We start from the raw sequence: 72,089 nt of genomic DNA on the forward strand, positions 1-72,089 counted from the left end.
CCGCTTTGCCGCCCCCCGCCAGAAACACATCTACACACCGACGCCAAAAGCTCGTGTCTGTCTGTGTGTGTGTGTGTGTGTGTGTGTGTGTGTGTGTGTGTGTGTGTTCAACGCGTGGGGCTTTTCCTAAGGGGGGGGGGGGGAAATGATCTAATTCCAACGGGAGCGCAGTTCAAGTTGCCTGTCTCTTTCCCATTACCGCGGTCTCTCACACGAGACACTTATGACTACAAACACAGCGAGATGACCGAAAGCTTTTCACGCGGAGAAGGGTTGAACGGCTCCAGGAAAATTTGATGAATGGCAAAAGATTCCCGAAACAGATTGCTATAGAGAGGAAAAAAATCCCGGCTTTCTAAGTTGCGCGCGCTGTTGCTGCTTTGCTTCGGCCGCGCGGTGCGGTTGGCGGCAAAGGGAACAGGTTGATTAGTATTCCTCACGAGGAAGAGCCCGGGCAAGTCGGTTCAGCACAGTCATGAGCCAAACGCACGTGTGTGAAGGTTACACCAAAGGCTAGGCGCGCGCATGCGTGCGTGCGTGCGTGTGTTGTCACATTCTTTATCATATTGGTTGTAGTTGATGCTTTACAGTGCACCGAGGCGCTGCGCCTCCTCAACATGTAACATGTATTACTGTTGTTGTGATGGGTCAACACTGTCCTATCCCATCTCCGTCTTCTGGCGGGTCGTCGCCGTTGTCTTGATGGTCGGTTAGAGGCCAGTTTGTCATTCTTACTTGACTATTGAGGGACAATGGGCCAAGTGCATCGTAGATGAAGAGCTGAGCGTAAAATTTAATATAAAATATGCTTCATTTGTTTACAAATACATACTAATCTGAATCTAAAACCTGCAAACGCCTACATTTTGTTTGATAGAGGTTATATATTTGTATTTTGCAACCCTTTTTTCCATTTACATCCAATTATTATATAGTAGGCTATGCCTAATGATATGATAATATGATAATAATGATGATATCCATAATAATAATAATAATAATAATAATAATAATAATAATAATAATAGGCCTACTATTGGACAATTATACCACAAAAAAAAATCCATTAATACAATTGCACTGATGATCAGTAACGATCATAGGTAACCTTGTAGCACAACAAATTGTTGTGATACCTGCTACCCATGATTAGTAGGCCACTGCTTTTCAACCTGTGATGGTACGCGATGGTACTGCAGGTGGTACCTGGGATTTTATTCTTGAAATGAAAGATGTAAAAACAATACATAGATAATTGAAATTAACTATATAATACATATTGTTCTGTTAATACATTAGTATGGCTTTTTATTATTAATTTAAATAGTGTCATGCCATCATATGTTCTTCCATTGTAATGTTTTCCATTGTTTTTTTTGTTCATTTGTGTTAAATAAACACACTGGTATACAGTAATACATTTTTTTTAAGGGGGCACTGGCACCATTTGCTCAGCCACTTCATGTGTATTTATTGTTTTTCTTAAATAAGGTTTGCATATGAGGTGGTCCGCGTAAGGTCTTCATGAAAACTTAGTGGTACACCTTAAAGGTCAAAGGTCTGGAACCACCGCCCCAGGCTTCATAATGACTGAAGCAACAAGCGGAAGAGCGCACTACACTACTGCCCTCACTAGATGGCGCCAAATAGGCAGTCACTTTTCGACAGTGGCTGACCAAATGTGATGTTGTCTTTCGTATTCCTCCCAACATCATCACATATTAGAGTCCTATACAACAACCATGTCAACTAATCGGATTTAACGCGTGTTAAAAGGTACAACGGGTAAGCTATCTTACTTCCATAAAACAAAAATGTATCCGTCCTCCACTGCATGGTTTTCTCTTGACAGTTAGTTAGCGACGGCCAGCTAACTAGCCAGCTATAGCATCGGGCCTGTAGACGAGAATGGCTGAGGAAGCTCAAGGTGCTAGCGCCAAAGGTAGCTAGCCCTTCTAAGTTTCACGAAACGTGCAAAATAAAGTCTATTCGGTTGAACTTCGCGGTTGTTTCGACATGCGGGACTCTTTGTTGTTGCACGGGACGTGCCCTCGGTCCGTGGACCCTGTGTTCTTGTCTAAACGGTGTAGTATCGAGCAGATTACCTCTGGTCAGGCGGACCTTCGGTGGCTGTTACTTGCTAACACCTAAAACATCACCTCGAAGCAGGCCTTTGACGAGCTTGATCTTACTATAGGGACGGAGCCACACTCGTTTGATGACTCGTGCAATGTGGTGACCTGATTTTGAGCCTGATGGACACCAGATGGACACTTCCCTTTACACAGATGTTGTCATGCAGATGCGATGGCCAGTGCACTTTTAAGACATACGCAGGCTATACTATCATCACGCTAATACACATCTCAAGCGTCTGTTTGAATCTTATCCATAAAGATGTTCGTGAAAGGTTCGACTATTTCTATGTGTCTGTGTATTGACAATTACATCGAAGGCATTATTGATATAGGCCTATCAATCACACTATTTGCATATAAACAATCGCCACATTTTCCCCTCCCTCCAACTCTTCCGTCTACAGATCTGACAACCTGTCACCATAACGATGAACATCGATGACAAGCTAGAGGGCATGGGCATGCTGCTGAAGTGCAGCGGAGGAGGTGGTGATGGAGGAGGGAGGATGGGGCTAGGAAGCGCAGGAGGTCTGGTGGGGATGACCATGGGACAACGGTCACTGGTCAACCACCCTCTGTTGGTGGAGGACGACGACAGGGATGAGGACGAGGACCTGACTGAGAGCTCGCTGGTCACCCACGACCTCGTGCCCCCGGAGCAACTTATGGTGCACGAGGAGGCGACAAAGAATGATGCAGGTGGAGGGTTGGAAGTGCACTTCCCCCTGAAACTCTCCAATAAGATGCCCTGCTCACTCCATGTGCCTGTGAGTTCATAGTACCCTCAAACTACAAAATAGATCGGTAATCTTAAAAACACACAGTGTCATTTAAATAGTGACGACTGAGCTTCTTGAGTCACACAATGAATTGATATGGGTACTTTAGTGATCACTGAGGAGAAATTAAATAATTGATGTATCAATTTTCTAGCTTTCAGCTTAATATCCCTACTATAATATTTAAAACAAATCATAGCAAAGGACTACATCATTTTTACATTGTAAGACACAGGAAAGCATATGATAAATATGATGATTTGGCTACATGTTTATTACCACAAAGTAACCCTTCAATGAAACCACAAAAATGTTGGGAACTGGTCATGGTAGAAAAAATGGATCCGATTTTATATCAGAGTATTGGCTGAATAAATATCAATATATTTGTCATGCATCTTTTAGGGCTATCTTTGTTTCAGACCTGTTTGCTTCTTATTTTCCGTATATACAAAGAAAATTGTTCCCTCTGTCTTACGGCGCTCTGCTTCCCCAGTTGAGCATCAAACAGGAGATGAGGCTGTCAGAGCCACTCGACCAGAGGAAGAGGGAGAAGAAACAGGGGAAGGAGCTGACGGCGTGTGCTAAGAAGAAGAAGAGGAAGCAACACTCGCCAGCCAAGGTGCACTTGACAGGAAACACTGAAATGTAGACTTTTTGTGTATTTAGGTGTATTTATAAACTTGGGTTACTTTTATCCACTTTTGATTCGTCAAAATGCTCCTGCCTGCTTTTCAGACAAAGCAAACTGCATTAGGTTGCAACGTGTAAGATTGAGCCCCTCCCAGTTAGAAGGAGACTTTAAGAATTTAAATAAATCAACAACAGTGTTCTGTCGACTCTTAACTGGCTGTGCAACTCTGTGACAGGAACTAGCGTAGCTCGGCTGGCTGGGTGGTGTAAGTAGGAGGGAGTGTCAATAGTAAGATTCTCTGTTAACAAAGAGAGATGTACTTTTTGGCCAGCATTTAGTATTTTTTGATTATTTCACTTTTAGGATGTGATTTTTTTTTTTAATTATGCAATTATTGAAATCGCTATTTATAGCTAGATACTTTGTTAATTCCCCAGATTGAATAGGGAGATTGACTACAGATAGGCCCAGGTTATTTTAAGATTCAAGGTAGTTGAAATGTTACACATTGTGACTTTAGACATTACTTTGAGCTTGGATAACTCGGATAAGATTTGCACTCGCCATTCATCATGGTATTTTATAGACTAAATATATCATTAAAATTATCTGTTGATTTATCAATATAAAAATGAAGTAATATTTTGTTGCAGCCCTAGTGATGTAAGTTAGTTGACTTGATTTGTGTTTTATTTGCTTACTTTTAGATTCTGACTATCAATGATGACGGATCCTTGGGGCTCCAAAACCCAAAGAGTCACGTTTGTGTTCACTGCAATGCTGCATTTCGTACTAACTACCATCTACAGAGGCATGTTTTCATTCATACAGGTGAGAATCTCAATGTAATTATTAGGGGTCCCCTGTTGTTTCTGTACCGTTCATTTTTCCCACCAAATTCTGTAAAAGTCATACTGCAGCCTATACCGTAAGTCGTGATTTTCAAGTATGGTTACGAATAACCCCCTCTACCCATTAACCCAAATTTGTGGTACTGCACCCAAAGGTGGCGCTATTGTAAAAAATCATGAAAATCATGAAATCATGAATTTTCCTACAATTTTGTTTTGTAATTGTATAACTACCGTACGACTATCATGGAGGATGCTGGATACCATTGGTGGATACCATTAACAGTGCACATTTTCAGACCTGGGCCCCGTTTCCCGAAAGCATCGTTAGCCTTAGTGGATCGTGAAGTGTGTCGTACGAGCATCGTACAGTTTTCACAACGTTTGCCGAAAGCATTGTTGGTAACGAACGTTGTGAAAACGCTCGTAGCTAACGAGGACTCCAGGGGTACTCGTAGGAGGCTAAGAGCATCGTTAGCCTACTATAGCCTCAGTGGCGTCATCAGCGGACATTCCGTGTATTGGCTGCGTTTATTAAAACACATCCAATACCACGGAATGCCCAGCTGGCGCAATTTCGAAACCAAAAACAGTGGTTACTATCGATATATTACTCATAGACTACTGTTTAAACAGCAAAGATACTGGTTTAAACAGCAAAGATAGAGACATGTTAGAAGTCAACAACAACATAAATTATTGCAGCAATTTAAAATGACATGCGCAGCTGAAATGTACCGATCAAACGCCACATCACAAGGCATGTAATAAAATCAAATCATTCCATTGCTCTTGTGTGGGAGGTCGCTTTCGAGCTGCACTTGCTGTCTCCCTCTGATTTTAATTCAACCATCGTGGTTAAAATGTCCTCATATTGATCAATGGCAGAAGACATAGACTACTGTAGACATGAATCATGCTGAGACCAGCGGGTGCCGGAGAATTTCTGCAGGCGTTTTTTGTTGCGATCGTTTGCATTCAGCACTGTACGCACTTCGGTGAGGCTGTGATGAAGTTCACTATTTATTGGACCGTGTCTTGACAGTAGCGAACATCCCTGACCATAGTTAATCGCGTTTGTAGTCTACACTCATTGTGTAGACTATTGGGTGTCTTCATTCATAAAAAAATTTAAACATTCGGGAGTTTGCAATAATACAAATTATTCTAAAGAGGTCTAGACTCCGTGCGCAGCCCCGCCTTCTCCAGGGAACCAAGAAAGCCTGCGCCTTGACGAACGGGGGATTTGACCCCCTCGGTTTTACACAGGAAACTTGAGATAAGGAGGTGAAATCGCTGGGCGTGCCAAGCTGCGACTGAACCGGCTTGGCAGTGTAAAAAGACCTAGGCTATAGCCTACATCATCCTGCCCAACAATATGGGCAGGATCTAGACCAACCTCTCCTAATCCGGTCAGCAATAGCCGTGTGTCAATGCCAAGCCTCTGCATTTGAATGATAATGAATGAATGGAACGTTGCATTTTTAATGTCTACAAATGCTCTCTTTGCTGCACAAAGCATGTTTCAGAAATCAGCACTTTAAGATAAATGTAGTTGTCACTAATGCTATTTTTGATTTTTGTATTATGGAATTATTTCGGGGGGAAAATGCCGTGAAAAAATGTACGCACAGGGCATTCAGGATTAGGACTCGGCCTAGGCCTAATCAATTGTGTTTTAATATCTTTAGCATTCATATTATTGCAGTCTATTATTTTCGTAGGCTACTCTGCTGTTGGCCTTGATGGGGAGATATTTTAACGCTTTTTAACCCCATTTTCCTGCGACATTTCTGCGTCCCCGCCTCCTACGGAGCCCATTTCAGCACGGTGTCAGTAGACAGTTACAATCCTACGAACGTCGTGAGTGCAGTGAACGCGCGTTCATGTTAAGAGGAGTTTCGGGAAACGCTCCAAAGAAATTTATGATGGATCGCAAGATCCATCGTGAGAATGATCGTACGAGCGTGGATCCATCGTTATCGGGAAACGGGGCCTTGTACTCTTTTAAGAAAGCCCTTAATTCTGTTGTGAAATGTGTGCTTGGAGTTTTTTTGATGTTGTGTGCTTCAATATACATTTTTCACCATGTGAATAAGGCTTCATGCAGTTCAGGAATGTCAGTGGCTCAATAGGATAATGCCTTGTACTGGTGATTCTTAGGTTGAGAGATTGAATCACGATTAGAGCATTATGAACAAGCTGAACATGACATTCTGTCATTGCCACTCATTTAAGAAACACAACATTGAACAGGACCTGAAAATCATCAGGCAATCAACATTCCGGCTCATTAGTTTCCAAGAATCTGAGTGCCAAGACACAGTATGGCAAAAAGGGGGAACTTCTTCGTTAACCATTTTTCCTTCATTATTAACTCTTGTCATATTTATATTTCTTCCGTTAGTATTCTTGGCTACAAATGTTTAATTTTCCCAGAATTTAAATTTTTTTTCAGGTATATGCTATTAAGAAAGCCCTTAATTCACTTGAGAAATGTGTGCTTGGGAGTTTTCTTGATGTTGTGTGCTGATCAATAGACATTTTGACAATGTGAAAGAGTTTAGGTTTGTCAGTGGCTCAATGGGATAATGCCTTGGACTGGTGATCCTTAGGTTGAGAGTTCGAATCTCTATAATAGCCTTATGAACAAGCTGAACCGAGGCACAGTATGGCATTAAGGGGAACGTCTTCATCAACATCTTTACTTCATAATTATGTCATTTATATATCTTCCATTAGTGTGTTCTTGATTTTTCGTTTTGCTCGGATCCTGTTAATCACCGCTTGTGGTTATATTGTTATTTTATTTTATTAGCCAGTTTGAAAGCAGTTCAATATGAAATGCAACCAAAATACTACTCAATGATATACTAATAAACACGATGAACAAATTGATGCTACAAATTAAATTAGAATTCGTTAAAATTGATTCGAATATTTGTTTTTTTATTAATTCAAAACTTTATCAAAATTAACTATCTGTCAAACAATTAAATTAGGGTTGTTATAAAGATGCACAAAGGGTATGTAATTGACATAAATCTAAGCCTTGTGCTTACTTGCAGTTTATATGAATGTAATGGAATTATTGGATTGGAAGTTTTGCTGAACTTGAGTTTGCACATTTCTTGACTGACGAAGTAAAACCAGACTTTAGAACATAATGTCTGTCATTTCCACTCTCCTCCTATCTTCATCTGTTGCGTTGTGCTTCTCTGATCTGTTTGTAGTGATGCAATTTTTCAATCTGGAAATTCAAAAATCCTACGTTATGTACCACTCTCTGCAGGTGAAAAGCCATTTCAGTGCAGCCAGTGTGATATGCGTTTTATTCAAAAATATCTGCTCCAGCGACATGAGAAAATTCATACCGGTAAGTGAATCACTTAATGCTCCCCTTTTTAACTTTTCACTGCACGTTTAGACTGCACCTCCCTCTCCCTCCATCCCTTTTCAAAGACCGCAGTGGACTGTATTGGCCTGCATTGTGTGAGGGGCCAGCACGTACTTCATTAGGCACAAGCAATCATTTTTTCCCTCGCTATTTTTGCAAAGAGATTATTTAATCTCACTTTGTACAATGTAGACTGCTGCAGTGGTTGGATCGAGTAGCCAATTGTCAAGTGAGCAGGGTCCTTGATAAATTTATGAATTGTATTTAGTTATTCATTCTCACTGTAAAAGGTCCTTTTACAGTTAACACAATGTTTGGGTTTGATTATTTTCCCTTGTCAATTAAATAATAAGTACAACTCATAGATCTGAATGGGACTGTATCCATGTGCCACATTTTCATTTCGCGAAATAGCAACATTAATCTTATTCGCATCAAGGTCGAAGTTTGACAGCTTTAGCCTGCCAATACATCAGTTCAGCCAATCATAGTCGGGTATATTTGTCATAGTCACCATGGACAACTAAATGTCCTAGAACAGTGATTCTTAAACTTGTTGTACCGCGTACCACCACAGAAAATATTTGTCTCCCCAAGTACCACCATTATTACAGATGTTATAAAATATAACAACATACAGTAGCGTAGGCCTGCGGCCCTATTCAGCTACGCACATCTCATGCAGAAGGCACATTTATTCTTAAAAATAATATTATTTATTGTTAGCTGTTGTCAGCTGTACAAAGTGGTAGCACTAGAACAGAGACACAGACCACATACACACACAGCAAGTGAGAACATGTTCTCATGGTAATTGTATTTCCATCGTACTAGTATTTTGGTAGTACTGTTTTTAATCAAACAATTTTTTGTTCGATTTGTATGCGTACCATAGTTTGAAAACCACTGTCCTAGAACATGTCACATGTTTCGGACATAGCGGAGGTAACAGCCTGTTTATGTTTCTCAGCACATAAAAACACATAATTATCAATATCTGTTATATGTATTGATCATTCATATCGATAGCAGTCTACGCTACAAGCCGTACCACAGTTCTTGCACTGTGATACGTGAATTTAGGTTGTTACTTGCTTTTTTTCTCCAAAAAGCGAGAGACTGCTTTTAGATATGGATCAGGGAAAGAAACTCAAATACTAACGTCTCCAAAACGTGGAAGAATTGAAGAACACTCACACTGTTTTGTTGCTATATGCTAAAGGCCTATAAATGCGCAGGACACCGCAGCACTTGAGCAACACAGCCCTGTGGCCAACATGCTGCGCAAATCAAAGGCTCTTCGTCCACATAGATGTTGCGGATCACCGATTGGTGAAATCTTTCTATGCACATTTGGTTCTAATAGACATTGCAATCCTGCAATTGCTGTACTTTTGAAATGGGTGTTACATTGCAATAGTTTCCCCAATATAGCAGTGCCCACCAGTTATTGTTCGGAAAAAGGGGGTGACTTTTTCTTCAATCAATTTTACGCAGATGTTGCGTTGTAGTTGGTTGATGAATCAACCTCTAGTGTACATTGGGTGTAATGACACCAGGTTGCGTGCAGCCGTAGACATTTCAATTTTAATTCTTTGTAACATTGTTGCATTGCGTGTGCACGAAAGACATAGAAAAATGTTGTATGTTGAGATCAGAGGCTACTAGTGTCTAAAGTTAGTATCCCAAGAACATCTAAAGGTCGAAGGGAAGGTTTTGTATATATTTTTTAACATTTTTGCTTTTGTTCTGGTGTGTAGGGGAGAAGCCCTTTCGTTGTGACGAGTGTGGAATGAGGTTCATCCAGAAGTACCACATGGAGAGACACAAGAGGACCCACAGTGGGGAAAAGCCCTACCAGTGTGACTACTGTCACCAGGTCAGTTGACCAGATTAACATACAGGTTCAAGTACAAGTTCCATGTCTTGAAGTTAACTTCAATGTAATTGACTTATTAGACAAGTACAATATGATCCACTGACAACCGTTCTCATTTAATAAAGCAACGTGCACATGCAGACCAAAAAAGGAACTTTGCCATTACGCTGAAGGCTAGAGTTGGAGTGAATGACAAGTGTAATGGCAAAGTCGAGAGCATCAAGCCTTCTGACAGAGTAATTAATGCTTCCATTGGACCTTGGTCCTTAACAGTTATCTGTCCCTTGGGTGTAAATAATGAGGGTTTGGCGCATCATCCTTGTTAGAAGGCTGGTTTGCCACCTCGGTGGTTTGCGGCAGACTTTCCCCTCACATTAATTACCTGGGGGTTCCATCCTGCCCGCTGGCCTTTAACACTAAAAAGGGAACACTGTGCATTGTGTCTTCCACAGTACTTCTCCAGAACAGACCGGGTGTTGAAGCACAGGCGAATGTGCCACCAGAGAGAGAGGAAGGCCCACAAGGTGGCGGCGGCCGGGAAAACCGGGCCTCCTCGCGACACGGACGGCCTGAGCCTCTCATTTCCTGCCAAAGATCCCTCCACGCCCAAGAAGAAACGCCAGAAGTGCTTGGGTGACAAGCCGCCAGGATCGGTCACGTCTGCGGCCTCCCAAGTGGACCTCCAGGCGCTCTCTGTCCTCCCTGCCACAGACGAGGAGGAGAAGGAAGAGGAGGAGGAGGAGCAGAGACGGGGCAAAATCGAAAGTCTACCTCTTTACGCCGTCACCTCAAAGGTCAAACACGAGTACGTCATCGCCGACTACTCGATGGACCTCGCCGAAGAGCCGGCAAGCCACCGGAACCAGGAGAGCGAGGCGTCGCCTAAAGAGAGTCGGCCCCCCAGGCTGCTGCTGAAGAAAGTACCCAAAAGGAACCTGAAGCAGTCCAGTGACCTGCCCCTGACCAGCAGCCTCTCCCCTTTGTCTCCATTTGAGGAGAGCAGCAAGGTGACGCGGTACACCTTTGAGATCGTGGACAAGCAAGGCCTCCTGGACGTGGACGGCCACGGCGAGCTGGAACACGTGGAGGCAGCCAAGCCGGCGTCCAGCAGCACAAACTACGACGACGCCATGCAGTTCCTCAAGAAGAAGCGCTACCTGCAGGCGTCGATGGCGACCAACCACAGCCGGGATTACGCCGTCTCCTCCCAGCCCTCCGTCGTCACGCAGGCGGTCGTGTCGTCGGTCATCGACGAGAACGTCCCTGCCACCATCCTGGAGCCCCAGCCCATCGGCGCCGCCGCGGACATGAAGGCCGCCCACGACAAGAACGTGCTGCCAGACGAAGTCCTCCAGACTCTGCTTGACCACTACTCGAACAAGGCCAACGGGCAGTCGGATATATCGTACAGCGTCGCCGACACGGAGGTCACCTCCAGCATATCCATCAACTCCTCGGAGGTCTCGGCGGACGGGCCGGCCGAGTCCCTGGGAGCATCGAGTGCGCCCCCTCAGCCGCCCGCCGAGAAGGTCAGCCTCCTGCACGAGTACTCCAAGTTCCTCCAGCAAGCCCTGGAGCGGACCAGCCAGAACGACAGCTACCTGAGCAGCCAGAGCCTCAACCTGGGGACGGAGAACCCCACGCTGGCGGGGCAGCCCTTGTTCTCTAATGAGAAGCAGTTCCCTTCTCCCGGCAGGGGAATCAAGTCGGGCATGAGCTCCCCGCTGAGGTCCACTCTGGAGAAGCCTCACTTCAGCCTGCTGGTGGGGGACTCCCAGCACTCCTTTTCCTTTTCAGGCGATGAGACGACGTCCCCCGCTGCGGTGTCGCCGTCCGAGGAAGACTTCTTGGAACAGGTTTCTCCATCAAAGAAGTCGGATTCCCCGCAGGCGATGCTGCAGACTTTCCAAATCAGCACTTTTGACCAGAACTTTCGATCCCATTTCCAGTCGTCGCGGTCGGTGGGGGCCTCTTCACAGTTCACCATTGCCAACGGACAGGTCAGTTTGCGGGGACACGGTCCAGATTTTGCAGAGTTCCCTTTAGTGGCAGTTGCAGAGACCCGATCTCAGCTAAACTCCTCTCCTGACGTTTTGTCCAGTGAAACCTTTGGCTGACCGAACGAGGAAAGGAAAAAGACAAGACATTTTGTAATCATTTCATTGGCACTTCATGGCACTTTATATCCTATGCCCTCTGTCTGCCTCATTGCCTAATAAGGCTTTTGCTCGAAGCATTGTGTTAGAGAGAACATTGTTTTTCTGCCAAGTTTTTAGCTTTATGAAATAGAAATCAAGTGTAAAAGATTCCCCTTCATTCTAAAATCATGTTAATCATGCAACCAAAGCGTAGTGGACGTATTAATCTTAGTCCTAAATTACTTAATTTGTATTTTCCTTGTTTCTTCTTCATTTGACATAATGATGGATTTTTTAAAAAATGTACATGTCACCTCGTTAATCAACTAAAAATTGATTTAAATATTTTGCCACTTTATGTCCAACACAGGTTTCTATATAAAATAATAGAAAATAAAATAGGACATTAAAAGAAAACTAAATTGTGCCCCGCACATACATTTAAAAACCTTTAAAATATTCTAAGTGTAGTGATGAGTGTTATTGTGTAGAATTCATATTGAACCACACCCCATCCATCCAACAACACACATATGCACCCTTCTCTACTGAGGTAGGCCGGATAAAAATATTTGCATATCTTTGCAAATTTGACCACAAAACATTAAGAGAGGTGCTCTAGTGATGCATAGCACAAACTGTACTGTCAGTCAGGCTTCCAAGACCAGTTAAACATGAAGAAAATAGGTTTCTAAATGGAGCGTTGTCTTTAATGTTCATTGATTTCATTGTTTGTTCCCCAAACATACTCACAACCCTAATATTTACAGAATCATCTGTGTTTTTGGGGGAATATCACAAGAAATGGATTACGTTGATTATTTCTTAACACTTACTTATTTTGCTATCTTAAGAGCTTCTCTAATTGAGGACGACCAATACGCAAAATATAGGAGCAGTGATTTATTTAAAATTGAGAAGATTATTATCCTTTTATTATTGTTCCATGCCCTTATTAGAGAGACCATTTTGGCTTTTCTTCTCTATTGTAAAAAACCGATGGAGTTTATGGAATCAATTTCATAATATGATTGACTCAATTATGTATTCTTATCCAGCTATTGCAATAATATAATAATAATAATAATAGTTACATTTGTGCAGACACCCAATTGATGTTGAATATGGATTGCTGATTATTTATATTCTGTTACCAGAATGAGTAAAGTGGCAGTGCATTAAAGATTAACCAATTACAAATCCAATGTCAGGGGGAAACACCCTCTGTGATGATGCACAGGTTATAGCTGTTTGTGATTGGCTCATATTAGCTGCCTCTCATATGAAACAATTGGCAATACCCCATGTTTAGTGTGCACTCTCACGCTTTGATTTTTGTGTTGCTGAACTCTTTATCTTGTCTTTGTTTTCTCAAGCTTTTTCTATTCTGCATATTTTTTTATCATTCTTTTTACTTTTTATTCTTTTATTATTGCCACAGTAATGAACCAGTGATTGTGCTGGTCTGGAATATGTAATTCACCTGTACAACAGGACTTTCAGATGCAGATATGGTTGCAGCAGTCATTTCATTTCTCTCTTTAGGAGCTTCTTTTGTTCTGGGGTATCGTTTCCTGTATTGAGGTAATGGCAACTTGTGGGTGAATGACGCAATTTGGTTTAATTTATTTCCTCTTATTTTTTTTCGCATCTGTGCCTTTTCTTTTATGCCCATTGTGTTGCTTTAATTATATTTTTTATTTTTTTACAGATTGCTACAGGCGGTTTTTCACTTGCACATTAACATACATACATATAAGCTAGTTTATTTACGTTTCACCTAAAAGATGAAGCATACATGGACTTAAAGTCAATATTTAAGATTTTCAGACCAGGCCTGACCTCTGCTAAAAGGCACCAAATAGCACAAATACAGATATTTAGCAGTATAGCTGGTGTTAGAAACAAAACATTTTATTAAATATTCCCACCGTGTGTGTATATGAATATAAAATCATGTTTGAGAATGTTTGAGCCTGTAGTTTCAATAGTCTCTTGTCTTAAGGCAATCCGTTATTCTGATTAAACATTTATTTGGCCTTGAAGAAACTACAGTTTTATATGAATCTGTGACATTTCCTTACTGCAACAGAAATTACATTGGTGTGATATGCATCGGGAGGACTTTTGTTTATGTATAGTTTTTGTCTTTCTCAGAAATCACTGAAATTGTAAACTCAAACTGTTTCACATCAGATCTACACTCCTGCTTACTTATATTTCTACGGACAATCAGGTACAGATTAATTGACTAATGAGTCAAACAGCTCATTAATCTTCTATGAACATTCCTTCTAGAATGGATATGCTATATACCAATACCCTGCTGTAAATAGTTTAGGTTGTAGTATATGATCTCTTTTGTTTGGACAATTGCTGGTATGTGACAGTTAACAGTGTCAACACTTTGGCAAGAGACTTTGTCAGTGCAGTGCACCCATTGTCAACAATCCCCTTTCAGTTCAAAGTAAGGTTGTTTTTATACTTGTGTATATCTTGTTTCTTTTTTGTTGTAAACTGACAATATTGGCAGATGCTTGTTGCTCACTGAGAAATCGAAACACCTACAAACTTACTGTTATTGGTGATTTATGTTCTAATAATCATGTCATTGGTTTAATGATTGATAACGTTTTATGATTGATCACGTTTTACGAGTTAGGTAATGAGTTATCTATAGTGTCTTTGTTGCTAAACATGCACCACCAATATTGTTTATTGTGCCCCTATTTTGTATGAATCCATATTTGTTTGGAAGGACAACTGTAGGCCTACTTTCTACCAACATATAAGCACTTTTCAAAAGCACACTTGCAGATTAATGCTTTTGGAGATTGTACATGAGCTTCAACTGCTTTTCATTTTCACCAAATTAAATGGGTAACCACTTATGAGTTGTAACACAACTCACAATGTCTTATTTTTTTGATTAAATAACGGAACCATACTACGGCCATAAGTGTCCTTGTGTAAGTTAAACTGGAGAAGAAAAAAAACATGTTAAAATGTCTGAAGATGAACTTTTGATAAAATACCTATTTTTGAAACATGTTGCATAAGACACTGATGTTTATCATATGCACTTATACTGTTATCCCTTTCATTTCTGTTAGAATCACACAATCTTGAAGGTTAACGCTAACTAGGCTATTGTTTAACCTTTTGTTTTCCAGGGGGTTTGGTCAGACTACAGCAAAGACAAATTTGCTGTAATATTGCTGTAGTTAATTTGCATGGTCTCTTGGAAGTTGTTTGGTGGTGTGAAATTTCATGAATATTAATGTATGGCTTTATATGTAGCTGACTTTCAGTAAGGTAGCAAATAAGATTAGTTTTTCTTTTGCAGTATCTTGTTTGTAAAGATCAGATGAAATTGCTTTGATTGTCGTGTCAAGTCCTTATCAATAAAATAATCTGTATTTGTTTACGTAGCCTATGTTTTTTGAAGTGTGTGTGTGTGTACATTTAACTGGTACTACAGCATCTCATGATGGCAGTTGTGACGCATTTTGAGGAACTGATTGAATATTTTATAGCGTAATTTAACTAATGTTAATAAAGTGCCATAGATCATAAGTAGCTTTTACATAATCCGGAGGACAGGATCCCCCGGACTCCCCAAAAGTCATCCTTGCTGAGCCCCGAACGTCTTCAAACTCCATCAATGCCCGTGGTTTATAAAAACGGACGTTCTTTTTTTCCCCATAATAACTCCGAGGTTGCATGCGTCTTTGTAATCCGCAGTAAATAAATAGTGGTAGACTGCCAAGTCTGCCCACTGGAACACCTGCCAAAGCTAACAAACCACGATGACGCCAACACACATCCTGGAACAATAAGGGAACAGCACGCGGACTGTTGGCGTTTCGACAAGCAGCTGGTACTGACGGGACCAAAGGTATCTCACGAAACCGTCCCTCTCTGCTGATTGTTTTCTAGTGGTGGCCTTTTTAATGGCGGCCTGCATCCCAGAAGGTAAGGGGCCTCCTCGGCTGTGAGTGACTTTAAACTCATCCACAGCCCTTTAAAACGATGATAAAGCTTAACACGAGCCTCTTTAAATGCTCAATCTTAATTCTAGTATCTAAAAACGATGTTTGAATCATTTTATTTTGTATGTTTATATACGTTCACACTATTTAAACTGTCCTGTGAATTATAATATTGCTCAAGGTCCGGGCTTCTTCAAGGACAGCCGTCCATTAATAGCCTCTCACCTCAGCACACCTGGTGCATCCGTGTAGAATACGGACCTGTTTGAACGAGCTACAAGTGAGTTTCAAGGAACCATGACATAATGAATCGGACCTATTAAATGTTTTAAAGTAACTAAAATGTAACTTGGAAAATGATGGCTGTTTTGGCTGTTTCATTCATAGTTTAGGAAATCAATTAGCCTGAATTGGATCTTGACGTGCGCCGTGCGGTGAATGGAGGAATCTGGGTGACATTGGCTTTTGAAATGTAATGAGTTCTTCCTTTAGGTGGGATAACAATGGACAGGAGTGACCAGAAGAGGGGCGCTACATTGGTGAAGACGAATGGTGAAGCGTCCACCTCCAACAGCATAAACAACAGACACGTCCGCGATCTGTTCCATGAAGATGCACAGGTAGATCGCCATCTACTGAACCCTGGGGGTACTGCTGTTTACGTAGACATGTTAGTGATTATGGCTTAACCTTCCTTTCACCCATTTTCTTCTGTTTTCGGCTCGCCCTATATCTTAATCCATAAAGGTGACTGAATAGCTCTAGTAGGCCTAATTTCTCTAAATATTCAATGACTAAACAGTCCTTACATAAGCTAGTCTTTAATCTTCTCCTCTCATAACTAGCCATTACTGATGAAATTATTTTATAAGGATTAACCCTTGAGATTTACCTTCTCGTTTTCGATGGGGTTCTGAAAAAATTGCACCAAAACCAGACATACAAACAAGATAAACAAGACAGAAGCAAACAGCCAGAGAACAAAAACACAAACCAAACAACAACAAAAGACACAAAGACCATACATTTACAACATAATACATAACAGGGAATAATGATTATTACTGTCATGTCTGTGACAATTGGTGTTTCTGCAAAGAGAGAAATCAGATAAAGTTGGAAAGATGTCAGGGTCTACATTTACAGTTGGTATGAAAATGAGTTGCCAGGGCATTACTAAAAAGAGGATACATTTGGGGATCTAAATGGCACTGCTAATATCATGACAAAATGGACGCTACATGATATAAATCACTCTGTGTTCAACCATTGAATGTGTTCCCATGGCGGTGGCTGACCAGGGGTGTCCAAGGGCAAGCCAACCCTGGTGGAAGGTCCAGATGTTTGTCTGGGAGCCCGTGCTGTTCGGCACCTGGGACGGCGTCTTCACCACCTGTATGATCAACATCTTCGGCGTAGTGCTCTTCCTACGCACCGGCTACCTGGTCGTAAGTATATACCTTGAATATCAGATTTAAAATCTCAAGTACAAACCCGTTTTTTATGGCTGGGGGGCCTCAAATTGATGCTGCCCTTTTCTGCTTTTTAAGGTTTGTATTTACTGTGTTATTTTAATATGTATTCTATATAGACTTGTATTGGATCTTTATTCTTTGTTAAAACACTTTGTTACCCTTGTTTTTAAAAAATAAATAATAATAAGCTTAATAATCTTGAAACAATAAAGATTATTAGTTTAAGTATTAGTGTTGTTATTATGACAAACTTCTCGGGACAGTTTCCAGTGTTAGCTCACGGCGATCATAAGCAACTTCACGTGAACGCGTATTAAACGGTCCGGACCATAAGCTTGGAGGATTCATGACAGTGACGAGCAGATAACCGGTGTCTTGTGTGTTGTGACGACCCCACCCCATGGTGTCCTTCAGGGCAACACAGGAGTGATGCTTGGCATTGTCCTCGTCTCCTCGGTGGTGCTGGTTGCCCTGGTGACTGTGATGTCGGGCATCGGCGTGTCCGAGCGCTGCGGCGTGGGAAGCGGCGGCGTCTATTCCATGATCTCCACCGTCCTGGGGGGCCGGGTGGGCGGCACGGTGGGCCTGCTCTACGTGTTCGGACAGGTGAGGATTCATTTGAGTTAGTGTGTGTGTGTGTGTGTACTTTTAAAGAGTAAGCGCCCCTGCCAGACAGGGATCTGGCATGAGGCAGACCTTGACTACAGGCAGACCTGTTGGTCTGTGGGGGATCTGTTGTTGGGCAGTGAGACAAAAAAGGGCCATTTGTGTTTGGAGACAGAGGTCTGGCAGGGAGGAGGATGAAAACGGGATGAAGGTGAACACACAAATTGTTCGATGAACTACTCAAGAGTAGTGGGGGATAAAGACGGATGTTTGGCAGGCAGGGGGATTCAAACAGATTAGACAGTAAACAAATATACTGTCTGGCGATTAATTCAATCTTCAACACCGGTCTCAGTGATCGAAGCCTCGAGAACGTCTGCCCTGGCTTCACTAAAATATCCATTACCAACATCATCTGTCAAAATGACTTCCTTGTATTGCGCCATTGTTCATGTCAGGGGCGCTCGGTAATCAGTACAAGGAAGTCATCAAATGATATTGGTTACTCATGTTTTGGTGAAGCCAGGAGAGACGCGTGATGGTTCATTCACCCATTGTCCTATTTTTAAAGTGCTAATCTTTATTGCGAATGTAAATGTATTTGAATGCATTGCCGTGACAGTGTGTGGCCGGAGCCATGTACATCACAGGCTTCTCTGAGTCTGTGGCCGAGCTGCTGGGCCTCCAGAGCCAGTGGGCGGTGAGGGGCATGTCGGTGGCCGTGCTGCTGGGCCTGCTGGGCATCAACCTGGCCGGGGTCAAGTGGATCGTCCGCCTGCAGCTGCTGCTGCTGGCCGTTCTGGCCGTGTCCACACTGGACTTTGTCGTCGGCACCTTCACACACTTGGACCCAGGTAGGGTGGCGGGGGCAGGGAAACGTCATTATACACACACAAACGCGTACGCGCACGCACGGATACACACTCGCTCACACAATCGCTCCTACACCAAGGGCGGGAAGGTTGTAAGAGAATGCTATAGCAACCTAAGAACGGTTATTCAACTCACTATACCAATACGTTGGTTTGTCAGTGCACAGAGTCCCTAAGGACCGAATGACGTCTCAATTACAATTACAATTAGGGCATTTAGCAGGCGCTTTTATCCAAAGCGACTTACATCGGTTAATACACACATTGACACACCGACGGCAGAGTCAACCATGCAAGGCGACAGCCAGCTCGTCAGGAGCAGTCAGGGTTTAGTGTCTTGCTCAGGGACATATCAACACTCAGCTAGGAGGAGCTGGGGATAGAACTAGCAACCTTTCGGTTGCAAGTACGTCTCGCTCTGATATGACATCTCACTTTTTTTTCGGTGTCAACCAGTAGGTGGCAGTGTTGGCTTAATTTTGGAGTTCTGCCAATAGCCCAATAACTTACAAATACATTTACATAAGCATTATTTATTTTATTGTTATTGTTTATTACCTGACTGATCAATTTTGTCTGGTTAAAATGAAGCTGCCTACCTTACACAGGATATGAAATATTGACGAAAGATCTCTTCACTATGAAGTGAAATTGTAAATTAAATGGTTTATTTTGTCCATAAAATGCTTTGTACATATCTTTTTGTGAGGTTGGATGTTTTTTTCCTTGTTATGCTTGCTGTCAGGAAGTCATCCTCCACATTTCCTGTGCTCAAAGATTATCAATTTCCTGTCCAGGAGGAAGAGCAGTGTGTTTTGCAGAGTAGCGGTCTTTTCTTTCGCTCACGGTGACAATAATGGGATGCTGTCAGATTAGGCATGATTAAACTTAATCTTGTCCACACACACACACACACACACACACACACACACACACACACACACACACACACACACACACACACACACACACACACACACACACACTTGTGGAACACACATATTACAGGACTGTGATTTGGGGCGGAGAGGCAGGAGTTCTCCATATTTTTCAAATTAAAAGCGGCGGCATGCTTTGTAGTGACCTCATCATTGGCACGTCGCCAGTAGGTCCCTTAACTTAACCAGTGGGCACGGCCTAGCCAGCCAACGCCTATAGGGGCACAAAGACTGGGTTCCTGCCAGAGGAGACTGGTTAGCAACATACACTTGCCACACAAAATGACACCTCTAATCGAGCACGAGGATAGCCACAGCGCGGCCAAAGCATTCTCTGGCCATAAAACTATTATTGTTGGCTCTATCTCGTGTCTCTACCTTTTTTAATGGTTTGCGTAAAATCGCGATAAGCTCGACTAGTTATAACCTCACAAGCAAGGTGGAGCTGTCCTTGTCGAGGGTCTGGTCTCCGTCTCCCATACCGAGCGTTAGAGTGATCATGACAAGGCCTTCCTGTGGTCCTGTGACCCTACTGTAGCTGTCAAGGGTCTCTGTGTGTGCCTTCAAAGTATCGGCTGCTTTTTTTTATTACGAGAGAACAGCATAGCAATGGACAAATAGAATTACAGATGTTTCATCTCTCCCTTCTTTTTTTTGTGCTTCACTCCCCTCACATCAGGTTTCCCAACCGTTACTCGGGCTACGTGTGTAAAGATTATTTTAAGTGGAAGTAACTAACCACATCTCAATACGTATTACATATTTATTGAGTTTCAATAAGCTCTTGGATGAAAAATAAAATAATTCACTCTATATCACAAAAATATAATGGGGTTGCGTATACACGTGGTAAGAAACCACAATAAAAACCACAATGACCTGGAAATAAAACGAAACAACAAAATTTGCAATAGTAATGAAACAATCTTGATTGCGTACTGTTCAGTTTCATTTGCTGATTCTATGCTCACGTCATGGGACCAGACCAAAACCACCGAACCGTAACCAACACTTAGCAACGCCCAAGAGGTCATTATTGGACAGGGGGGTGGGGGGGAAGATAAAAGGAAGTGGTGTGTGGCAGTCAATTCAGCGGGGACGGCTTTGAACCTTAAAGTATTGAATTGGAACGTATCCTTAAGCCACCCTCCCTGTGTATGTGGACCTCACTTAGACTCGCTCTGTCACTTCCTCTGAACTCTGTCCCCCGGTGGAGCGGAAAAGCCTTGATGTGCTTCGTCACGGGTCACGGGAGCGCAGGCTGTTGACTACCACTCAGCCACGTTCAGGCCACGACAAAAGGAATATGCGGGGACGCGGACCCTCGGCCAAGTCTCGCTGGGCCAGAGATAGCCACATGGCCTCTGGCTGTCACGGTAACAGTAAAGGGATGTCAAAAGCCCTCGGGGTTATTGGGTTCTGTGACGTGTATGCTCAGTGGTGTTTGTACAAAATGATTTGCAATTTCTTTCTTTTTTCTCTGCTTACGTTTTCACAGTTTAATATATACTTGGACATTCAAAAATGAAAAACATTAAAATAATACATATCAGAGGCATTATTAAATCTTAAATTAGGTATTCATCTAGTCTTCTTTCTATGAATACATTAGCATTTTTTACTTAACCAAGATTCCTTGAACTAATTTAAATAAACCATTTTCCCCATTGTTTTGATACATGGTTATTTCTTATGCATTATTTGTGTGCAATATACTCCCTGTGTAAATCATGACAGCAATTGCATTCTGAAATCATGTCAGACCTTAAATGCTAGTTTTCATGTTTAAGTCTAACACACACACACACACCCTCTCTGGGTGGGGAATGCACACTGCACTGCAGCTGCTAAAGCTATGTTATATTCATATTGTTTGGATAGAGGGTGTTACCTTTGGTTCACAACATGTACAAGACTTTATTGAATTTGGAATTTAAAACCCTACTCAAAGGTACTGCTCAAGAGAAATGCTTGGACCTCAAGTTCTGGTTAGGGTTCTTTCTTGCTGCTGTCTTTTTTGTTAGCCTTGGAAGCAGCACAACTTCGGAAAAAGGGCGGCAACTTCCTTTTGGATAAACATGTCATTAATCTGTGAGAACACATTCTTTCCCATCGCAAGATAACCAAGGGAGGAAGTAGCCAGTGTTTTAACTTAGGTAGGGCTCAAATATTTGGCTGCTGATCTAAAATGGCCCCCACTGATAATAGCCTCTGTAGGATTAATGTCTTGGGCTCTCTCTCTCTCACACACACACACACACACACACACACACACACACACACACACACACACACACACACACACACACACACACACACACACACACACGTTGGAACATGGGCCTACTGTCTTCATTTCCAGCTGTCCACTCTCCCTGGAGCAAACACTTTCTCATAGCACCTGTTTGAGTCCCAGTGCAGCCGTCTGTATGTCCAGCATTCATGGCCTCGCTTGGAATAAGGGAGGTGAATAATGCTCTCCCAATTAAAACGTTGTCATCCCCATATGCATTAAATTCTCCCTCACTCCTATAACATACAATCAGAGTCTGGTATTTACTGAATAAATGAACATTCGTTCATGAAAGTTTGGGTCTTGGATGAATCCATTCCTAACCATGAACTTAAGGATTTGACCCTTGATGTTTCTCTTTCAGGGCACGGTTTTATCGGATACACGCCAGAGCTGCTCAGTAATAACACTCTGCCCGATTATAGCCCAGGGGAGAACTTCTTCACCGTGTTCGGGGTCTTCTTTCCCGCCGCCACAGGTCAGTATTAGCACCATTGTCCTAGGATTAGGGTGGTCTCTGCTTGTCCTAGGGTTAAGGTGGGCTCTACTTGTCCTAGGGTTAGGATGCTCTCTACTGGTTCTTGGGTTATGTTGAGCTCTAAATGTCCGAAGGTTAGGGTGATCTCTAATATCCTAGGCTTAAATGTAGATCTTCTTTTCCTAGGGTAAGGGTAATCACACCTCCTCCTATGATTAGGGTGATCTCTACTAGTGCTATTTAAATGCTCAAGAAACACACACATATCTCCGATATTTTTTTGGATAAGTCTGTTCAAAAAGTTCTGGATGCATGAAATACAATACAATTAGTAGGGCTCATTTTGTTTAAACTTATGATATGCACATTTCTGATGTAGGATTAAAAAAAACAAAACTTTAAAATTGTGTGTGTGTGTAGGCGTAATGGCAGGGTTCAATATGAGCTCAGACCTCCAGCGGCCAGAGCACAACATCCCTGTGGGAACGCTAGCAGCTGTCTTCACTTCGTAAGTCCCTGTTTTGGTACTAGATAAAGCATCTAAACACTGTCTTACAGAACTGGACACTCCGTCCAGACCAATGACAACACAAACACCCAATAGACAGAACAAAGACATTGTGGATTTAGACTAAGTTGCTTGTTTGGGATTAGGAGGTAGACATGGGAAATATTTCTTCAATAATGGTTAAAGATTACTGACGCAAAACCCCCAATAAACCTGGGTTGGTGGGGGCTGTGGGGTCAGATATTTTTGCTTCTCTGTTGCCATTTTGTACCAAATCCATCTCTGACATCTCCATTTTGTACCAAATCCAATAGTGAAGTGAATAGCCATTAACCAATGACCACCTCTGGTGACCCACAGTTGGTTCCTGTACCTGGTGTTTGTCTTCCTATTGGGGGCCATCTGCACAAGAGAGGTGCTGCGTGATGACTTCTTGATCGCCGAGAAGGTAACCCGCATTCCCTCGTCTTCTTGTCTCCAATGTCATCATGAAACTTCATGGACTTATTATTATTGGGGGAAATTGGTGCTGGAGGTTTTCAATTTCTGAATAAAAGACTATCACATGACTCTTGTTTTTATAGGCATAATCTTGAGGGTTCCTAAAAAGTTAAGATGCAGGTGTTGCTAGGCCTGATTGTCTAACAATTAGGCCACAGTGTGAAGGTGAAGATGATGGTACTCAGCCACATGTTTGATGCTATAGGTTAAATAGGCACCTACGGTTAGTCGTGTCCTTTTCAGATAGCCAAAGTTGTGTCCTTTTCAAATAGCCAAGTTTTGGTGTGGTTTATTATGGGCCACTGAGACTGATAATTTGAGATGCCTAACTCATTGATCCTCATACATTTTGCGGATGTGAAAAGTTGTGTTTTCAGGGAGATGTTGATGGGCCTTCTGTGGTCTGGGCCCACTGATACTGTTGTTCCCGATACTCCTTCACAACAGCCGCAGCTAATATAGCCAGCCATTACATATCTCAGTTGGGTTTAGCAGGGCTACAAACACGAGGCAACACACATGCCGAACACCATAAAAGTCTATTAAAATCTTCTTTCTCTGCTTGTTCCTACATCCTGAGATAGTTCAACACATTAGCTAGGGCCATCAGTGGAGCATGCTATCAGTGGAGGATTTGTGCTTCAATGTGTGCACGAATGAGTTTCCTGAAACAACGGTCCGGCCGAGCAGGCGTGATGCATGCAAGTCAATACCATTGTGTCGGATCTCAATTTGCAGCTGATGAAAATTTCTCCCAGATGAAGGTTCTCTGTTCCTGTGTCGGTTTGGAGAGGTTGTTTGGTCTGGCCGAGGCAACGCTGGACAGGGTGTTGACTCTTCCTCTCCCAGCCCTCTCTTGTTTGTTCTCCCTCTTCCTGCAGGTCTCTTTGGTGGGTGTCCTCTTTCTGCTGGGCCTCTATGTCTCCTCCCTGGCTTCCTGCATGGGCAGCCTGTACGGCGCACCCAGGATCCTCCAGTGCATCGCCCAGGAGAGGGTCATCCCGGCCCTGGCCTTCCTGGGCCACAGGGTGGGTGGTTGGCTGGGTCCTTCTACCCGGGAGATTTAAGGGCTTCATTATTCCCCAGGGAGGTCATTCCTGACACAGGAACTTGGTTGTCAAAATAGAGAATAGAAAAAAAAAATATATATATAAACAAACTAATGTATTGATACATAAATACACTACACTAAGGTGGTACAATATACCCATTTGAAATAAAGCTATTATTTATAGATATCAGATTGACGATGAAATACTTAGATATGAAAACTAAATCTGTATGTAGATAGTTGTTACACATGACGTACTTCAAAATGTTTTTTAAAGGGGGACATCATGATCAAATCTATGATGGATTGTGTTATGTAGTTTTGTTCTCTATGTAATATTGTCAATCTCCACATCCAACATGGGAGCCTTAATGGATCAGTGTTGCCTTGGAGGCTGGATGTAAAGTGGGGTGTGGTGGGTGGAAATACTGGAGTAAGGGTGAGTGGACTGACTAATTATAGAGTCGTTGACTCAACTTCACAGAATGGAAGGAACTGATTACATCATCACAAGCCATGACTTTTGGGACATTAGTGCTACACCACTCCCCCAATACCTCATATAACACATGCACACACACGGACATAAGCACACACACACAAACACACACACACACGCACACACAGGCACACACACAGGCACACAACACAGGCACGTAACATACACACAAAACCCTCTCCCGGTTTCCCTGTTACCTCCCGTAGAAGCAGTCTAGTCCTGACCTCTCTAATTGGGCTTGGAATGAGGCCCCAGACATCTTGGGCCAAATCAAAGCTTCAGAACAAACGCAGGAAGGGAGGCAGGCAGGGCCCGGCCCTGGTGAGCCTTGGAGGGTAGCCAGTCTCAGAGTTGATGCTAGTTTAGCTCCACAGCAAACTGCTATTTCAACTTGACATGGAAAGGTTTACTTAAGCTGAAAAGTTATTATGTGTTATTTATGTTTTTTAAAAGACTGGGGGGGAACCACCATTTTTTATAAATTATTTTATCTTGATATATTCTATGCTGAAATATAATGCAACCAGTGTTTTTTACAGAGATATTTATTCCTCTAATGAATATGTCATGACAGAGGGGGATGCAGTAGGGAGCGCCTTGCACATGTGTGAAGTAAATTATATTAATTAGAATAAAAAAAGAAATTGGGGCACTTTGTTTTTTTGGCATGGGTGACTGCAGTCAAAAGTGGGAACACATTAAGACAAACATGCTTACCACAACTAACACAAATGTGTCTTTCCTCATATAAATCCATGGTCCATCCCTGGCTCTGACAGAGAGGGCCCGACCGGACCCCCGTGGCGGCTATATGCCTCACCACCGTGGTGACCATGGCCTTCATCTTCATCGGTCAGGTCAACGTGCTGGCTCCCATCGTCACCATCAACTTCCTGCTCACCTACAGCTTCATCGACTACGCCTACTTCAGCGTGGCCATGGCCTACCGCCGGCTTCCCACCGAGGCCCAGGCGGACACCCTGCCGCCGGCCAAGCGGCTCCACCTCCAGCCTCTCCTGGAGGTCCACCACCAGAACTACGGCTCCGGGAACCAGAGTCCCGCCGCCGGGAAAGGAACCCTGCTGGAATTCACCCAGGACATGGATCGGATCTTCTCCCTCGACCCCGATGGGAACCTCAAGGTGGGGAGCGACGAGGGGACGGCACAAACACCTAGCAGCAGCAGCAGCGCGGAGAAGAGCAGGACAGCCAGGGACGGTGCCAAGCAGGCCCTGCTGGAAAGCTTCAGCTTGGACCAAAACGCCAACCTCTCCCGCATTGCGGAGCCCCCCCGTGGGGCTCCGGAGGCAGAGAACCGGTGTGCAGAGGACTGGATCGCTGGGCCTGTACCTCTACCAAGGGCCCCACAGGTGGAAGCAGCTCAGAAATCATCCCTCGGTCAGCAGGATCTGATGGCTTGCCCTCAGAATCCAAACACAGGTGACCGGCTTCATGGCATGGCCGTTGTTTTTGATGTGACATTTAATCATGTAATCCTAACCTATTCTCAAATCTTTCCAAGGAGCCGCGTTCAAGCTGGATCCCCAGGGTTTGGACATCAGAGCCATGCCTGATTCGTCGTATGGAATCTTCTGCAACCACTGGGTTGCTCTGATTGGTGTAAGTGAAATGGTAGAGAACAGTGTCCTATCTGCAGTACATATGTACTGCAGTATTAAATCAGTATATTGGATTACTTCTGCTAAGTAGTTTCAAACATTACCATTCACATGATTTATATAATCAGTCCAATGTCGGTAAACGTATGACTCCTCCCTTCCAGGCGGTGTGCTCCATCCTCATAATGTTTGTTATCCAGTGGGTCTATGCCCTGGCAAATATAATGGTGGCTCTGGTGCTCTTCTTTTACATTGGGAAAACAAGTCCTGGACTACCGGAAGGTCATTACTACATTTCCTTCCCCTTGCTCAAGATTTCACTTTGTTGTTGTTGTTGTTGTTGTAGCAGCAGTCACAAAATTGACATTACATAGTGCAGGTTTAAACACACTGGCTTTATACACAAACTAATTCACAGTCTGGATTATGTTGTTGCAATTGCCAGTTGGTTGCCTCGGTTTGGAATATGGCAATTTGATTTAAAGAGCTTGTTCTCGTCATTGTTTTTGACGCAACAATGTTTTCCTTCTACAGGAACTGCAGCTCAATTCAGCATTTTATCATGCCTAAAGTTGTCGCTTGGCACCATTGGAAGGTTTTTAAGAAAATTGGCACTCTATTTGTTTAATTGTATTAATTCCTCAAGCTCCTAAAAATGTATGCATACATTTTAATTCTCATGTCACATTTTTTACATTGTAATGTTTTCCCTTAGGAGAAAGGCATCTCTCAGAGACCAGATGGTGATGACCCCATCACTGAGTTTGGTCGGCATGGAAACAAGGCAGTTGACAGAAGAAAATGCAGACTTTGCCTCACGCCATCGCCATCACCAGTCCTCTTACATCGAGGTTATGCGGCTAGTGCAACTTCACTGAATGACTTGTATATAACTTACTGTTACATGTAATGCTTTGGCCTCACGATCTTCTAGGAGCTCAGAGGTCAATGATGGATCTACCTGCAACTTGCATATCTTACTGCTTTCTCAGTAACCAAATTATGGGAAATTCACTGAATATTTAAAGGATATTATTTAAATAAAATAATACAATTGTCTTCAAACATGGTACGAGCTTACCTTCCTCAAGGAATTTCACAAATGTATCAAGGTACTTACATTCTATTTAACTTAGATACTAACTAACTGATTTTCTACTAAATATTTTTTTGTTAATATTGCCCACTATATTTTAAACAATTCATGTTGAAAGAAGGATTCTGTCATTTAATGTTTAATTGCAGTTTGTCCTTCACTGTCCTCTTACTGGAAATGGGCATACTTAAGTAGTTATTAGGCCTCCTTCCAGTAGTAAATTAGTTATCACTAATATTTTTTTCTTTTTTTTATGGTCGAGTAGCTGTTAAAATCACACACAAAAATAACTCGTTTCTAGTGCCTTAGGGACGCTTTTCTTACATGGCAAGGCATCCTCTTGTCCAGAAGCTACTGCACTTCCCAGTGAAATAGCGGAATTGGGTGGAAACCACTATCGCTTGTGTTTGTGGGAGGAGCCCAGGCGCCTGGGATGTGATAACAGGCTTCTGTGTGAGCTTTGCTTGTGCAAACTCTATAACTTATTATCGCCATTGGACTCAATGGCATTTAAAGGATTATCAGAGGAGTTTTATTTACGCAATTCACCCTTATTAGTTATCGCGCTTTCCGATGAGGAAATTCACCGTACGTAAACTATACTCTCAGTGTCCTACGGACCCCTTTGCAGGACTGGAATCATGGAAACGTGTTTTTTGAATCACGTCCTTAGTTTCTCACTGGTGGTGGCCTTCTTGGTGGTGCCGAGCACCCTCGACGCACGGACCTACACCACCACAGACAAGGGTGCAGAAAGGATAACGTTAACGGGTGGATCTTATTCCACCGGCAGTGGCACGCAGGAACAAGAAGTCGACACGGCGCAGAGTTGGAAGACCGCGGCGTCATCTGCACCCGCAGTAACGCGTTCAATGCACGCTGAGACCAGCACGTTACACAGGCGCTCCGGTTGGAGGCAGACGGCTGGGAACTTTGGTAAGAAGTGTAGGATGTATCTGTTTACTTTTTTTTCAAGCTCGAAAAGTCTTGGCTCTGTTTCCAATTTATGAAGGATCCTTAATTTCTTCAGAATAAATGTGAACATCGTCAATAGCGCTGTCCGTGGGTGTTGCAGGCGTTCATCGTAGGCTATTTCTGAGTGAGATGATTACAATATGCGTGGTAAACAATCAAAAACAAAACATATTAATGGCACATAAAGCATACAGGGTGGTAAAACAAGTGAGCTCTGCACAGCAGCACAACTGGGAGGTCGTCCCATCTGCATCATTGCCTACAATAATCCACCACCGTCATTTTTTGGTCCAATTGATGGTCACCTATGAGTGTGACACTGGACGTTCACTTTCTCACTTGACACATTTCAAGTTCTGGACCCGTCTCTCAATGATGAAGTTCTACAAGCCGTCTGACAGGCCGCCATGCCTGTTTGAACACACTCGATGTTGCACGCCTGGACACAGGTGCGCATGGTAAAACCTACTGAGGGGTTCCTGGAGAAGTGTAAGATACAAGAGTGTATCCAGGACAAAGTCGAGGGACACCCAAGTAACCATAGCGTGACATATATGTCATATGTCTTAACAAATTTTAAATCAATAGTATTGTAAATAATATAGTAATAATATTTAGAATTTGATATTGCTATACAATAACAATGTTATAGTTTTGTTTATTGGTTTAGGCCCCATACTTATTATTTATAAGCCCCATAATGGTTGTGTTGCAGTTCAGCAAGTACAAAAACTGCCAATAATGAGCAATAGCATTCTGAGATGAGTAGGCTACTGTATGTTCTGTAAATACGGAGAGTAGTCCATGAAGGGGAGCTGATGTTTGGTAGATTTACAACAGCAGTGTGAACATTTAGATTTATTCCAAGTGCAAAGGGCTCCCCTAGACATGGTTGATTTATTTAAATGCATTCTGAGCACCCAGGTTGACCCTTGGCCAGAGTTCAGTTAAGAGGAGGGCAAGATCGGATATCATTATCTGATTTAATGGTCAAATAAACTAATGATGCCCATAAAATTGAGAAATCTGATTTTCCACTCTGCTACTTCAGTATAAAAAGGTGAATACATTTTGAACCTCTTAGATGGTAGGAAAATCTCAAAAGTAGTCCAATTTACTAAATACTTTTTCGGTCCCTACATGATTTTTCAAATAACAAGAAAACACAGTAATTCTTTGCTAATCTGCATTTTTGAAAGGCATCGAACACAATGCAATTCCGGTGTCTGTTGCCACAAACATAGCAGAATATAAAAAAAATCTAAAAGATGACATAAGGAGTTATTCCAGACAAACGGATAGCTTTTGTCGTATAAATCCCACATCACTGGTAAGCGTTTTCCATTAGCAGCCCTTCGCTCGCTCAGCTTTAGGAAGGAAATGGCTGACACCCAGCTGACACTGTCACCGCCATATTTAGGGTCTTCTGCCAGGCCTTTGTTTAATGCAGACAGGCCTTGCTTGACCAACAGCTCTCCGCCCTGAACGATTACATGCATGTAGGCTTCTTCTAACATGATGAGTCCTCAGTACAGGAAGTACAGCATCTCTCTGGCCTACGGATTTAAATGGGTCAGGAGTTGTGTGTGGAGTTTCTTTATCACTCCAATCTGGAATTATTCCCCTCGATCTTAAAATTGCTAAAGTCCCTATATTCAAAACAGGTGATACTGATGATTTCAGGAACTATAGACCTATATCCATCCTGCCTTGCATTTCTAGATTATTGGAGAAATTAGTTCATGCAAGAATATCCAAGCACTTAACTGAAAACAAGATCCTATATGCTCACCAGTATGGATTCCGTAAAAAACCTTCAACAGAGCATGCATTACTCCAGCTAACAAACATAATTTCAACCGTAATGGACAATAGTAAGTTTGCCATTGGGATCTTTTTAGACCTAAGCAAAGCATTCGATACCGTTAACCACAGTATTCTGATTTCAAAATTAAATAGATATGGAATGGAGGATATTGCCTTGAACTGGTTTAAAAATGACTTAAAGGGATACTTCACCCGTGGAGATATGAAGGTTATATGAACTAAATAATTCTATGTATTATAAATGTGCAAGAAAATTGAAATCGGTTCATCGTAGCCTGAGAAAAGGCAAAAAGTGTCTCTCTGGCTCAAAAGTAAGAAATCCCCCAACTACCACAGTGCATTGAGCTCGCTGCACCGCCCACCTGTTTCCGTTTGGAGGGGGAAGGACCCATTGTCCTAGCGCGAGTGGTAGCGAGAGCGAACTTTGTGTAAACATATCCCAGTGATACGTTCTAGTTTAGCCTTCTGCCCCGTTTTTTCAAACGCATCATTTGTATATTACTGTACAGCATAAAAACATTTGCTAATTACAGTAGCTCAACATATCAAGTATTTGTACTCAACCTTTTCTCCCCAGTTGAAATAAGTGTTTATCTTATACAGTAGGCATACTTTATTATAACAGCACACGGGTTAGTAAACAAATCACAACAACCAACATGAATTTGAAGTTTATTCATGAAAAAATATGAACTATTTACAAAAATGAAACGTGTAGGGAGCGTTTGCTAGAGTCAAAATACATCTTGTCAGCTCATGTATTTTGACAGCTCATCTTGAGCATCTACTGTCTCCTGGTAGCCACGGTACTGCCCATCTTGTGCTGGGTAATTAGCTCTGATGGCCTGGACAACACAGGAAGCTGATACTGTCTAAGAAAGAAAGAGGCCAACATTAGCAAAGCAAGATAAATTATTCCTTGAGTTGCCTATACAGCATTACACAGACTTCAAGCTAACGTAACGTAGCCTATGCTCTGCCAATAAGATCTGCTATTTTTCGGATAGCTACATTGTCACGTTCCCCGGGACTCAAAACTATTGTGGCAAATGTGCTAGTAAAAAAACAAACACTTACTCTACGCTCAGACGTCTGTTTCTCCCGGCGGGCTTTGGCTGGCGTTTCCGGTTCACTTTCTGGGTCCGGAAATATGTATCCAATACCCAACTGTTCAGATGAGGCATAAAGCCTGGGTGAGAGGTTATACACATGGCCCCGTCCTCGCCAGATTCAGCCATTTATTCTAGAAGAAACTGGCATCGCTGAAATTTGCTACAGCACAGGGACTCTGTGTTAGTGTCTATAGGCGAGCAAACCAGCGCGCTCCGGCTCCTCGTCCTCGGCAACAGGCAAGGCTTGTTCAGCTGCAGCCGCAGCAGCCTCCTCCTCTATTGGTGTCAATTCATCCTGGCTGTATTCTGGCTCGTACTAACAGCCCTGAATGTCTGAATCCAACAAGAGATTTTCAAAATCTACTTCGGCTGTTTCACATTGCAAATTTGTTCTCTAGCTAAGCGGCGAAGAAACATGGCGGACATTGTGTTTACATCTCGTATGCGAGCTCCCGCCCCCCCCCCCTCATTCCTTATTGGTGGGCTCACAAATTTGCGGAACCAGTGGTTTGTAGTCTTCGGCCCTTCTAGCAGGCAAGCAAAGTTCTCCCAAGATGACGTCAAACGCGTTATTTGAAGTCATCTCGGGAGAAAATTAGTTGAGGAAAGCCGGGCCAAGGGAAAAATTGGTTAGACTGAGGGAAAAAAACTTTTTTTTATATTACAATAGCGATTTTATAAAGATAGAACGCCGATTCTGAAGTATCCCTTTAACTAACAGAGAACAATATGTGTCGCTTAATGGCTATTCTTCTACCTAAGTCTAGAATCATTCATGGGGTGCCACAGGGTTCAATACTGGACCCTTTATTATTTTTGATTTACTGTTTAGCCATGTCTTACAAACATCTTTTTCCTGTATTATTTGCTGATGACACCAATCTTAAAGCAACTCATAATGACTTTAATTTTTTGATTGACTGTGTGAATGATGAATTATTCTCTATTACCAAATGGTTTCAAATGAATAAATTAACACTTAACGTGAAGAAATGTAACTTTGTGATCTTTTGCAACATAAAAAAGTTATACCCCAAAGAACAAGCAAAAGTACTCATTAATGGATCAGAAATTATGCAAGTTAAAGCTACCAAATTTTGGGGAATTTTAGTTGACGAGAGACTTAACTGGTCAAATCACATAGACCTGGTTTGCAAAAGGTCTACAAAGATGATGGGCATATTAAGAAAAGTGTGTCCTCTAATTCATCCTTCTGCTCATTTAACCTTAAACTAAAGCTTTTTGTTTTCTTATTTGAACTTCTGTAATCTTGTCTGGGCAGCTTCATATCCCAACCATCTCAAGAAATTATGCATCATTCAGAAGCGATTCTTAAGATTCATCTCACATTCATACAGATATGCTCCGTCAGCACCACTTTTTATGCTTATTATTTTTGCCAATTCACAAAATGAATATCTATCAGATATGTTTATTCATTCACAAGTTTATTTACAGAAACCAAGATCTCCCTGAAAGCTTTCAGACTTTGTTTACTCACTCATTTAATGTACAATCACATCGTACTAGACACAGCAATAATAACAACCTATCTTTACCCTTTTCCCGCACATCACATCATCAATTTAGTATGTCTTATAGAGGCCCTGCGTTATGGAATGTCTTACCTCCCCTATTAAGATCCATATCATCCCACTCACTCTTTAAAAAGCAGCAAAAAAATGTCTTATCTTTTCATAAATCATCTAATCACCTCCTGTCCTCTCCATTGCCCCACATTTTTTTTCTTCTCTATCTAAGACATGTATATCCCATCCTTTTCCATATAATTTTGATTATTTTGATTATTTATGTACTTTGTCTCCTTATTTTCTAAAGTTTATTTGTTAGCCTTATAAATATGATTTGATTGTGATTATTGACAGGGGTGGAACTCTGGTACAAGCCCATTGGGCTTCGTTCCCTCCTTGCACCATTAATGTTAATGTGTGCTTAATCAATAAACTTAACTAAACTAAGTGTTGATATATTGTTTTGTTGAGGATATTTTGATTATCAGATAATAATGAATGAACATTACAAATCCCAAAAGGGAAATAATAATTTATTGAAAATTAGGTATTTTCAGAAAAAGTATGATATACAGAGACATAAAAGTCTGAAAGACTCTTTTACAGATTTTTATTTCTTCCAGCCACCGAGCAGACCGAAGCGTCAACAGAAACGGGCAGGAACTTGTTGGACGAAAGCACCCTCGACTCCACGGAGTTGCCGTGGTCCACTGAGCTGACGGAGGCCACGGCGGTCCCCAGCACCACGGACTGGGAGGACCTCCCCACGCCGGGCAAGCTGCGGGAAATCTCGTCCCCTTCCACCCTCTCGCTCAAGTCCGCCTCTTGGACGGCGACCGAGGGAAGACGCAGCCAGTCGCTCCGGCCTGGCTCCGAGAGCAGCCAGGGGTGGGCCCTGGCAGAGACCACTCCACTGGGAGCCCCAAAGCACATCGACAGCACCTACATCTCCACCACTCTCAGCCGAGCAGGGGAGAGGACCCTGCTCTCCGTCACCTCCACCTCCTCCTCTTCCTCTTCTTCCTTATCATCCTCGTCCTCTTCCTCTTTCTCTTCCTCCTTATCATCCTCCTCCTCGTCCTCCTCCTCTTCGTCCGCATTTAGCAACAACAGCTCCAGCTCTGTTTTTACCGAGACAGACAGCTACGGCTCTGAACGGTCCCTCTCCACACAGGCTCTAGGGGACATCGTGTCCACTGAGGACTCTACAGGGAAGGCCCCGTCGACCAGGGCTGACGAACGGGACAGGACTATAAAAGTGGTTCTCCACCTCCAGACAAGCTCCCAGGGAGAGGAGCATTTCGGGACGGGTAGCCTGGAGCCACTCAGGGTAACCGAGCCTTTGACCGAGCCACCGAACCCCACGCACCATCAGCATCAACCCTCGTCCATCTCCGAAGAGACATCAAGCTCCGCCCCCCCGCATAGCCAGACGGGGACGGACGTCTATGGGACGTCCGCAACCGAGCGACCGGAAAGGGTTTCGGCGGTGGTTTCTCCGTCAGAGGCCAGCAGGCCTTTCTCGGAGGCCAACAGCCCCGGCAGTAAGAGCTCGTGGACCGAGACGGACCACGGCGGTGAAACAGGGTTTAGCTCCAGCGCCACCAGCGTCGATGTTTCCACGGACAACCAGAGCCAGACCGGGGTCGTGTCTCAGACGGCAGAGGACCAAAGCACAGCGTTGGGTTTGACAACAGCGCCCCCTACAGTTGGAGCTCGCACAACAGCCAAGGATGACTCTTCGACCAGGTTTTTGTCGAGGCGGTCGCCCTTTACAACCCGGACAGACGGTGCAAGCATTGGTGTTGAGGTTCTCACCACCATGCCTACTGTTGTTACTCACAGGTACTCACCCAGGTGTTTTTCAACCATAATGCATGCAACAATCATTATGGGTACATTTCATTTACCTATGATCTGTTGTGGCCAAGCCTAGACCAAACATTGTAGCTAGTTTTGTCCAGACACTCACTCACACACACAATCAATCTTAGGTCGCCTTTTGCTTAAGCAATGTTTCTTTTTAATCAAGAGAGATTCAAATGATCTGGACCTCTGATGGTATTTGTTCCTCAGTTAAAATCACAAATAATCAATCTGTCAGACAGTCACAGTACATTCTTTGGTGGTATCATATGGTACAGTAAATATATAAACATATTTATTTAAGTTGCAATGTTTACTTTATTGAGTCAAATATCGTTCGACCTAATCAATGGGTTTATTGACAGATCGCAAGTTACGACGGAGGAGGAAGACGGGACAAGTAAACCTATCGCTTCCACCGCCGTTCACAGCCAGGCCTCCTCCCGGTCCCCGTCCCTACCACCTCAGCCCACAGTACCTCCCCAACCCAGCAGCAGCAGTAGTACCTTCTACGACAGGGAGGTCACCCCCACCCAGGGGATACCGACCCGACAGTCAGCCACCGCGGGCCCTAGAGCCTCCACTCCCCCGGCCGAGCCCTCCTCGGTGGCGGCCCCCTCATCCCCCCGACAGCCTCCGTCCCCAGGCCGGAACCAGAGTAGCCCCACAGTGGAGACCACCCACAAGCCCACCGTGGTCACCCCCCCATCTGTCTGGCTGAAGACGACCACAGCCAGACTGGGGACCACCACCACTGCTCCCACCACCACCACCACCACCACCACCACCACCACCACCACCACCACCACCACCTCCACCTCCACCGTGCAGAGCAGTAGCAGGACTACTGCTCCCCAAACCCGGAGCCCACCCCCGCCTCTGGCCGGAAGCAGCCCACCACCACCAGCAGCACCACCACAGACCACAGCGCTGTGGAAACCTGGGACCAGCAGGGGAACAACCGCAGAGGTTACCTCCACGGTAACCACGGTAACAACGGAAATGGCGTCCCCCCCAAAGAGTATGCCCGGTGAGTGGCGTCCGCAGCGCTGCTTATTAAGTAGACAGAGGCAAGCCAGTGGTACACACTTAAGTGGTTAAAGTTATTAGAGGTTATTCAAATGCAGACAATAAAAATCGTTTTTAACTGCTTTATTCCTCGATATTAACCAGATCTCAAATGTCATACAGAAACTTAGAGGACTAAACCGTGTTAATTTGGTTAATTCATTTTTACTTTTGTTAAAAAACAGCCACGAACACAATCTTATGTACAAAATATGTCTTTCTAATCCTCTCCAGGCAATCCCTGTGCACCAAATCCTTGTCGGAACGGAGGCATGTGTGTGAGCGATGGAAGGCAAGAATTCACCTGCCGCTGTCTCCAGGCGTGGACGGGCCCCACCTGCACTCAGGGTAAGTCTCTCTGCTGCCCCCTATCTAATGAGCCACATCGATGCTCACGTCCATACACATGATGACCACAGTAGAAAGGTAAGATAAACGTAGTATATGCATACATATTTATGTCTATATCTATCTCTATATAGATATTGTATTACTGGTATATGTAAATATATATGTGTATATGTATCTATATAGATATAGATATAAAGGCTGTTTGGCTCATACAAAGTGTGTAGGTCCCAAACCCACAGTTCTATTGATCACACCTGGCACCCACCTTGTAGCCAGGTTGGTTGGTTTCTATATACAACAACACATAAGAAAGCCAACGTATAGATATGCATTGTACACTCACTGACGTGATTCATCTATTACTAGTCTAATAATCATGAAGGTTTGATCAGCACCCGCCATAAATGCATTGTGTGTGTGTGTGTGTGTGTGTGTGTGTGTGTGTTTGTGTGTGTGTGTCTAGATATGGACGAGTGTGAGAGGAGCCCCTGTCCCGCGGGGTCCCGCTGTGTGAACACCAGGGGCTCCTTCAGCTGTGAGTGCCCCCTTGGCCTCGACCTGGAGGACGGCCGTGCCTGCACCCGAGGTGAGAGGCGCCCTGCGTTACGCTTCTATACATTAACACGGTAGGGCTGAACCATTCATCAAATTCAAACCAGCATCGCGATGTAATAGAACACAAATCGCAAAGGCTGCGTTAATTATTATATTTTACTGTTACAGACTGGAGATCAGTAAGATTCATATTTTTTTCTTTTACATTTCAATAGTTAAATAAAGATGTTAGAATATAAATTCATGCATCAATTCATCTCAACACATAGGTCTGGCCTAAGGGAAAGTTGTTTATATTTTTACTGCTTCCAATTTTGTGTTGGCTATACTATAGAAGGATTTGTTGCTTGTTTAGTGAATAATACAGAAGATAAGGACTTTAAAAATAAAAATGGCATGCTAAATCGCAATCGCAATATTTGTCAAAATAATCGCAATTAGATTATTTCCCCAAATCGTTCAGCCCTAATACAAGCTGCAAACATAGAACCACATAACATTAACCCACATGTTGTTACTGTTCTGCTCATTCAGTGCTGCTGGCGTGTGTTTATTAAGAAATATTCTGTCTTTGTTGAAAGACTATTGAAAACGATACAACACAAAATACATTGAGTGTCGTTCGATGTTTACGTCATTGTAGTACATTGTAACACAATAGTAGATGATTTGCATGAAATGTTTTTGTTTGAGCTGCTATAAGAATCTATCGCTTCAGATTAGTATACACCTTTATCCATTATATATATTAATATTATTATATATTTTTATCGTTTTTTATCATTTTAATAGCAAAGACCTTTTTGGGAACCTTCAGCATCAACCGCCTAGCCCCCGACCCCGTCTTCTCCAGGAGTGCGTTGACATACGAGACACACAGGGACATCGTTCAGCTGGTGAGGGTGAAATTATTGGCTCTAATGCTGCTCTATATTAGCCTCGTGAATGGAGGTCCAGGGGGCATTGATCATTTTCTCTATTTTCCCAAACAATTATTACATACACGTATGCTTTAATTACACATATGTTTTGGCTTATGTTTTGGTTAAGAAAGGGATTCTGACTCGTTTTTCTGTCCTTTTTCATCCTCAGTTAAACGTTTCATTATCACTTCTACGTGGCTATAGCCGTTCCACGCTGAGTAGTAGGTGAGTTTCTAATTATTTATGTAAGGGTTTGCTGTTGTATTTTACAGGACTGCAGATACAGAAATTCATTGTAAGCTTGAATAGGTATGTGCGCGTCTTCTGCTTTGTTAACTTATGCAGGCGAAAGCAGAAGCATGTTTTACCTTTTTAAACAATTTTCTTCTTTACTATGTTGTATGTTTTCTTCTTTACTCTACCTCTTCCTTGTTTACTTTACCTCTGCGGTCTACATTGCTCTCTTCACCCCTTCTCTCCTCTAGGTCCCCTTCTCTCCTCTAGGTACTCTGTATGTTTCCTGGTCCTTGTCTTAACTCTGCTTTGTATCTCTCCACAAATTTCGATTCCCCAACCGATCCTAGGAAGGAGGATGGCCTGCACATCCTGGCCGTCCACATGTTCTCCCTGTCGGCCAATGTTACCAGCGATGAGGTCTACAACAGCGTCCAAACATCCCTCACTAACTGCAGTTCCACCTCGGCCCACTGCGGGGTGGTGCTGCACCACCAACTCACCTATCAGGGTATCGCATATTTATACATTTACTACATTTATTACATTTATACACTTTTATTTCAACGTCATCCTCTGTATGATTTACAAGCACATACACAAACACACACACACACACACACACATACATATTTCAAATACAGTTTCTGCAATATATTTTTACATCCCGAGCTCTGTGCCGTCTCCCCCCAGCAATTCTGTGATAACATAGTAGAATTGATGGATCTGAGATAAGGACAACGGCAACAACAGCAGTGCCAAAGACCTGTTTAATTATTGTATAATGTTTATCGATTGTCCACTGCATGCCTTGTGATGCAGATACGTGATGATTATGTGGGTTCCTGTCTTTGTAAAGCACTCCGAATGAAATTTATGTTTCAAGCAGTGCTTTATAAATGAACCTGCGTTTTATTTAGGGGGTAGCTTTGACACAAATATATGAACCCTTTTGCCTTGTTGTGTCTTTCCCAAACAGTCGAGAGCCTCTGCCTTGCCCAAAATATTCAATGTGACACAGAGCGCTCTTCCTGCATGGACGGCAGTGGTACGGCCCTCTGCCAGTGTGTACCAGGCTACTATAAGCACAATCCTGATGATCTCTCATGCATAGGTAAGCACATAACTTTTATAATTTACTAACCAATGAAATACCAAGCAAGGGTTGCAAGATGATCGAGATCCACACAATACATAGCGTTAGCAATCCTTGGACCGTATGTAGCATGACATGAATTAAAGGTGCTGTAGTTGAGTTGTAATGAGAGGGATCAGAAAAGAGCGGAAACGAGCATTATTTTCAAAGAACGTCCCTCGGCCTTCTCCCTGTAAGGTGCTTTTATCTTTTTACCTTTTTTTATCTTTTAACCTTTTGATTCTTTGCTTCAGAATGTGGAGATGGATACAAGTTGGAGAATGGCACGTGTGTGCAGTAAGCAGTTTTCTTAAACCTAACACAATGAATGTATTGTACATATTTGAAAATAATTTGGTACCTTCCACATCATTTTGTCATATCATGTTTCAGGTGCATGTTTGGATTTGGAGGGTTCAACTGTAGCAACTGTAAGTATGCAACCATTCGAATCGAATGACTTTATCTTTATATAATACTTAAAATAATGGGGACTTGGGAAATAATTAGCTTTGGTACTAACGGATACTTTTTTTCTTCCACTCCTTGTATCCGTTGCAGTTTACAAGCTGATTGCCATCGTGGTGTCGCCTGCAGGGGGCGCCCTCCTCCTCATCCTCATCATTGCTCTTATTTTTACATGCTGCAAGTAAGAAACTGCTACACACAAGCTCCGCTGGACTGGACCCCTTCTGGCGCCAGTGTTTTTTTGAATCACAGTTCCGACCAGAACACAACGAGCCTGTTGATTGTCCAATCACTGTGCTGAGGGTCGTGGTCTATGCGGAACTGCGTTTTGGATAAATCTATCGATTTTATTAGATGTCACAGCCATATGGAATACTTGAAACAGGGTTTGAACAGAGCCCTGGAAATATGACAATACCTCTAGAAATAGCTTGAATAGATTAAAAAATCCTGCATTTTAGCTCATTTGTTTTATGTTGCAACAGTGTGAAATTAAATGAAGATGTGCACATATTTGGTTATGCTATCAAAGGTGTCCTTTACCTTATATTTAGTATCCATAATGTTACATTGTAACTTTATCTTTGCTAACCACTTTGTTTTATACTTTGCATGATACGTAACAAGCACAGGTGAGGTGCTAACACAACTGTCAAACCAAAAAACCAACCAAAAAATTTACCTAGCTGACGTATTTATGCAAAATGTTCAGAACAAATCCACTACAATAATTGGGAAGATGACTCAAAAGAAATGTGACCTTACACCCATTCATAATGATTATATACGTTAAAATACCCTTTCCTCAGATGTACGGTAGTTATGCTTTGATACATGAATCAGATAATATGTAGGACATTTTATTCAGTCATTCATGTTACATTGTGGACTAAACAAACTTTGGAAAGATTTATGTGAATATTACATTTTTCAACATGATTCTTCTCAGGAAAGATAAGAATGACATCAACAAGATTATTTTCAAGAGTGGAGATCTGTCTCCGTTCACCGACTTCCCCAAAGGCAACCGTGTGTCCATGGAGTGGGGCAGAGAGACCATAGAGATGCAGGAGAACGGCAGCACCAAGAACCTGCTGCAAATGACAGATATCTACTACTCTGTAAGGATACCACACTATGTTGTAACACACACACACACACACACACACACACACACACACACACACACACACACACACACACAAGCCAGCTAATGAAGACATCATGAATCTTCACCCTATTAATTTTTTTCCAGTAAATGTTATTCACACCGAGACACAGCAACAAAATAGAAACACGTTTCTGATGTCCCTTTAATAAAGCCTGCAAAAGGATTAAACATAAATGTGTGGATAAAACTCATTTGTTTCCAACACTGTGGCAGTGTGTTTCAGAGATGATATTTAAATACACACTCTGTATTGCAGCCTGCACTGCGCAATTCGGACCTGGAGAGGAACGGCCTGTACCCGTTCACAGGGCTGCCTGGCTCAAGACACTCCTGCATCTACCCTTCCCAGTGGAACCCCTCCTTCATCAGTGATGATTCCAGAAGGAGGGACTACTTCTAAGAGATACAGAGCAAACGCTCCCTGTTTACTCTCTGATGGCGTTCTGTGGTTGAAACCTGTCACGATGGCTGATGTCGCCTGGATTTGCATCTGATGTTGCCTGTTGCCTGATGCCTGTTTTGGCTGACTGTTGTACGGTTTGTTTGCGTTTTACATAAGGCTCACTGTATGGGCCGTGCTTGATTTAATTAGGTTAAATTTGTTTAAATGTCTGGAGAGTATGTGTGTTGGTGTTAATCATCAGTATGAAGAAATGCAAGCCAAACCAACTAATCAATTGAGAGTGACAGGAGTAAGTTTTGATGAATCTGAAATTGAAGCAACCAATATTGAATTTCTCCTGTGCCAATGATAAGCTATAAGACAGAAAAATATCTGGTGGCTGTAGTATTCAACGATTCAATTAGCATTAGAGAGTCTCCGAAGTCTCTTTAGTTTTTTCAGTATTTAAGGGAATGATGTGTGCGCATGTGCGTGTGTGTGTCTGTGCAAGAACTACTTAATAGATGTATTTGGCAATGTTGAGTTGTTAAATGTAAAGATTTTTTATCTACTTTTATTTTTAGATTAAATATTTTATATAACTTTTCTGTTATTATGCATTAAGGGATTCTGAATACTGCCGTTTTAGTCAGATGTGCATATTTAAATAAATATATTTTCCTCTAGTCAGTTTTTTTCCTTTCACACACGCACACACATTAAGATAATGGGTTTCCAAATACATCATTTCTCATCTTACGAGCAATTTTTTTGCCGATTTGCAGGTCCCCTCCCTAAAAACGTCCTTAAAGCCACGTTTCCTGTACCTACCTACGATGTAAATTGCGCCCTGAGTCATTCTCTAGTCATTAGGTAAATTCCATCCCTCGTGTGTATGGCCAGGCAGGTTATACAGCATTGAAATTCCTTCCTCTGCAGACAGACTTGTTATTTTTTGGGGAAATGACACTGATACACTTCAATGTGAGCCTTTTTACCGTCACTTTAATCAACGGACCTTTACTCATTCTCAACTTCATGACAAACATCTTCTTTGTGTTTTGTTTGATTACTTGCAAAACACAACAGGTGTAGAAACCTTTAATGATACTGCTGGGATCCGTGGTTTCCTATACAATACTTTATGTATTATGTTATTTTGACTTGTATTTTGGCATGGGTCGAATTATTAGTAGTTGTTAATATCATTGATGCAATTGTTGCCTTCCTGACGCGTGGGAACAAGACTACTTATGTTTGGCTGATGTTTTACTACTATATCACAACCCGGTATCACGAGATGTCGTGCTCATGCGCACGAAACGCGTTAATCTATTGAATCGTGTCCCAGAGTACGATTGTTCGACTTTTTTCGTGAAACGCATCACGTAATGTTAACCAATGCATTCTGAATGCACATCCTTCACAACTATATTCTTCGTCATAACTATCAAACCAAACATCCTTCACATTCGCCGAGCGACGATTATGAAAGTAAAATGCACATTTCTTGCTAAAAATGTTTACATAAACACTTTTAATTGCGTAACCCGCCATTAAAAGCATCTATCCGTGACGTAGTCACGGATAGACGCTGCGAGCATCTTTCCTATTGGATAGTTTTTAGGATGTTTTTCTGTGAAAATGGCGGACATACTTTTTATTCTGGGTGGAAAATATGATATTTTAGCATAGTTACGCCATTAAAAGTGTTTATGTAAACATTTTTAGCGAGAAATGTGCATTTTACTTTAATAATCGTCGCTCGGCGAATGTGAAGGATGTTTGGTTTGATAGTTATGACCAAGAATATAGTTGTGAAGGATGTGCATTCAGAATGCATTGGTTAACATTTCGTGATGCGTTTCACGAAAAAAGTCGAACAATCGTGCTCTGGGACACGATTCAAAAGATTAACGCGTTTCGTGCGCATGAGCACGAGATCTCGTGATACCGGGTTGCATATCATGATCGTCCCGCCCCAGCGAGTCCTCTTCCTCTGGGTGAAGAATGTTGATGTAACTTCTAATATGGATTATTCGAGATGTAACAATGGTACAGGGTTTGTTTATGCTATTAAGATTAATTTTGGGTTTACTTCCATTGTCAATATATATGTATTGTTATGCCTGTTCATTATGATATTCTCCTGCTTCGCCACGGCACGCTACCTGAACAAACATGAAAAGACTTGCAGCGAGCGACGGATCCCTCTCCAACCCACGGCTTCACAGTCAGATCAGAGTCACCATCACAGGCATCGTTCAACGGGTGCTCTGCTTCCTCTGTGCCATGTGGAATCTACTGTATGTGATGTCCAATTGTTTATCCCCATACTTCAACTTTGATCCTTACATCAACAAGATGGTCACCAACCTGTACATTTCGGGCACCACTGTCAACCTTGGGGTTGGCCAGACTCTCTTTAGGGAAAGGGCTGTAAATGTCTGGAAGGCGGTCAAAAAGAGACTTTGTACTGGGAAGTCATTGAAGGATCTAAGACCTCCTGGAAATCTGGTGACTATTACATAGTTTTCTATCATAGAAAAGCTCTGGTGTTGACACTGCCATGTGATTGTGATTATATAATGGTTAATACCAGAAAAAGAAAAACGTAGTTCATGTTTGGTTTATATTGTCTATGGACATTGTTAAGTGTCCTTGAGTTTGAAAGGCAAACAAAGAGGAAAAAATAAAACGTAGTGCATTTTGGGTTTTTATTGTTTGTAGCAGATTGAAGACAATGAAGAGTAGACTAGCTATGATTACAGTTTAGATGCTACTGAAATGAAGATACATTCCAGAAGACTTTTGATAGAGATTACGTGTAATGTTATGTTTTGTTTTGAACTGAAATTGTAATACTTGAATCCTTGAGTCCTGGAAATAGTACAATACCTCTAGAAATAGATTTAAGAATCCTACATTGTAGCTCGTTTGTTTTATGTTGAAACAGATTGTAATTAAATAAAGACATGCAGGTATTTGATTGTGCTATAAAAGGTGCCCTTTACCTTATATTTGATTCGGTATCCATAATGTTACATTGTAACTTTATCTGCGGAAACTATTTTGTTTCCTATTTGCATTGATATGTTACAAGCTCTCCGGGGACCGTCACCTTATCGTGGTGGAGAGGTTTGATTGTCCCTGTGAACCTGAGGGCTGTGTTGTCTGGAGCATTGTGCTCCTGGTAGGGTCTCCCATGGCAGAGTGGTCTCAGGTGAGGGGCCAGACTAAGAGCGGTTCACCAAGACCCCAATGAATATTCAAAAAAGAGGAGGAGAGACCCTGCCCGGAGGAAGCCTGAGGCCCCCGTCTGAAGCAAGGCCCAGACGGAGGGCTCATAGGCGAGCCGATGCCGGGCACTGCCCGTCTGGGCACAGCCCAAAAAAGCAGCGTGGCACACCCCCCTTTTCGTTCTGTGTGCCCACCACCTGCAGGAAGACCCGCTGGGGTCGGGTTCAGGCGACGTGGAACGTCACCTCACTTTGCGGAAAGGAACCGGAGCTTGTGAGGGAGGTGGAGCGCAACCAATTAGATCTGGTGGGGCTTACCTCTATGCACAGTCTCAGCTCTTGTACCGTACTCCCGGTTAACGGTTGGACTCTATTCTTCTCTGGAGGTGCCAGAAGGGGACTCCGTAGTTCTGCTAGGAGACTACGCCCACGTGGGCAATGATGGAGACACCTGGAGAGGCATGATGGAGAGGTACGGCCTCTCTGATCTAAACCCGAGCGGTCGTTTGTTATTGGACCCCTGTGCTAGTAATGGTTTGTCCATAACGAGCACCATGTTCGAACATAAGGGTGCTCATTAGTGTACCTGGTACCAGAGTAGCCTGGGCTTGAAGATCGATAATCGATTTTGTGATTGTGTCATCCGATCTGAGGCTGCATGTTTTGGACACTCGGGTGAAGAGAGGGGCGGAACTGTCAACCGACCACCCTCTGGTGGTGAGTTGGATCAGGGGATGGGGGAAGATTTTGGACAGACCTGGTTAGCCCAAACTGGTAGTGCGGGTGAATTGGGAACGTCTGGAGGAGGCCCCCGTCCTAGGGATCCTCAACTCACTCCTCCAGCGGAGCTTTTCTGGCATTCCTGTGGAGGTTGGGGGCATTGAGCCGGAGTGGGCGGTGTTGAAAGGCTCCATTGCTGAAGCTGCAGCGGTGAGCTGTGGCCTCAAGGTCTTAGGTTCCAGGTGGGTGTTGGCCTCTGCCAGGGCTGCGCTTTGCCGCCAATCCTGTTTGTGATTTTCATGGACAGGATATCGAGGCGTAGTCGTGGTGGGGAGGGGTTGCAGTTCGATGGTCTCAGGATGTGGTCCTGATGCCCTTCAGCACTCACTGGATCATCTAGCAGCCGAATGTGAAGCGGCTGGGATGAGGATCAGCACGGCTAAATCTGAGGCCATGACTCTTAGCAGGAAACCGGTGGATTGCCTACTGCGGATAGGAAATGAGTCCTTAGCCCAAGTGAAGGAGTTCAAGTACCTCGGGGTCTTCGTCACAAGTGAGGGTACGATGAAGCGTGAGATTGGCTGGAGAATCGGAGCAGCGGGGGCGGTATTGCGTTTGCTTTACGGCACTGTTGTGATGAAAAGAGAGCTGAGCCGTAAGGCAAAGCTCTCGATCTACCGGTCGATCTTCGTTCCCATCCTCACCTATGGTCATGAGGGATGGGTGACAACCGAAAGGACGGGGTTGCGGGTACAAGCGGCCGAGATGGGTTTTCCCCCTTAGGGATAGGGTGAGAAGCTCAGCCATCCGTGAGGATCTGGGATAAGAGCCGCTGCTCCTTTTCTCAACTGAAAGGATTCAGTTGAGCTGGTTTGGGCATCTGCTAAGGATGCCCACTTGGCATGTCCCTTGGGAGGTGTTCCAGGCACGTCCAGTGGGGGTGAGACCGCGGGGTAGACCCAGGACTAGGTGGAGAGATTATATCTCAACACTGTTCTGGGAACGCTTCGGGATCCCCCTGCTTGAGCTGCTGTCCCCGCGACCCGACCCCCGATAAGCGGATGACAGTCAGAGAGATGAGATGTTACAAGCACATGTGAGGTGCTAACGCAACTGTCAAAAACATTTACCTCGCTGACATATTTATGAAAAATGTTCAGAACAAATCCACTAGAAAAAATGCGAAGGGGGAAAACCCTGACTCAAAACCTGAAATGCAACATCACACCATTCATAATGATGGTTCTATGCATCAAAATACCCTTTCCTATCGGTAGTTGTGCTTTGACACATTACACAGCTAATACCTCAGACATTTTCAGTCATTCATGTTACATTGTGTACTGAACAAACTTTGGAAAGAATATAAATTCTACGTTAACGTAACATTTTTCCCCATAATTCTTCTCAGGAAGTACATGAATGACATTGTGACGAGGTACTGCGGGGAAAGAAATGCCAGAGCTAGTACCACTTCGAAATCTAGAAACAGCATGGTGGTTACTCGGGCACAGGCGCCAAGAGACAGTACATGGGATGAGTTGCCATTTTCTCCCCCTACTAAACCAGTAAAGACTAGGGGTCAGAGAAGGAGGGACAGGTTTCAAGGTAACCCAGTGCATGAGACAGTTCCCATACCTTCACTGGAGAATGGCCAGCAGGTCCCAATCCAAGCGAATATCAGAGAATTGCACCACCACAACCAAATTGGGTCGGTTATGTGGAAGAGCAAAAGCTTAGGTTGAGGCAAGGCATACTATACTGCCATGGGGAAGAGGGTAAGCGGCTGCTGATGCCAAGGGATCTCAGGGTCAAGGTGCTACAGTTAGGGAACTCTAGTCCATGGGCAGGGCACCTAGGCCAGGATAAATCATCGGAAAGGGTTGCAGGGAGGTTTTATTGGCCAAACATGTATGTTCAGTTAATACAGTACTGCAGGTATTGTCCCCAGTGTCAGCTAATAGCACCAGGAAAGAAGGGCACCTTTCATCCCTTTAGATTGCTATTACTGTTATTATCCCTATAGATTTACTGTTAAGCAGAATGGCAATGGACGATGTGGGGCCTAGCTGAATCTATCGTCTATTATAACCCATTTATTTTCGTAAATTCTAAATTTCATCTCACCCCTTCTCCCTAAATTATTGATCTATAATGGGTTGTCAGCTTCCTAATTACTGATAAGCGCGCTGCTCCTCACATTTATAGAACGGCTTTAAGAGATTGACATGACATTTTTGAGTACTATTTCTCCTATCGGGGGTCGAGATCACATAATTATCATTTGGACCACAATTCAGGACCTTATAGGGCCCAGCGTACTTGGCCTGAAACGGTGAGCCAATTTCCGGAAGCAGTGCGAGCACTAGATCACGACCACAAACGTTCTGTGCTCGGTGCGACGATCAAACAGTGTCTTCATTTTTTCCTGAGATTCCTCCAACCGTTCCCTAGCCACTCTCCAGGCAGAGGAAAGATGGCGGCGGAACCCCACAACATACTCAGACAAATTATCAGCCGGTTCTGAATTGGCCCATTGATCATGGAGCAATGACAATACCCCACGCACACGGTGCGCAAAAACAAGATAATTCGGACTGAAACCAGTACTTTCATGAGCGACCTCCCTGGCTTCCAACATCAGCCAGGGCAGGCCCTCCTCCCAATCGCGATCTAACTCGACACAATACGCACGAAGCAGTGACTTCCACTGCCACCACCTGCCCCCTTGACACTATCCCTTCCTCCCTCCTCCAGGCTGTGTCAAACGACATCCTGCCATTTCTAACCGCACTTATTAACTCCTCCCTCACTTCTGGCATTGTTCCAACGTCTTTCAAGACTGCCAGAATAAAGCCTCTCCTCAAAAAACCAACGCTTGATACGACTGACATCCAGAATTACAGACCGGTATCTCTTCTTTCATTCCTCTCTAAAACATTGGAACGTGCCGTCGCTAACCAACTGTCCTCCGATCTCTCATCTAGCAACCTGCTTGACCCTCACCAGTCAGGCTTCAAAAAAGCACACTCCACTGAGACGGCTCTCCTCGCGGTGACTGAGTCCCTCCGGGCGGCCAGAGCCTCATCCCTCTCATTGGTTCTCATTTTCCTTGACTTGTCTGCAGCATTTGACACTGTGAACCACCAGGTCCTCCTCGCCACTCTCGCCGAGCTTGGCATAGCTGAATCTGCCCTTTCCTGGTTCACGTCCTACCTGATGAATCGCACTTATCAGGTAACATGGAATGGCTCCTTGTCCAAACCTTGCACGCTTGAACAGGTGTCCCTCAAGGCTCGGTACTGGGGCCTCTTCTGTTCTCCCTCTACACCAGATCTCTGGGCTCTGTAATTACATCCCACGGCTTTTCCTATCACTGCTATGCTGACGACACTCAGCTATTTCTCTCCTTTCCCTCATCTGACAAAGCCCTGATTGCAACACGCATATCTGAATGTCTGGCAGAAGTCAGCACCTGGACAACTGCCCATCACCTGAGGCTTAACCTCAACAAGACTGAGCTCCTCCTAATACCAGGGAAAGATTGCCCACACATGGACTTACTGGTCACTGTTGAGAACATCACTGTATCTCCTTCTCCAACTGCCAAAAACCTTGGTGTAGTGTTGGACAATCAGTTATGCTGCACCGCAAACATCACTGCGGTGGCCCGATCCTGCAGATTTTCACTTTACAACATCCGCAGGATCCGGCCCTTCCTCACAAGGGAAGCAGCTCAGCTTCTAGTCCAATCACTGGTCATCTCCCGCCTCGACTACTGCAACTCGCTCCTGGCTGGACTCCCTGCCTCTGCGATTAAACCCTTGCAGCGCATCCAGAATGCGGCAGCGCGCCTCGTGTTCAACCTACCAAAGTTGTCACATGTAACCCCCCTCTTCCGAGACCTCCACTGGCTCCCTGTAATAGCTCGCATCAGATTCAAGATGATGGTATTGGCATACAAGGCAGTCGATGGAACTGCCCCTGCCTACCTCCAAGCATTAGTAAAGCTACACACCCCAGCTCGATCCCTCCGCTCAACTACCTCAGCTGGACGTCTGGTACAGCCATCGCTAAGAGCAAGCAAAGGTCGATCAGCGAAGTCACAACTTCTCTGTTTTGGGACCTCATTGGTGGAACGAGCTCCCTACCGATGTCAGGACCGCAGAGTCGCTCACCAGCTTCCGCAAAAGACTCAAAACTCACCTGTTCATAGTTCATCTCGACTCTGCATAGAAACCAATGCACAGCCACCATTGAATGTTGTACGTCCTGGCACTTGTACATTGCACTTATTCAAGGTACTTAATTGTGTAGCATCTACAGTAGCTGCTATCGCTGCTTTACACGGGGAATGGGTTAGCCTACCGATTGTAATACTTGCACTTGGTTCTATGAACATCTTTACTGTACCGACAGCGATATATTGTTTCACTTCTTATGACAAATGTACTTATTGTAACAAATGCACTTATTGTAAGTCGCTTTGGATAAAAGTGTCTGCTAAATGCCCTTAATGTTAATGTAAATGTAAATGTAACTTCAGTGTTGAATGAAAACGCTCCAAAGCACCTTGACTCTGAGCGTGATAAGCGATTGCCAGGTTTTGCTTTATTCCCAATTGTCAGAGAACGTCTTTGAACAACTGGGACGTAAAGTTACTCCCATGGTCAGGTTGAATGACTTTCGGCAACCCAAAAATGGAAATAAACTGACTAAGTGCTTTAACAATTGGTTTCGTGTTAAAAGAACACAATGGAAAAACAGCTGGGTAGCGAGTGGTCTGGCACATAACCGTGAGCAGGTACTCAATACCTGTTTTAGGCAAGGTAGAGGCCCAACATTTTCAATGATGACCTGTCATTTGGCATGTTTTGCACGTTTTTACATAACTGACAACGTCGCGCTTAACTCGTGGCCAATGGAAGTAGCGCAAAAGACGTCATACGTTTTCTGCACACCAGCAAGACCAGCGAGCTTATCATGAGCGGTTTTGAGTACCAGCGGACGAAACTTAGCAGGCACCACCACCTGGATAATTGGATCACCAACAAAACAGTCGGCATGAGGAGACCATTTTCTCAACAACACGCCGTCTTTCAGGAAGTGGCCGAACACCAAGCTCTACGTCACCCTGTACCAACTCACACTCAAGACTCAAGACTTTATGCAAAGGCACAGAAATTGTGTTTAAGCCAATTCCACGGATTAACAGTGAATTTGATGTGTATGACTCATTTGAGAAAGACAACACAGACTCCAATATAAAAGACCCACTAGCCCCAGTATCCCTCAAAATGTTCACAGGGTCTTTATGACCACCAAGAAGCAACACAAAGCCATCAGAGATGAATGGATCAAAAGTCACCTTGCCGTCTGCCACACACGCAGAGGCGGACGCTGACCAATCAGTGGGCAACTCGACGTCAACGATCGCAGGCACAGGATCGAAGCCTCAGCAGTTGAGCTTAGCGATTGAGCTTTCTTTGCTTTGAGCACTGGACATTGCATCTTCCAGTGACCTTTTCCAAAACAATAACCTGACGTTTCCTTTCCAGAACAGGTGTCTGGTTTTGGGTTTTCGGCGGCTTTCGAGCAGGCTGCAAATAATTCGGAGACCACTGCTCCTGATTGTCAAAGATTGGTTGTAAAATTAGGCCATGACCGAAAACTACCCTTATCAATTTTAGTTTGATCTAAGCGTGAATGGTGTATCTACTCCCACTCATCTGCCAGCGCGGCTGCCTCAGGAGCGGTGCGCACCTTGCGCTCCACAATGAACGTAGCGACACCTTCGGACAGTGTGTTTTTATACTGTTCTAACAAAAATAGGTCGACTAAACCATCCAATGTAGCATGTTTTCCGATCTTCGCCAACGAGTGAACTGCAAAGTTAAAGCTTGCATGAAGTCAACATGCGTTTGCTCATATTTTCTACGCATACTTCAAAAACGAAAACGGTAAGCCTCCGGCACTAACTCGTAGGCTTTTAGCACTGCAGTTTTCACAATCTCATAAACTTGACTGCCACAGAGAGCGATGAATAAGCGAGCTGAGCTCGGCCAGTCAGCACACACTGGAGGAGCAACGTCTGACCATCGACGTCGAACAGTGCGCATCGGCTACCCGCTCAAACAATTGAAAGAAAGTATCCACTTCGGCCTCTATAAACGGAGGAACTAAACAAATATCTTTTCCCACGTTCAACTTAGGCGCAGGTGTCTGCGCAACCTGGAATTCTGCCATCACGCATGATATTGATGCGCTGTTGCTCCTGATCCAGACGTATTTTTTCAAGCTCTTGTGTGAGACTCATCTTCTCAATCTCCGTAACTTGTATGAGACGAGTTTTCTCAAGCTCCGTCTCATGATGCAAAACCAGCAGAACCTTTTGCTCCTCAAAAGTAAGCCCTTGCGGAGTCAGCGGCTCAGGTAGAGCTGTAGTCAGTAGCACCTGCTGATCCACCAACCCGGCCACAACTACACACCTTATGCTTTCTTTCAATCTTCTTTGTAATAATGAAACAACGATGTTATAATGGTCTGCAACCTCGAGTAACTGATCTTTAGTCATTGAGTTCAATAACTCGGCAGAGGGAGTGCGGACAAAATCAGTGACAATTTGTGCAACCATCTTCACACAAGTGATCTGATTACCAATAAACTTCAATTTAATTTCCAAATCAACAAATTTTCCCCCAAGACCTAACTAAAAGTAGACCCTACCTTCTTCAGGCGGCGTGAGACTGGGGATTTTAAGCAAAAGCCCACAAGTCCGAAAGAGCCACCAGTTGATAGTGACTCCGCGGACAAGGGAAATGCCCCTGAGACGACTGCTCTAAGCCTTGTATCACCCAAAAAAAAACAAAGCAAAATAACAAACCGTGCATCCGAAGACACGCACTAAGCCTCTACAGGGAAATTTATTGATCAAAATCTCAAAGCAAAATTTAACAAAAGACAATCAAGCGATGTCTCACAATACGACGTGGCGAACACTAATTGAAGGACGTAATAGCCTCTTCAATACAACCAACCAAACCATACAACTACTCGTACACTTGTACACAACAGTACGGATTGCATGAACCAACATGCACTATACACCGCCCCACCCTGAACCAAGAACTAACAGACCAGCATATTCAAAATGCCTGAAGTTTCGGCACACTCTGCAACTAATGAATCCAATTGGCTATGATGTCGGCGTTTAGACGAGCCCTCAAGCACGCCCAATCAGCCTAATCAGCCACGCCCACACACCTGATTGAAGCAGGAACATAACAGGCATTAGGACAAACGAAGGCCAGAGAGCCGTCACAATTACCTCAACTGATTCTATTACTGCGAGTGTTGCGATCTGTTGGATATGAATCCATATTGGCTGTCATTGATTAATTTGTTATTTTCTAAGAATGTGTCCAGTCTATTGCCAAAGATTTTTTCCAATATTTTGAAGAATTGTGAAAGTAGGTCTGTAGTTTGTGAAGTGATGCTTGTTCCCAGTTTTGTACAATGGTATATTCCTGTTTTCATCCGTATTTCATCCAACAGTTTCCACTGTTATGCTGATGACACTCAACTATACATCAGCACCAAACCCTCCGCTCATCAACTGTCTGCAAGAACTAAAAACCTGGATGACCTCCAACCTCCTCAAACTGAACAGCAATAAAACTGAACTCATGGTGGTGGCCCCCACGTCACTGCTCAGGAAGGTTGGTGATCTACTCCTGGAAGTGGATGGCTGCTCCATCACCCCATCACCCGTAGTCCGCAACCTGGGTGTCATCCTGGACCCCACCCTATCATTCCAGTCCCACATTAAGAACGTCACAAGATCTGCATTCTACCACCCGAAGAACATTGCACGACTCCGACCCTCACTCTCAGACTCAGTTACTGAAACCCTGATCCACTGCTTCATTTCTACCCGCCTGGACTACTGCAACGCGAAAGGGTCTTAACTGGCATTAAGCCCTGGCAGCACATCACTCCCACCCTGATGCATCTCCACTGGTTACCAGTCAAGTTCCACATTAAATTAAAAATTATATTACTCACATACAAGTCCCTTCATGCTCTGGCCGCCCGTTACCTCTCTGACCTCCTCCACCCCTACATCCCCCTGCGGTCCCTCAGGTCCTCTGACAAGGACCAGCTGGCAATTCCCTGCACGAGACTCAAGACCTTTGGGGATAGGGCCTTTTGCATGTCCGGCCCCACTCTGTGGACCCAGCTCCCCCCCAACATCCGCCCCTTCCGTGGGGACTAGTAGAGAGGAGGTGATTATTATTACTATAATTCTCACTGTCCTTATCAATATAAAATTTAGGATAACTTGTTTGCCTAGGGCTATTTCTTATAATACTGTTTAGTATAATAAATATTCCTTTTAATTTTTTTTGTTATCATCTCATCTCATTTTGTAATGATATTATTTCTTGCTTGTTCTTATAATATTCATTTATTTTTATATATGTCTTCTCTGCATCTTTAGTTATATGTCTAATGAAATCTCTGTAAAGTGTGTTTTTCTTTTTACAGGCATTTTGTAATCCCTTTGTGATCCATGGACATTGGTATATTTTAGTTTTCTACTCTTTGATTGCAGTTTCTATCATATAATGACATAATTATTCTTAGAAATTTTTCATGGATGGATGGATTCTGTTTGTTTATATAATAGGATTTTATTCACCCCGCAATGCTGTTTTGCTGTTAAGAAGAATATTGGAGGAAGGAACGCCAACGTTTCTTCCCCCTATTCTCAACCATAGCCGAGATAACCGCCATTGCGATTCTTTACTTTTTGTGGGAGAACCAGAAATGTCGGAGAGCCGAACGCCATAGTTTATGGGTTCATTATATAATTCGGAGCCACATGCAGCTTTTTACATCACCGTGATATTATAGAGCTGCAGGAGTCAACAAACTGCAACAATTATTTTCTCCTTCATTTTGTAGTTTAATCTGGACCACAGTGAGTGAACGCTGATAGGCTGTCACGACAAAGAATCAAACGAAATCCGCGGGAAAGTAAAACAATGTCAAGGTGAGTTTTTACTTTTTTAAAAAATATATATTATTATTAATCTAGTTGTTTAAGTTACTATATTGTGTTGTACAGGACCGCAGATACAGCAATACATTGTAATATTGATGAGGTTTGTGCAAGTCTTCTACTTTGTAAACGTTTGCAGGCGAAAGAAGAAGCACGTTTCATTTTTAAAGGCTGTGTTTTCCTCTTTACTCTTCCTCTTCCTCATTCACTTTACCTCTGCGGTCTACATTGCTCTCTTCTCCCCTTTTCTCCTCTAGTCCCCTCCTCTAGGTAGGCTACTCTTTATGTTTCCTGGTCCTCATCTGAACTCTGCTTTGTATCTCTCCACACACTTGTCGATTCCCCCAACCGATCCGAGGAAGGAGGACGTCCTGCGCATCCTTGCTGACCACATATTCTCCCTGTCGGCCAACGTTACCAGCGATGATATGGGATCAGAACAGTCTCATTAATAATGAATGTACAGAGAAGTATTCACAAATGTATTTTGTGATTTATATATAAATTACTCTCTTCTCACAAATACATTTCAATGCACACACAAATGGATATCGGTATGTATAAATGTAAAATAAATCCATAAACAAAAATAAGTTTCACAAACACATTTCTGATCCACACACAAATGTGTCTTGTTTTAAATAAATGTAATATAAATACATAAATATATTAATTTAAAAAATATTTGCAATTTTCCTCAAAATGTATTTGGATGTTGTTACATTTATATACAAACTGTTAAACTTGAATTTACAAGACGCTTTTCATTTGTAAACTTGTTTGCATTTGTGTGTGAACTGGCCTTATTTATATGTGGATTTTTGAGACTTTCCTGACGTGGCTGGATTCACAAATGCATTTTTTTCAACAAGGAACTATCTGTAGCCAATCAGATGCCTCCCTCGTTTTCAGCCAATCACATTACTGCAGTGACTGGGTTTTTAGATTGTGCCGTTTACTACTTTAACGGCACCGACAATCCCAAACCCAGTCAAAACTAGATGGAAAACGTGTGTAGTTCAAAACGTGACGCAGCTTTCACTTCTTCGCCACCTAGAGATTGTTATGTACGATCATTCAAAAGCCCCGTTATTTCCGTCATTAACTGCAGTTCCGCCTCGGCCCACTGAGGGGTGTTGCTGCACCACCAACTCCCATATCACGGTATCAATCACATATTTAATACTTTTATTTGGAAAGTCATCCTCTGAATGATCATGCAATGTAATTTTACCCCAAAAAATGGTGATTAATTTGGGTCAAAATACCTTACTCAATCAACCAGTCTACCACTACTCTCAAGTGGTGAAATAAATGGCCTGTCTTTGGCCAGCAAATTCCTCTTCATTAATAATTAGATATTTAATCATTTATCATTAATTCGTACATAACCATCTTGTTTTCATGTTTTTAACTAAAACTTGGTTGGACAAAAACCCACTGTCGTAGTTCCTGTTGATTTAGCCCCTCCAGATATGAATGCATGAATGAGGTTAGATTAAGTAAGAAGGAGATTACATTGATTTACTAATGCTAACCCTAAGCAGGCTGATATTCGAAGTTGAAAGTTGCATCCTTGAATATCTTGGACTATGAACCATTCAAAAGATACTTTTTTGATGACTTTACAGAACTGCTGTCTATTATGGTATTGCGTTAACTGGGAGCTATTTTCTGTGATATTTGGAAAGCCCTAGTCTCAGAAAATCTGACTTTAGATTAATATACAAAGTCTGAAGGCAGACGACATTGGGCGTTTCTAGGATTCAAGGAGATTTTGGGCCAGATATTTGAACTGTATTCACAACGCAACTCTGAATATGCTTTGTTATAATATTTTTTTTTTTTACAAAAATAGTGTAAAATAAATGAAGTCTCTGCAGAGAGGTGACACAACACAACATGCATACAAAGGTTGAAGTGCTGTAGTGTGCCCCGAACAGTGGGCACACTAAAGCAACATCGTTGAGGGCACAGCTGCAGATAGGGACATTATTTTGATTAGCAAGCTCTATTTTAAATCTTTTTTGTGTACTCTGGCCCCTTATTTGTTACCTTACTACTACTACTAGTACTATATCTAATTTATAAAGTGTATCTCTGAGCTCCAGATTAAATCAGAAAGTTGAAAAACAACAATATTGGGGGTTGTTATTAAGATAAAGCAGAATAACTTACAACTGCTATTGCATTGATATGCTACAGTACCAGACTAGAGAAAAACTGTTAAATGGACTTATGTTAACATTAGTTTATTAGAATTAATATTCTTTCTCTCTCTCTCTCACACACACACACACACACACACACACACACACACACACACACACACATTTGGCTATTGGGTTTCACATGTTCTAATTTCTTTCCCTATAACCACTTTTGCCGATTTGCAGGTCTGTTTCTTGAAAACATATTCTTTCCTGTACCCACAATTTAAACTGCGCCCTGGGTCATTCTCACGTTTTCAATGTGTATGAACAGGCAGGTTATGCAGTATTGATATTCCTTCCTGTGCAGACAGACATGTTTTTTTTACATCACCAAAGTTAACGTCAGATTTTGGTCCATTAAATAAGGTTGAGTACAGGTGAGACACCACACAAGCCAAAATGACAATGACCGGGAGTGAGCTAAATAGCACAGATAAGCAGGATTTGGAAATTACAAGGGCAATCTTGTATATGAGTGATTTTGCTGTCTTTTTAATCAACGGACCTTTACTGGTTCTCAACCTCATGGCAAACATCTTCTTTGTGTTTTGTTTGATGACTCGCAAAACGCAACGGGTGAAGCAACCTTTAACGATACTGCTGGGATCCATGGTTTCCTTTACAATACTTTATGTATTCTCTGTTGCTTTGTTGACTTGTGTGTTAGTGTGGGTCAAATCCAATGTACTTATTGATATAGCTTATACAATTGTGATTTTCCTGTCACGTGGAAACATGACCACTTATGTTTGGCTGATGTTTTACTACTATATCATGATCGTCCCCTCCAAGCGAGCCCTCTTCCTTTGGGTGAAGAAGAACATCAAATCTATCATCTACATTGTGATGATTTTGGACAGGTTATTCTTTCTTGGTGTTGCCTCGTTCCAAGTTACTTTGATTGTGGATCATTTCAGATTCCCCAATGGTACAGAGGTTTTTTATAATGAGACTGATATTGTGTGGTTTTCAATTGTCAGCACATACAAATTTATCTTTATATGTGTTATGATGGTCTCCTGCTTCGCCACGGCCCACTACCTGAACAAACACATAAAAAGCCTTTCAGCGAACGACGGATCCCTCTCCAACCCACGGCTTCACAGTCAGATCAGAGTCACCGTCGCAGGCATCCTTCAAGGGGTGCTCTGCTTCCTCTGTGGCATTTGGAATCTAGTGTATGTGATGACCTATTATTTATCACCATATTTCTACTTTGATTCGAACATTATCTTCACAGCCGTCAACCTGTACATTTCCGGCACCACTGTCAACCTTGGGGTTGGCCAGACTCTCTTTAGGGAAAGGGCAATTCATGCCTGGAAGGCTGTCAAAAAAAGACTTTGCACTTGGAAGTCATCGAAGGATCTAAGACCACCTGGAAAACTGGTGACAATGACATCGCTTTCTATCATAGAAAGCTCTGGTGTTGACACTGCCATACTACTGTGATTATAGAATTGTTGATACGACAAAAAAAAAAAATAGTGCATGTTTGGTTTTTATTGTTTACGGCAGATTGAAGACATTGAAGAGTAGACTAGCGAGGATTGAAGTCCATTAGGCTACTGAAATGAAAATACATTAGATAGAGATTATGTGTTGTCTTTTGTTTTTAACCGAAACTGAACTGAAAAGAAGAGGCAGGCCAGGCTACCAGTACAGGGCTTAATTCAGTTGTAAATGACTGTCCTTTTGATTCATTTGTTTTCATGCATTGAACTAAACTATTTCCCTGTTAAATGAATTTGCATTGTTGTATTTATTTTGCGCATTCAATAGTTGGTCCTTGAACTTTAGGCGTGATTTATGTTTTGCTTTCATGCATTTCCTACCTTTTCACTGGAAACTCTAGATTGCAGACCATTAAAACAACAATTATTTTATATATTTGACCAAACTTACAAACCTATCTTTGCACAAACTTAACACCGTAGTAGTAAGCCTTTCAAACTGAATGTGCATACACACACACAAACACTGATGTGTGCGCGCACACATAGGCACGCATACAAAAATATTATTGAGTCCCCCCCTCAAATGTAGCGCTTCATAGAAAGAAAACGTCCTCCATTTATTTAAAGGTGCTGTAGGTAGGATTCCAGAGTTGTGAGAGAGAGAGAGAGAGAGAGAGAGAAAGCAGAAAATAGTGGAAGACGGCAATATCATCACATTTTGAAACAACCTATAAGTCCCCTCACCCTCTGCTCCGTCCTTCCCAATGTCTCTCCAACTTCAAGAAGGGTTGCATCTCACCCACCTGTGACTGACCAGGAAGATAAATTCCCCAAACCAATCAGGAAAGAGATGCACTTATTGATCAGAAATAAGATATGACAGAGGCAGTTGTAGTCAACTCAAATTGGGCATTCTAACAGTGTATTTCACTCAGTAAAAGTTGACAAAGGGCTTAGCAATTTCTAACAAATTACACTCAAATTAAAGTTCTTAAAATCTGAAACCTATAGGGCACCTGTACCTGTAATTGAATCGTTAGCTTACTACCAGCGTCTCTCAAAGCTCTGGCAATGATGCATTGTTGTGAATTGTGTATATGTGAACATTATAATACCTCAAGGAGTAGCTTTGACAGCGCTCGTTTGGTAGGGAACCTACATTGGAGCTAATTGGTTTTATGTTGAAACTGTGAAATTAAATGAAGACACGCAGATCATTTATTTTGTTATAAAATGCGTTGGTCACTTTATATTTGATTCGGTATCCATAATGTTAAGTTAGATCTTGACCTGGGCATCTAACTTTGCTTTCTATTTTGCATTGTTATGTAACATTTAGCACAGATGAGGTGCCCACAGAACTTTGAAAACAAAAATATTTACCTACTGGACGCATTTATGCAAAATGTTCAGAACAAATACACTGGAACAAATGGGAGGAAGGAAACCCAGACTCAAAACTTGAAATGCTACATTACCCCCATTCATAGCATAATAATATACATTCAAGTACACTTTCCTCAGGTGTTAGGTAGTTGTGCGTTGATAAAAGACGGATAATATTTAGGGAATCATTTATATTGCATATAATGTAAAATGTATGTTAATATTCACTTTTTCAACCTGTTCTTCTCAGGAAAGATAAGAATGACATCAACAAGATCATTTTCAAGAGTGGAGATCTGTCTCCGTTCACTGACTTCCCCAAAGGCAACAGTGTGTCGATGGAGTGGGGCAGAGACACCATAGAGATGCAGGAGAATGGCAGCACCAAGAACCTGCTGCAAATGACAGATATCTACTACTCTGTAAGGATACAACACTATGTTACACACACGCACACGCACAGACACACATACACACAAGCCAGCTAATTGTTATTCACCCCAAGACACAGCAACCAAATATAAATACGTTTCGGCTGCCCCTTTAATAAACCCTGCAACAGGATTACACACAACTGGCTGTTTTGATTTGTCCCTTTTCTTCGGTCCAATCAGATTGTGGCAGATCTAGTCACTCACATGTCCTTGTATTTGGTCTGCGCTAGTTACCTGTTTTACCTGGAAAAACGTGACATAGGTGACATATGCACTGAGATCCATTTCACGTTATCTTTAGGTGTTTGCTCTCCTCCACACTGTGTACATGCCGACTCAATCAGCGAAGCAATGGAATAAAGTGCGGAGAAAGATGACCATTGTGGATCAAACTAATTAGTTTCTACCACTGAAGTTGCCGTGTGTTTCAGAGAGGATACTTAAATACACACCCTGTTCACAGGGCTGCCTGGCTCAAGGCTCTCCTGCATCTATCCCTCCCAGTGGAACCCCTCCTTCATCAGTGATGATTCCAGAAGGAGGGACTACTTTTAAGAGAAACAGAGCAAACTCTGCCTGTTTACTCTCTGATGGCATTCTGTGGTTGAAACCTGTCACGATGGCTCACCTGGATTTGCATCGGATGTCGATCTGCCTGTTTTGACTGACTGTTGTAAGGTTTATTTTTATTTTTTTTACATAGGTCTCTCTGTATGTGGTTCTGAAAGATTTAATTATGTTAAATGTCTGGAGAGTATGTGTGTTAGTGTTAATCATCAGCATGAAGAAATGCACACGCACACGCACACACGCACACACGCACACACACACACACACACACACACACACACACACACACACACACACACACACAAATGCATTAAGCTAATAGTTTTCCCATTCTATAATTTCTCACCCTACAAACACCCTGTTTGCAAATTTGAAGGTCTCCTCTCTACAAACATCCTAAAAGCCATAGCATGTTGTTTCCTGTACCTCCAATGTTAAATACGCCCTGGATAATTGTACAGTTTTCAGGAAAATACCATCCCAGGTCTGTAAGGCAAGGCAGTTTATGCAGCATTTAAATTCCTTTCTGCGCAGACAGACTTATTTTTTTTTACTTCACCAATGTTAACGTCATGAAAGTCAAATAGTTTTGGTCCATTAAATAAGGTTGAGTTGGTCCAGGTGAGGAGCCACAAAAGCCTAAATGACAATGGCCTGGGTGGGAGCTTAATCACACAGATGAGCAAGACTTGGATTAGAGGACACTCTTGTATATAAGTGATTTTGCCTTCTTTTCAATCAATGGACCAACCAACAGGTGAAGCAGCCTTTAAAGATACTGCTGGGATCCATGGTGACTTGTGTGTTCGAATGGATCAAATCCGATGAAGTCACTGATATAATTTATATTATTGTGACCTTCCTGATGCGTTTGAACAAAAACTTATGTTTGGCTGATGTTTTACTACTATATCATGATCGTCCCGTCCCAGTGAGCCATCTTCCTTTGGGTGAAGAAGAACATTAAATCCGTCATCTATGTAGTGATGCACGATTTAATTTTGTTAAATGTCTGGAGAGTATGTGTGTTATTGTTAATCATCATCATAAAGAAATGCACACACACACACACACACACACACACACACACACACACACACACACACACACACACACATTAAGACATTAAGCTAATAATTTTCCCATTCTATAATTTCTCACCCTTCTGTGTGATGCCTTGGTCAAAATAAATTCTACTTTGGATTATTCGAGATTTCACAATGGTACAGAGATTGTTTCTACTGATATTCATATTACGTTTTTTGCCATGGTCAATATATACATGTTTCTCCGCCTATTCGTTATGATGATGTCCTGCTTTGCCACGGCCCACAACCTGAACATACACATGAAAAGCCTTTCAGCGAGCGAGGGATCCCTCTCCAACCCACGGCTTCGCAGTCAGATCAGAGTCACCATCATCCTTCAAGGGGTGCTCTGCTTCCTCTGTGGCATTTGGAATCAACTTCACGGTCATCAACCTTTACATTTGGGGATCCACTGTCAACCCTGGTTGACCACAATCTCTTTAGGGAAAGGGCAATTCATGTCTGGAAGGCTGTCAAAAAAAGACTTAGCGATGGGAAGTCATCGAAGGATCTAAGACCTCCTGGAAATCTGGTGACGATGACATCGCTTTCTATCATAGAAAGCTCTGGTGTTGACACTGCCATGCCACTGTGATCATAGAATGGTGAATACTAGAAAATAAAATGTAGTGCATGTTTGGATTTTATTTTTTATGTCAGATTGATGACATTGAAGAGTAGACTAGCTATGATTGAAGTCCATTAGGCTACTGAAATTAAAATACATTCGTGAAAACTTTAGATAGAGAAATTAAGAGTTGTGTTTTTAACTGAAACTGAACTGAAAAGAAGGGCAGGCTAGCAGTACATGATTTATTTCAGTTGTAAATGAATGTCCTTTTGATTCATGCATTAAACTAAACAATTTCCCTTTTAAATCAACTTGCATTGTTGTATTTGTTTTGCCCAATCAATAGTTGCAGCTTGAACTTATGGCGTCTTTTATGTTTTGCTTTCATGCATTTCCTAGGCCATCACTGGAAACTCTATATTGTCAACCATTAAGACAACACATTTTTTATATATTTTACCAAACTTACACGCCTACCTATGCACAAACTTAACACCATAGTAGTAATGCCCTTCAAACTGAATACGCAAACATACACACACACACTGATGCATGCACGCTCACATAGACACACATACAGAAATATTATTGAGTCCCCCCCTCAAATGAAGCGCTTCATAGATTAAACCCGTCATCCATTTATTTAAAGGTGCTGTAGTTAGGATTCCAGAGTTGTAACAAAGAGAGAGAGAGCAGAAAAGAGTGGAAGACAGCAATATTATCACATTTTTAAACAACCTAGATAAGTCCCCTCACCCTCTGCTCCCTTCTACCCTATGTCTCTCAAACTTCAAGAAGTGGTGCATTTCGCCCACCTGTGACTTACCAGGAAGATAAATTTCCCAAACTAATCAGGAAAGAGATACACTTATTGATCAGAAATAGGATATTACAGAGGCAGGTGCAGTCAACTCAAGTGGATATTCTCGCAGTGTATTTCACTCACTAACAGTTGAAAGAGGGCTTAGCATTTCTAACAAATTGCACTGAAATCATTGTTCTTAAATCGTTAACCTATAGGGCACCTTTACCTTAATTGATTTGCTAGCTAACTACCAGTGTCTCTAACAGCTCTGGCAATGATGCTGTAAATTGTGTATTGTATATTATAATACCTCAAGGAATAGCTTTGACGACACTCGTTTGTTAGGGAACCTACATTGAAGCTAATTGGTTTTATGTTGAATCTGTGAAATGAGATGAAGACACACAGATATTATATTATTTTATAAAATGCGTTGGTCACTTTATATGTGATTTGGTATCCATAATGTTATGCCTGATCTTCAACTGGGCATCTAACTTTGCTTTCTATTTTGCATTGTTATGTAACATTTAGCACAGGTGAGGTGCTCACAGAACTTTAAACCAAAAACATTTACCTACTAGACGTATTTATGTAAAATGTTCAGAACAATTCCACTTGGAAAAATACGGGGATGGAAACTCAGATTCAAAACTTGAAATGCTACATTAACCCCATTCATAGCATAATTATATAAATTCAAATACACTTTCCTCAGGGGTTAGGTAGTCGTGCATTGAAACATGACAGATAAAATATAGGAAGACATTTATCTTACATTCTCTCTAATAAAATGTATGTCGATATTCACTTTTTCAACCTGCTCTTCTCAGGAAAGATAAGAATGTCATCAACAAGATAATTTACAAGAGTGGACATCTGTCTCTGTTCACCGACTTCCCCAAAGGCAACCGTGTGTCCATGGAGTGGGGCAGAGAGACCATAGAGATGCAGGAGAACGGCAGCACCAAGAACCTGCTGCAAATGACAGATATCTACTACTCTGTAAGGATACAACACTATCTTACACACACTTAAACACACATACACACAAGCCAGCTAGTGAGGACATCATGAATCTTCACCAGTTTGTTTCGAGTAAGTTTTATTCACACCAAGACACAGCAACCCAATATAAACACGTCTCGGATGCCCCTTTAATAAACCCTGCAACAGGATTACACACAGCTGGCTGTCAGGCCCTGTCACTTTTCTTCGGTCCAATCAGATAGAGGCAGATCTAGTCACACACATGTTTTTGAGGAAAGAACGTGTTTGTGAGTGTGTGTGTGTGCGTGTGTGCAGGAACAACTAAATAGATTGATTTGGCAATGCTGGGTTGTTGAATATAAAGCTGGTTTAGAATTTTATTTTATTTGTAACTATAACTATTCATTTTCTGTTATATTGCATTTAGGGATTCTGAATACTTCCACTTTAGATATGCATATTTAAATAAAGATATTTTCCTCAAGGCAGATTTTTTCTTCTTTCACACACACACACACACACACACGCACACACGCACACACGCACACACACACACACACACACACACACACACACACACACACACACACACACACACACACACACACAAAGACATTAAACTAATGGTTTTCCCATTCTATTATTTTTCACCCTACAAACTCCCTTTTTGCAAATGTGCAGCTCCCCTCTCTCAAAACATCCTCAAAGCCACAGCATGTTGTTTCCTTTACCTACGATGTTAAATGCACCCTGGTTCATTCTACCGTTTTTTGGGTAAATATCATCCCTCGCGTGTATGGCCAGGCAGTTTATGCAGCATTTAATCCTCCCTGTGCAGACAGACCTGTTTTTTTTTACCTCACCAATGCTAACGTCACCCAAAATCCAATAGTTTTGGTTCATTAAATAAGGTTGAGTTGGTACAGGTGAGAAGCAACACAAGCAGTTTTGGTTTATTAAATAAGGTTTAGTGGGTACAGGTGAGAAGCAACACAAGCCAAAATGACAATGGCCGGGAGGGAGCTTAACAGCACAGATAAGCAGGACTTGGATAAGAGGACACTCTTGAATATGAGTGATTTTTCCTTCTTTTTAATCAACAGACCTTTAGCCGTTCTCAACCTCATGGCCAACATCTTCTTTGGGTTTTGTTTGATGAATCGCAAAACACAACAGGTGAAGCAACCTTTAACAATACTGCTGGGATCCATGGTTTCCTTGACAGTACTTTATTTATTATTTTTTACTTTGATGACTTGTATTTTGGAATGGGTCAAATCATTTGTAGTTGTTAATATAATTTATGCAATTGTGACCTTCCTGATGCGTGGGAACATGACCACTTATGTTTGGCTGATGTTTTACTACTATATCATGATCGTCCCGTCCCAGCGAGTCCTCTTCCTCTGGGTGAAGAAGAACATTAAATCTGTCACCTACGTTGTCATGCTTTTGGACGGAGTGATTTTGCTGGGCGATGCCTCCTTTGAAATTACTTATACAATTAAACCTTTTAGATTTTCCAATGGTACAAAGACTGTTTATGCTGAGATTCATATTGCTTTTTTTTCCATTGTCAATATATACATATTTCTCTGCCTGTTCGTTATGATGATCTCCTGCATCGCCACGACACACTACCTGAACAAACACATGAAAAGCCTTTCATTGAGCGGCGGATCCCTCTCCAACCCACGGCTTCACAGTCAGATCAGAGTCACCATCACAGGCATCGCTCAAGGGGTGCTCTGCTTCCTCTGTGCCATGTGGAATCCACTGTATGTGATGTCCTATTTCTTATCACCATACTTCTACTTTGATGCGTACATCCACATCACAGTCCTCAACCTGTACATTTCAGGGACCACTGTCAACCTTGGGGTTGGCCAGACTCTCTTTAGGGAAAGGGCTGTGCATGTCTGGAAGGCTGTCAAAAAAAGACTTTGTGCTGGGAAGTCATCGAATGATCTAAGACCACCTGGAAATCTGGTGACAATGACATCGCTTTCTTTTATAGAAAGCTCTGATGTTGACACTGCCATGTCACTGTGATTATAGAATGGTTGATACGAGAAAAAGAAAATGTAGTGCATGTTTGGTTTGTATTGTTTACGGCATATTGATGACATTGAAGAGTAGACTAGCGATGATTGAAGTCCATTAGGCTGCTGAAATGAAAATACATTCCAGACGATTAGATAGAGAGATTATGTGTTGTGTTTTGTTTTTAACTGAAACTGAACTGAAAAGAAGAGGAAGGCCAGGCTAAGAACAGGATTTAATTCAGTTGTAAATGAATATCCTTTTGATTCATTTGTTTTCATGCATTAAACTAAACTATTTCCCTTTTCAATTAATTTGCATTGTTGTATTTATTTTGCCCATTCAATAGTTGCTCCTTGAACTTCAGGTGTGATTTATGTTTTGCTTTCATGCATCTCCTACTCCATCAAACTCAAACTCTAGATTGCCAACCATTAAAACAACAAGTATTTTATATATTTGACCAAACTTTCGAACCGATCTTTGCAGAAACTTAACACCATAGTAGTAATGCCTTTCAAACTGAATGTGCAAACACACACACAAACACTGATGCATGCGCGCGCACATAGACACACGTACAAAAATATTATTGAGTCCCCCCCTCAAATGTAGCGCTTCAAAAAGAAAAGCAATAATAAACCTTCAAATAAAATTATGAAACAAGTGGACAGTTACAATGAAGTAATATTTACAAGCAATGAATACCAATATATATACCATACCTCGTTCCAAGTTACTTTGATTGTGGATCATTTCAGATTCCCCAATGGTGCAGAGGTTCTTATAATGAGACTGATATTGTGTGGTTTTCAATTGTCAGTACATACAAATTAATGGTTATATTTGTTATTATGATCTCCTGCTTCGCCACGGCCCATTACCTGAACAAACACGTGAAAAGCCTTTCAATGAGCGGCGGATCCCTCTCCAACCCATGGCTTCACAGTCAGATCAGAGTCACCATCACAGGCATCGCTCAAGGGGAGCTCTGCTTCCTCTGCTTCCTCTGTGCCATTTGGACTCTAGTGTATGTCATGTCATATTCTTTCTACTATGATTATTACATCCCAATCACGGTCATCAACCTGGCCATGCCGGGATCCAATGTCAACCTTAGGGTTGGCCAGACTCCCTTCAGGGAAAGGGCAGTCCATGTCTGGAAGGCTGTCAAAAAAAGACTTTGCACTGGGAAGTCATCGAAGGATCTAAGACCTCCTGGAAAACTGGGGACAAAGACATCGCTTTCTATCATACAAAGGTCTGGTGTTGGCACTGCCATGCCATTGTGATTATAGAATGGTCAATACTAGAAAAAAAGAAACGTAGTTCACGTTTTGTTTTTATTGTTCATGGCAGATTGAAGACATTGAAGAGTAGACTAGCTATGATTGAAGTCCATTAGCCTACTGAAATTAAAATACATTCCAGAAGACTTTACATAGAGAGATATGTGTTGTGTTTTGTTTTTAACTGAAACTGAACTGAATAGAAGAGGCAGGCTACCAGTACAGGATTTAATTCTGTTGTAAATGAATGTCCTTTTTATAAATTTGTTTTCATGCATTCAACTAAACTATTTCCATTTTAAATCTGTTTTTATTGTTGTATTTATTTTGCCCATTTTATAGTTGCTCCTTGAATTTGAGGCATGTTTTATGTTTTGCGTTCATGCATTTCCTGGGCCATCACTGGACACTAGATTGACAACCACTAAAACAACATTTTTTAAATATATTTTACCAAACTAACACACCTCCTATACACAAACTTAACACCATAGTAGTAATGTCTTTCAAACTGAATGTGCAAACACAAACACTGATGCATGCGCGCGCACAAAGACACACATACAAAAATATTATTGAGTCCCCCCCTGAAATGTAGCGCTTCATAAATTAAACCCATCATCCATTTATTTAAAGGTGCTGTAGTTAGGATTCCAGAGTTGTAAAAGAGAAAGAGCAGAAAAGAGTGGAAGGCAGCATTATTATAACATTTTGAAACAACCTAGATAAGTCCCCTCACCCTGTGCTCCCTCCCTCTCTATGTCTCTCCAACTTCAAGAAGGGTTGCATTTCACCCACCTGTGACTGACCAGGAAGATAAATTCCCAAAACCAATCAGGAAAGAGATGCACTTATTGATCAGAAATAAGATATTACAGAGGCTCGTTCTTTCACCTTAAAGTGGATATTCTCGCAGTGTATTTCACTCACTAACAGTTGACAGAGGTCTCAGCAATTTATAACAAATTACACTCAAATCATTGTTCTTTAAATCTTAAACCTATAGGGCACCTGTACCTGTAATGATTTGCTTGCTTTCTACCAGTGTCTCTTACAGCTCTGGCAATCATGCATTGCTGTCATGAGCTCCTCTCTCAGTCATCTCATTCTCCACTCTAAGTCATCTCATTTCACCTTAGCTTCCAGTGTTTTTCCATCGGCCCCTCCTTCTCCTCACCTACCTGCCTGCCACTCTCCACTCATCAGCCCAACTGTCCTCACCTGTTTGCGCTCAGCTGCCTCTGATCACTAATCAACCTGGTATATAGACTCCCCTCTCAGTTCACTCAGTGCCAGATTGTCCTACGTTTTCAGTGCTAGCCTCTCCAGCGGTTTCCGGATTGATTCCCCGTTATCGACCCTGCCTGTCCCCGACCCGCCTGCTCTCTCTCTGTCCCGGTGATCGACTCTGCCTTCCGCCCCCAACAATGGATCCTGCCTGCGCTCTGCCTGTCTTCTGTCTGCTCCCGTCTGTGAATAAAATACATTACCGACTGTCTGACTGCCTACGTGTGCTCTATTTGGGTCCTCTCACGATCCATTACAATTTCTGTTAATTGTGTTTATGTGTGTATTATAATACCTCAAGGAATAACTTTGACAGCGCTCGTTAGTTAGGTAACCTACATTGTAGCTAATTGGTTTTTTGTTGAAACTGTGAATTTAAAAGACGCGCAGGTAATACATTTTGTTATAAAATGCGTTGGTCACTTTGAATTTGATTCGGTATCCATAATGTTATATTTGATCTTGAACTGGGCATCTACGGGCTTTCTATTTTGCATTGTTACGTAACATTTAGCACAGATGGGGTGAGGTGCTCACATAACTTTAAAACCAAAGACATTTACCTACTGGACGTATTTATTCAAAATGTTCAGGACAAATCCACTGAAAAGCATGGGTGGATGGAAACCCAGGCACAAAACTTGAAATGCTACATTACACCCATTCATAGCGTAATTATTTACATTCAAATACTCTTATATAGTTAACCTAAATACTTTGCAGGGATTGCTCTGTAAATTAAATTGAGAATATAACATGCATATGCATGCTGTTTTAAACACCGGCAGCCTTTGCCAGAGACGTGACGTACGTCTTCCGTGATCTGATCGCATTTCTCGAGTCATTACACAGTGCCATGTCGCCAAACTAGGACTGTGCGGCTGGAGAAAATGTACAGCGAAGCAGCATCCTCCCTCCTTGAGATCCTGTCCTTAGCGGAGAAAGTTGCCATCACCACCGATGCTTGGAAAGCGTTGATTACGGAGTCGTGCGTGACAGTGACTTTTTTTACCGACTGGGTTGTGCAGAGTGCGATCCTGCAGACCCGCTCAATACCAGAGAGGCACACTGCGGGAAACATGAATTTTCGTTTCCAAATATTTATTTAAAAACGAAAATATCTGTTTTAATGTTCAATTCAATGGTTTTATATCTTAAACAAATTCCGTTGCAGAGAGGAGGCGCGCAGGATCAATGTCCTATTGTAAATTGACATGAACTATTATAGACGTTCACAGTCCTGCTCTGTGATATTTATAATTTATATTAACTTGTGCATGGCGCACACGCAAGTGGTCATGCATGGTAACCGTTTTTTCCTCTCTGCTTGCTCCTCAGATGCGGCGAATTTCAAAAGGGTCGGGCGTGGTTTGTTGGCCCAGCTTTTTAAATGACGTTAAATCTTAATAACAAACATGAAATTCTTGGGATTTGTTCTGTAAATTAATATAAGCATATTATTATTTCATTTCAAACATGTTTTGATTTTTGATTTTTTTATGAGAGGTACCGGGTCTGCACAAATAAGTACCGGAACACAGGGAGGCCAAAATTAAGAGGTGCCGGATCTTTTTCCGGCAGGATCCGGCTCAAGTTAACCACTGATTGTCTCTAAATAAACTCCGGAAAGACTGTAAAATGTATGTTGATATTCACTTCATCAACATGATTCTTCTCAGGAAAGATAAAAGTGACATCAACAAGATCATTTTCAAGAGGGGAGATCTGTCTCTGTTCATCGACTTCCCCAATGGCAACCGTGTGTCCATGGAGTGGACCCACACACACACACACACACACACACACACACACACACACACACACACACACACACACACACACACACACACACACACACACACACACACGCCAGCTAGTGCGGACACGGGCAGCATGAATCTTCACCAATTTATTTTATATTAAGTGTTATTCGCACCAAGACACAGCAACCAAATATAAACAAGTTTCTGTTTCCCTTTAATAAACCCTGCAAGAGGATTACACACAATTGGCTGTCATGCTTTGTCACTTTTCTTCGGTCCAATCAGATCGAGGCAGATCTAGTCACTCACATGTCTTTCTATGTGTTCTGCGCTAGTTACCTGTTTTACCTGGAAAGACGTCACATAGGTGACATATGCACTGTGATCCATTTTACGTTCAGATTCAGATTCAACTGAATCTGTTATTTTTAGGTGTGTGCTCTCTTCCATACTTTGTACATTCCGATTGCCGACTCAATCAGTGAAACAATGGAATAAAGTGCAGAAAAAATTACCATTGTGGATCAAACTAATGTTTCCACCACTGAAGTGGTTGTGTGTTTCAGAGATTATACCTAAATAAAAACTCTGTATTGCAGTCTGCACTGCGCACTCCTGACCTGGGGACGAACAGCCTTAACTCGTTCACAGGACTGCCTGGCTCAAGACACTCCTGCAACTATCCATCCGAGTGGAACCCCTCCTTCATCAGCGATGATTCCCGAAGGAGGGACTACTTCAAAGAGATACAGAGCAAACGCTCCCTGTTTACTCTCTGATGGCGTTCTGTGGTTGAAACCTGTCACGATGGCTGATGGTTGCCTGGATTTGCTTCTGATGTCAATCTGCCTGTTTTGGCTGACTGCTCTAAGGTTTGTTTGTGTTTAACATAGGGCTCTCTGTATGTGGGCTTGCATGATTTAATTAGGTTAAATGTCTGGAGAGTATGTGTGTTTATGTGTGTTAATCATCAGTATGAAGAAATGAAGAGTGAAACCGACTCCCTAATTGAAAGTGCATCGAGCAAGTTTTGATGTATCAGAAATTGAATCAACAAATATATACAGGAGATTCACCAAATGTCTTCTGTGCCAATAATAAGTGATAAGATTGAAAATAATCTGGTGGCTGTGATAATTAACTCCCTTAATAGCATCGGATGTCTCAGGCCCACACACTGAGAATTTAGGGAAAGGAAATGTGTGTATGCTTGTGTGCAGGAACTTCTAAATAAATAAATTTGGCAATGCTGGGTTGATGAATATAAAGATGGTTTATAGTCCATTTAGGTATTCTGAATACTGCCATTTTAGTGAGATATGCATATTTAAATAAAGATATTTTTGCTTGCTTTGTCAGTTTTTTTCTTTTTTCACACACACATTAAGGTAATGGTTTTCCCATTTTATAATTTCTCACCCTAAAAACTCCCTTTTTGCAAATTTGCAGGTCCCCTCTCTAAAAACATCCTAAAAGCCCCAGCATGTTGTTCCTGTACCTATGATGTTAAATGCAACATGGGTCATTCTACAGATTTTATGTAAACACCATCCCTCGTGTGTATGGCCACAGAGTTTATGCAGCATTTCAATTCCTTCCTGTTCAGACAGACTTGTTTTTTTTTACTTTACCAATATTAACGTCACCAAAGTCAAGTCGTTTTTATCGTTCATTAGGTTCAGGGGAGAAGCCACACAAGCCAAAATGACAATGGCCGGGAGGGAGCTTAACAGCACAGATTTTTTTTGTGCCATTTGCCTTCTCGTGGTTGTGATGTCCTTACATTTATCACCATACTTCCACTTTCATTATTACATCCCCATCACG

General features: G+C 42.4%; 3 protein-coding genes across 3 annotated transcripts; all 3 read left to right on the forward strand.

Annotated features, from left to right (window-relative positions):
* The first annotated feature begins 1,669 nt into the window (after window positions 1-1,669).
* Window positions 1,670-15,205, forward strand: znf148 (zinc finger protein 148). The gene is made up of 7 exons (XM_079732092.1): window positions 1,670-1,785; window positions 2,543-2,905; window positions 3,414-3,539; window positions 4,259-4,382; window positions 7,695-7,778; window positions 9,560-9,678; window positions 10,131-15,205. The coding sequence occupies exons 2-7, from the start codon at window positions 2,567-2,569 to the stop codon at window positions 11,793-11,795; spliced, it is 2,457 nt and encodes an 818-aa protein (XP_079588218.1). The 5' UTR covers window positions 1,670-1,785; window positions 2,543-2,566; the 3' UTR covers window positions 11,796-15,205.
* A 449-nt stretch (window positions 15,206-15,654) lies between these two features.
* On the forward strand, window positions 15,655-27,650 carry slc12a8 (solute carrier family 12 member 8). The gene is made up of 15 exons (XM_079733999.1): window positions 15,655-15,791; window positions 15,990-16,088; window positions 16,301-16,428; window positions 17,110-17,256; window positions 17,698-17,889; window positions 18,512-18,743; window positions 22,357-22,470; window positions 22,891-22,978; window positions 23,339-23,426; window positions 24,361-24,507; window positions 25,809-26,469; window positions 26,552-26,649; window positions 26,813-26,930; window positions 27,183-27,243; window positions 27,364-27,650. The coding sequence occupies exons 3-15, from the start codon at window positions 16,312-16,314 to the stop codon at window positions 27,524-27,526; spliced, it is 2,226 nt and encodes a 741-aa protein (XP_079590125.1). The 5' UTR covers window positions 15,655-15,791; window positions 15,990-16,088; window positions 16,301-16,311; the 3' UTR covers window positions 27,527-27,650.
* A 574-nt stretch (window positions 27,651-28,224) lies between these two features.
* On the forward strand, window positions 28,225-42,029 carry heg1 (heart development protein with EGF-like domains 1). The gene is made up of 14 exons (XM_079731865.1): window positions 28,225-28,680; window positions 33,814-35,035; window positions 35,422-36,086; window positions 36,359-36,472; window positions 36,939-37,061; window positions 37,823-37,926; window positions 38,123-38,178; window positions 38,538-38,698; window positions 39,167-39,301; window positions 39,577-39,619; window positions 39,716-39,753; window positions 39,884-39,971; window positions 40,740-40,911; window positions 41,218-42,029. The coding sequence occupies exons 1-14, from the start codon at window positions 28,386-28,388 to the stop codon at window positions 41,359-41,361; spliced, it is 3,360 nt and encodes a 1,119-aa protein (XP_079587991.1). The 5' UTR covers window positions 28,225-28,385; the 3' UTR covers window positions 41,362-42,029.
* Window positions 42,030-72,089: the final 30,060 nt, after the last annotated feature.

This window comes from Pollachius pollachius, assembly GCF_949987615.1.
Source record: "Pollachius pollachius genome assembly, chromosome: 3".
NCBI lineage: Eukaryota > Metazoa > Chordata > Actinopteri > Gadiformes > Gadidae > Pollachius > Pollachius pollachius.

What these genes read in the sequence shown, in the direction of transcription:
- slc12a8 (XM_079733999.1), top strand. Translation starts at nt 16,312, where the DNA reads ATGGACAGGAGTGACCAGAAGAGGGGCGCTACATTGGTGAAGACGAAT. An exon ending in CTAGCAGCTGTCTTCACTTC is followed by an intron (nt 22,979 to 23,338) that starts GTAAGTCCCTGT and finishes GGTGACCCACAG; the next exon opens with TTGGTTCCTGTACCTGGTGT. An exon ending in CCCTCAGAATCCAAACACAG is followed by an intron (nt 26,470 to 26,551) that starts GTGACCGGCTTC and finishes AATCTTTCCAAG; the next exon opens with GAGCCGCGTTCAAGCTGGAT.
- znf148 (XM_079732092.1), top strand. Translation starts at nt 2,567, where the DNA reads ATGAACATCGATGACAAGCTAGAGGGCATGGGCATGCTGCTGAAGTGC. An exon ending in ACATGAGAAAATTCATACCG is followed by an intron (nt 7,779 to 9,559) that starts GTAAGTGAATCA and finishes TCTGGTGTGTAG; the next exon opens with GGGAGAAGCCCTTTCGTTGT. An exon ending in AGTGTGACTACTGTCACCAG is followed by an intron (nt 9,679 to 10,130) that starts GTCAGTTGACCA and finishes TGTCTTCCACAG; the next exon opens with TACTTCTCCAGAACAGACCG.
- heg1 (XM_079731865.1), top strand. Translation starts at nt 28,386, where the DNA reads ATGGAAACGTGTTTTTTGAATCACGTCCTTAGTTTCTCACTGGTGGTG. An exon ending in GCAGACGGCTGGGAACTTTG is followed by an intron (nt 28,681 to 33,813) that starts GTAAGAAGTGTA and finishes TATTTCTTCCAG; the next exon opens with CCACCGAGCAGACCGAAGCG. An exon ending in CCACCAACTCACCTATCAGG is followed by an intron (nt 38,699 to 39,166) that starts GTATCGCATATT and finishes TTTCCCAAACAG; the next exon opens with TCGAGAGCCTCTGCCTTGCC.